The following is a 72,089-nucleotide window of genomic DNA, read 5'->3' as shown; positions in this document are numbered from 1 at the left end:
CATGATGGGATTATGGTTAGCGGAATCCTGCAGGTTAGCACGAGACATCGGATACCAGACAAGCGGGGAGCAAGATTTACCCAGGTTCGGGGCCCTCGATGAGGTAATACCCTTACGTCGTGCCTGTCCGATATTGATTATAGGTGAAATCGATTACAATTGGGCATCCAAAGGACTGCGTGGTGGTGATCTCGCCGAGAGGCAAGGTTTCTAGGGTTTGGTGTGTGCGTGGTTGCATGAGATTATGAGATAGGATCCGGTAGGCCCTCTCCTGGCCTTTATATAGGAGGCTAGGTCCCGAGCGGCCTGCACAGATTCGACTACAATACAAAGAGATTCGAACTACGCTTTCTTTATTTGACGTCACCTTGCCTTGTTCTTAAAGAAAACGTCTCCTTCCATATTTCCACCGTGCAACCGACATATTGGTCCATCTTGGGCTACGGTGCTTCAGATGGGCGCCTTGTTGGGCCAAAGGAGGTAGGCCAATGTCGGGTACCCAAAGGGTATGCCCACATCAGGACCTTAAACCTATTCTTCGAAGCTGCAAAAGCCCTTTCAACGACGACTCTCAGGCTTGAGTCTCACAAATTGAACAACAAATTTGCATTATGCGGTTCGCTCCTTGCACTAAACTTATTGTACCTTGTTTTCCTGAAGGGCGGTAGAATCCCAACTCAGCATGCATATCCAACATCTCCTATGTAGAACTTACCATCAGGGATTTCCAACCCATTAGGCCTGGACAAGCTATCAGTCAGGATGGATGCATCATGAGATGAAACCTCCCAACCAGCAAACACATATGCGAACATCAGATCGAAATCCACACCAGCAAGGACATTCTGGCTAATGTAGTGCTTCCTTCTCCGAAATGTTGAAACCTGTGCTTTAGGCACCCTAGATGTCATATGAGTACTATCGATAGCCCCAGTACAATCATGTGAAGCAATGAATTGATAGTCGTGTTTGTGATCATATAACTCGTATGTAGAATTGAACGAACATGAATTGTGCTCACCCTGAAATACGGGAACCACATGTAGATGTCCTTGGTCTTCGGTGGTGCGTTCTTTGATGGTGGCTTCATCATTTCACCTCTGAGCACCCCAACTGCAAACAACATCTGCTGGAATTAGCGAGAAATAGTCTCCATAGATCACGTGAATGTGCCATGGATCATTCTGAACCTCTGGTTATGACCCACAACATGACGAAACATGGTGACTTGCTCTTCGACAGAGGTGTGGATGCTATCTTGTAGCAGTCCTCTCTCCCTAAATGTTTTTACAAGTGCATAGAAAGAGGCTCTTCTCATATGAAGCATTTGTATGGACTCTACATCGTTGAAATTGTAGATTTAGTTCAGGTTGTCAATCCACTCCTGATCGCGTGGTAACATTTGACTGTATGTGATAGGAGGAAAGGAAGCACGCCTAACTGCTCTCTTGTGCATCATCAGGATCTAGGCCTGAATGACAATGATAAGTGTTGCGGCGTGATGGAGAAGCTCGGTGTGGTCGTCCTACTCAAATCGATCTACAATTAGGACATGCCAAATCGTTGCTACAGAGTTCTAGGTAAGTGGATCTACCACTAGGACAAATAGTAGAGAATAAGATTATCGCTTACCCCCGCCATGCCAGACGATAGAGAGGAGCCGGTGTCGGAGAACAAGGAGATCAACTTCTGTCTTAGCTGCCCACGGTGACGCGGATCTGCTATCAGAGACCAAGAAGATGAGCTCCTCCTGAGGATGGTGAGGGTACAGTGTGGCAATGTAGATCTAGGTCGCCTCCACCGCAACCGGTGTTGGAAGTGAGAAAAGAGGATTTTTAGTGGGGGCTAATGGAGGTGGTAACCGAAACAGGGAGGTAATCCCCAGCTTTACCGCGCAATGCCGTCCAGATTTCGCCTTCTCCCGCCATCTAGTGTCAGAACTTCCGTGCGCACAACCTTATCGATTTTCGTCGTGCCCTGCCCCCTGAAAAAATGGTCGATTCGGGCGTTCCTCCCCGGTGTGCCCACTAGTAGGAAAAGCCTCATCAGTGGCGCACCAAAAATGGATTCTATGGCGCATGGGAGGTGCGCCACAGAAACTTCGCCACAAAAATAAGCTTTCTGTGGCGCACCGGCCCATGCGCCACAGAATTAACGTATCTGTGGCGCACGTGCTCATAGGTGCGCCACAGAAAAGAGTGCGCCATAGAATTGGTTTGCAGTGCACCACAGAATTTGCTTGTATTATACACGATTTTGTGCTGCATGCTGTACACATGCAGTTTATAGACAGCAATATACAGATATACAGTTTATATACAGCAACATTCAGATATAATATAAATATCATGTACATTGCACAAATATAACATAGACATTATCATCACATTACTTAGATCCCGATCGAGATACATATATAGTGGCAAGTGTCAAATGTTTTGCATACAACTCTTAATTCATACAAAATTCACAATTTCGAGATACAAAGTAGTCTTCATCCTACAAAGTAATCTTCATCCGGTTCCTCCTTTGCTCCCTCATCTCTACCCACCAGGCTCGCTTTCATCGGGGTCCTTCATCCAGTTCCTACTATGATGAAAATGGAAGAAAGTGAGACCAACAAGTCCGATGCACAAGAGAAATAGAATAAATGCCTCATACATTGTTGGTCAACACAAATATTAACATTCAGGGACGGTGTAAGTGAGACCAAGTCCGATGCACAAGAGATTGATATTTGTGCTATCTTACCAGGCTCACTTACGCCGCACCCGAGTGTACGGTGACCAAACATTTTAATCATCGGCATTTTGAAAATCTCAAAGCAAATGGAATGACAAAATGGAATAAGTGCCTCATACATTGTTGGTCAACACAAATATTAACATTCAGGGATGGCGTAAGTGAGACCAAGTCCGATGCAAAAGAGATTGATATTTGTGCTATCTTACCGGGCTCACTTACGCCACCCCCAAGTGTACGGTGACCAAACATTTTAATCATTGGCATTTTGAAAATCTCAAAGCAAATGGAATGACAAAATGGAATAAGTGCCTCATACATTGTTGGTCAACACAAATATTAACATTCAGGGATGGTGTAAGTGAGGCCAGGTAGGATGCACAAGAGATTGATATTTGTGCTATCTTACCAGGCTCACTTACGCCACCCCCGAGTGTACGGTGACCAAACATTTTAATCATCGGCATTTTGAAAATCTCAAAGCAAATGGAATGACAAAATGGAATAAGTGCCTTATACATTGTTGGTCAACACAAATACTATGGTCAGAAACCATAGTTGCAGTATACACCGCCGTATACTTTGCAGAAGGGCCCCCTTTCCCCGGTCGACGTTCCGTCAACGGGTGCTTGACGACACAACAACGCCGATCTGCATCTCCGGCGCAGAACCACGGCAGTCCCTCGCTGTCCAGTGAACGAGTCCTTGATGCAAAGACCGTGCCGGCCTGCCCAGCATTATGCCGGGCCGTGTTGCCGCTCTTCAAGCCGTGTGTCCCGCGCCCTGCACTGTTCGCCTTCTTGCCCGGTGAACCAATAGGCTGATCGTTGGAATAAGGAAACCGATGACGGCCGGTCGCAAGATTAAATTGCGATCGGCCATCATCGGCTTCCTTATTCCAACGATTAGTCTATTCGTTCACCGGGCAAAAAGGCGAAGAGTGCAGGGCGCGTGAGACACGGCCTGAAGCGCGGCAACAGGGGTCGGCATGATGCTAGGGAGGCTGGCACCGTCTTGGCATTAAGGACTCGTTCACTTACTGGACGGCGAGAGAAGAAAAGTGGTGCTGCGCCGGAGAGGCAGGTCGGCGTTGTTGTCTCGTCAAGGACTCGTTCACGGAACGGCGGCCAGGGAAAGGGGGGCTCGTCTACAAAGTATATTGCGGCGTATAGGTGACCAAACATTCTAATCATCGGCACTAAAATGGAAGAAAGAGCCAAGTGGTATCTCAACTAGATATCATATGCCTCATACTTTGTTGGTCGAAACAAATATTGAAGGAGATATGCCCTAGAGGCAATAATAAAGTGGTTATTATTTATATCTTTATGTTTATGATAAATGTTTATATATCATGCTAGAATTGTATTAACCGAAACATTAGTACATGTGTGATATGTAGACAAACAAGAAGTCCCTAGTATGCCTCTTAAACTAGCTTGTTGATTAATAGATGATTAGTTTCATAATCATGAACATTGGATGTTATTAATAACAAGGTTATGTCATTGTGTGAATGATATAATGGACACACCCAATTAAGCGTAGCATAAGATCTCGTCATTAAGTTATTTGCTATAAGCTTTCGATACATAGTTACCTAGTCCTTATGACCATGAGATCATGTAAATCACTTATACCAGAAAGGTACTTTGATTACATCAAACACCACTGCGTAAATGGGTGGCTATAAAGGTGGGATTAAGTATCCGGAAAGTATGAGTTGAGGCATATGGATCAACAGTGGGATTTGTCCATCCCGATGACGGATAGATATACTCTGGGCCCTCTCGGTGGAATGTCGTCTAATGTCTTGCAAGCATATGAATGAGTTCATAAGAGACCACATACCACGGTACGAGTAAAGAGTACTTGTCAGGAGACGAGGTTGAACAAGGTATAGAGTGATACCGAAGATCAAACCTCGGACAAGTAAAATATCGCGAGACAAAGGGAATTGGTAATATATGTGTATGGTTCATTCGATCACTAAAGTCATCGTTGAATATGTGGGAGCCATTATGGATCTCCAGATCCCGCTATTGGTTATTGGTCGGAGTGAGTACTCAACCATGTCCGCATAGTTCTCGAACCGTAGGGTGACACACTTAAAGTTGGATGTTGAAATGGTAGCACTTGAATTATGGAATGGAGTTCGAATATTTGTTCGGAGTCCCGGATGAGATCCCGGACATCACGAGGAGTTCCGGAATGGTCCGGAGAATAAGATTCATATATAGGATGTCATTTTATGTGAAATAAAATGTCGCGGAAGGTTCTATGGAAGGTTCTAGAAGGTTCTAGAAAAGTCCGGAAGAAACCACCAAGGAAGGTGGAGTCCACAAGGGACTCCACCTCCATGGCCGGCCAGCCCTAGTGGGGGTGGAGTCCCAAGTGGACTCCACCATAGGGGGCCGGCCACCCCCACATGGGAGGTGGGAATCCCACCTTTGGGTGGGAGTCCTAGTTGGGCTAGGTTTGCCCCCTCCTATGGAAGGTTTTGGTTTCGGGTCTTATTCGAAGACTTGGACACCAACACTTGGGATCCACCTATATAATGAGGGGCCAAGGGAGGGGGCCGGCCACCCCCAAGACCATAGCTTGGCCGCCCCCCTTGAGTGGCCGGCCACCCCCTCCCAAACCCTAGCTTTGCTCCTCCACTTCATATTTCCCGCGTAGCTTAGCGAAGCTCCGCCGGACTTCTACACCGCCACCGACACCACGCCGTCGTGCTGTCGGATTCAAGAGGAGCTACTACTTCCGCTGCCCGCTGGAACGGGGAGGTGGACGTCGTCTTCATCAACAACCGAACGTGTGACCGAGTACGGAGGTGCTGCCCGTTCGTGGCGCCGGAACCGATCGTGATCAAGATCTTCTACGCGCTTTTGCAAGCGGCAAGTGATCGTCTACCGCAGCAACAAGAGCCTCATCTTGTAGGCTTTGGAATCTCTTCAAGGGTGAGACTCGATACCCCCTCGTTGCTACCGTCTTCTAGATTGCATCTTGGCTTGGATTGCGTGTTCGCGGTAGGAAATTTTTTGTTTTCTATGCAACGTTATCCTACAGTGGTATCAGAGCCGTGTCTATGCATAGATGGTTGCACGAGTAGAACACAATGGTTTGTGGGCGTTGATGCTCTTGTTATCTTTAGTTTGAGTACTTTGCATCTTTATGGCATAGTGGGATGAAGCGGCTCGGACTAACTTTACATGACCGCGTTCATGAGACTTGTTCCTCGTTCGACATGCAACTTGTATTGCATAAGAGGCTTTGCGGGTGTCTGTCTCTCCTACTATAGTAAAGATTCAATTTACTCTTCTATTGAAAACATTAGTATCAACGTTGTGGTTCATGTTCGTAGGTAGATTAGATCTCTCTCGAAAACCCTAAACCACGTAAAATATGCAAACCAAATTAGAGACGTCTAACTTGTTTTTGCAGGGTTTGGTGATGTGATATGGCCATAATGTGATGATGAATATGTATGAGATGATCATTATTGTATTGTGGCAACCGGCAGGAGCCTTATGGTTGTCTTTAAATTTCATGTTGAGTAGTATTTCAAAGTAGTTGTAATAGTTGCTACATGGAGGACAATCATGAAGACGGCACCATTGACCTTGACGCTACGCCGACGATGATGGAGATCATGCCCGAAGATGATGGAGATCATATCCGTGCTTTGGAGATGAAGATCAAAGGCGCAAGAACAAAAGGGCCATATCATATCACATATGAACTGCATGTGATGTTAATCCTTTTTATGCATCTTTTTTTGCTTAGATCATGACGGTAGCATTATAAGATGATCCCTCACTAAAATCTCAAGATAATAAAGTGTTCATCCTTAGTAGCACCGTTGCCAAGTCTTGTCGTTTGAAGCACCTCGTGATGATCGGGTGTGATAGATTCAATAAGTACATATAACGGGTGCAAGACAGTTTTGCACATGCGGATACTAAGGTGGCCTTGACGAGCCTAGCATGTACAGACATGGTCTCGGAACACGTGATACCGAAAGGTAGAGCATGAATCATATGGTTGATATGATGAACACTTTGAGTGTTCGCCATTGAAATCACACCTTTTCTCGTGATGATCGGGTTTAGGTGCGGTGGATTTGGTTCGTGTGATCACTAAGACAATGCGAGGGATATTGTTTTGAGTGGGAGTTCACTTAGGTTTTTAATTATGTTGAATTAAAATTTGAACTCAATTTGTCATAAACTTAGTCTAAACTATTGCAAATATATGTTGTAGAGATGGCGTCCCCAATCAATTTTAATCAGTTCCTAGAGAAAGAGAAACTTAAGAGCAACGGTAGCAACTTCACCGACTGGTTCCGTCATGTGAGGATCTTCCTCTCTGGCGGAAATCTGCAATTTATGCTTGATGCACCGCTAGGTGACCCTCCTATGAAGATGAATCCGATGAAGTAAAAGCTGTTTACGCGACTCGGAAAACTCGGTACTCTCAAGTTCGGTGTGCCATCCTGTGCGATGCGGAATCCGATCTTCAAAAACGTTTTGAGCACCATGATCCTCATGAGTTGATGAATGAGCTGAAAGCTATATTCGAGACTCATGCGGCAGTGGAATGCTATGAAGCATCGAAACATTTCTTCAGCTGTATGATGGAAGAAGGCAGCTCCGTTAGTGAGCACATGCTCGCCATGACCGGGCATGCGAAGAAACTCGATGACTTGGGAATAGTGATTCCTAACGGTGGGGATTCATCGTGTCCTTCAATCACTGCCACCACGTTACAAGAACGTTGTGATGAACTACAATATGCAGACCATGAACCAGGAGTTACCTGAACTTTTTGGCATGCTAAAAGCTGCTTGAGATTGAGATCAAGAAAGAGCACCAAGTGTTGATGGTCAACAAGACCACCAGTTTCAAGAAACAGGGCAAGTCTAAGGGAAAATTCAAGAAGGGTGGCAAGAAAGCTGCCACGCCTCCTATGAAACCTAAGAACGGCCCTAAGCACGATGCTGAGTGCTATTATCGCAAGGAGAAGGGACAACTGGAAGCGTAATTGCTCCAAGTATCGGCTGATCTGAAGAGCGGCCTTGTCAAGAAGAAGAAAGAAGGTATATTTGATATACATGTTATAGATGTTCATTTCACTGGTTCTCGTTCTAGTACACTGGGTATTTGATCTTGGTTCGGTTGCTCATATTTGTAACTCGAAACAGGAACTAAAGAATAAACGACAAGCTGCTGAAAGATGAAGTGACGATGCGCGTTGGAAACGGATCCAAGGTCAATGTGATCGCAGTCGGCACACTTCCTCTACATCTACCTTCGGGATTAGTTTTAAGCCTAAATAATTGCTATTATGTACTGCGTTGAGCATGAACATTATATCCTGGATCTTGTTTAATGCAAGACGGTTATTCATTCAAGTCTGAGAATAATGGTTGTTCTATTTTTATGAATAATATCTTTTATGGTCGAGCACCACAAAAGAATGGCTTATTTCTATTAGATCTCGATAGTAGTGATACGCATATACATAACATTGATGCTAAGCGAATTAAACTTAATGATAATTCTACTTATATGTGGCACCTGTCGTCTTGGTCATATTGGAGTGAAACGCATGAAGAAACTCCATACCGATGGATTACTTGAATCACTTGACTTTGAGTCACTTGATAGATGCGAAGCATGTCTAATGGGTAAAATGACAAAGACTCCATTTTCTGGTATGATGGAGCGAGCTACTGACTTATTGGAAATCATACATACAGATGTATGTGGACCAATGAGCATAGCATCGCGCGGTGGTTATCGTTATGTTCTAACCTTCACAGATGATCTGAGTAGATATGGGTATATCTATTTCATGAAACATAAATCCGAAACTTTCGAGAAGTTTAAGGAATTTCAAAGTGAAGTAGAAAATCAACGTAACAAGAAGATCAAATTTCTACGATCTGATCGTGGAGGTGAATATCTGAGTTATGAGTTTGGCATGCATTTAAAGAAATGCGGAATACTTTCACAATTGACACCGCCGGGAACACCTCAACGAAACGGTGTGTCCGAACGTCGTAATCGAACTCTCTTAGATATGGTTCGTAGTATGATGTCTCTTACTGATTTGCCGTTATCATTTTGGAGTTATGCATTAGAGACAGCCGCATTCACTTTAAATAGAGCACCATCAAAATCCGTAGAAACGACACCGTATGAATTATGGTTTAATAAGAAACCTAAGCTGTCGTTCCTGAAAATTTGGGATTGCGAAGCCTATGTAAAGAAGTTACAACCGGACAAGCTAGAACCCAAAGCGGAGAAATGCGTCTTCATAGGATACCCTAAGGAAACTATAGGGTACACTTTCTATCACAAATCCGAAGGCAAAATCTTTGTTGCTAAGAACGGAACCTTTCTTGAGAAAGAATTTCTCACTAAAGAAGTGACTGGAAGAAAAGTAGAACTCGATGAGATTGATGAATCTATACTCGTTGATCGAGTAGCGCGATGCGGAAGTTGTACCTGTACCGCCTACACCGGCAACGAGAGGAAGCTAATGATAATGATCATGAAACTTCGAACGAGGAAACTATCGAACATCGCAGATCGACAAGGGAACGTGCCACTCTGATTGGTATGATCCTTGTCTAAATGTCATGATTGTAGATAACAATGATGAGGACCCTGCGACGTATGAAGAAGCGATGATGAGCCCAGATTCCAACAAATGGCAAGAAGCCATGAAATCCGAAATGGGATCCATGTATGATAACAAAGTATGGACTTTGGTAGACTTACCTGATAGCCGAAAGGCTGTCGAGAATAAATGGATCTTCAAGAGAAAAACAGATGCTGATGGTAATATTACTGTCTATAAAGCTCGACTTGTCGCAAAGGGTTTCCGACAAATTCAAGGAGTTGACTACGATGAGACTTTCTCACCTGTAGCGAAGCTAAAATCTGTGAGGATTTTGTTAGCAATAGCTGCATTTTTCGATTATGAGATTTGTGATATGGATGTCAAAACGGCGTTCCTTAATGGAGACATTGAGGTAGAGTTGTATATGGTACAACCCAAAGGTTTTGTCGATCCTAAAAATGCTGACAAAGTATGCAAACTTCAGCGTTCAATCTATGGACCGAAGCAAGCATCAAGAAGTTGGAACCGACGCTTTGATAAGGTGATCAAAGACTTCGGGTTTATACGGTGTCATGGAGAGGCCTGTATTTACAAGAAAGTGAGTGGGAGCTCTGTAGCATTCCTGATATTATATGTAGATGACATATTATTGATCGGGAATGATATAGAACTATTAAGCGATGTTAAGGGTTATTTGAATAATAGTTTTTCAATGAAAGACCTTGGTGAAGCATCGTATATATTAGGCATCAAGATTTATAGAGATAGATCAAGACGCCTAATAGGGCTATCAGAGTACATATCTGGACAAGATTCTAAAGAAGTTTAGAATGGACGAAAGTAAGAAAGGGTTCTTACCTATGTTACCAGGCAAGGTATTGAGTAAAACTCAAGGACCGGCTACGGCAGAAGAAAGAGAAAGGATGTGTAACATCCCCTATGCCTCGGCGATAGGATCTATCATGTATGCCATGCTATGTACTAGACCGGATATAGCACATGCTTTGTTAGTTTGACTAGCGAGATATCAAAGTGATCCGGGAATGGAACAACTGGACAGCGGTCAAGAATATCCTGAAGTACTTGAAAAGAACTAAGGATATGTTTCTTTGTTATGGAGGTGACCAAGAGCTCGTTGTAAACGGTTACACCGATGCAAGTTGGAACACTGATCCTGATGACTCTAAGTCACAATCTGGGTACGTGTTTATATTGAATGGTGCTGCGATGGCTGGGCAAGCTCGAAGCGGTGCACGGTGGCGAAGTCTTCAACGGAATCAGAGTACATAGCGGCTTCGGAGGCTTCATCGAAGCGGTATGGATGAAGAGGTTCATTGTAGAGCTCGGTGTGGTTCCTAGTGCATTGGACCCATTAATCATTTCTTGTGATAACATGGGTGCCATCGCCAATGCACAAGAGCCAAGGTCACACAAGAGGCTGAAGCATATCAAGCTGCGTTACCACTCGATTCGCGAGTACATCGAAGATGGAGAAGTAAAGATTTGCAAAGTACACACTGATCTGAATGTAGCAGATCCGTTGACTAAAGCTCTCCCTAGGGCAAAGCATGACCAACACCAGAATGCCATGGGTGTTAGGTATTTTACAATGTAATCTAGATTATTGACTCTAGTGCAAGTGGGAGACTGAAGGAGATATGCCCTAGAGGCAATAATAAAGTGGTTATTATTTATATCTTTATGTTTATGATAAATGTTTATATATCATGCTAGAATTGTATTAACCGAAACATTAGTACATGTGTGATATGTAGACAAACAAGAAGTCCCTAGTATGCCTCTTAAACTAGCTTGTTGATTAATAGATGATTAGTTTCATAATCATGAACATTGGATGTTATTAATAACAAGGTTATGTCATTGTGTGAATGATATAATGGACACACCCAATTAAGCGTAGCATAAGATCTCGTCATTAAGTTATTTGCTATAAGCTTTCGATACATAGTTACCTAGTCCTTATGACCATGAGATCATGTAAATCACTTATACCAGAAAGGTACTTTGATTACATCAAACACCACTGCGTAAATGGGTGGCTATAAAGGTGGGATTAAGTATCCGGAAAGTATGAGTTGAGGCATATGGATCAACAGTGGGATTTGTCCATCCCGATGACGGATAGATATACTGGGCCCTCTCGGTGGAATGTCGTCTAATGTCTTGCAAGCATATGAATGAGTTCATAAGAGACCACATACCACGGTGCGAGTAAGAGTACTTGTCAGGAGACGAGGTTGAACAAGGTATAGAGTGATACCGAAGATCAAACCTCGGACAAGTAAAATATCGCGAGACAAAGGGAATTGGTAATATATGTGTATGGTTCATTCGATCACTAAAGTCATCGTTGAATATGTGGGAGCCATTATGGATCTCCAGATCCCGCTATTGGTTATTGGTCGGAGTGAGTACTCAACCATGTCCGCATAGTTCTCGAACCGTAGGGTGACACACTTAAAGTTGGATGTTGAAATGGTAGCACTTGAATTATGGAATGGAGTTCGAATATTTGTTCGGAGTCCCGGATGAGATCCCGGACATCACGAGGAGTTCCGGAATGGTCCGGAGAATAAGATTCATATATAGGATGTCATTTTATGTGAAATAAAATGTCGCGGAAGGTTCTATGGAAGGTTCTAGAAGGTTCTAGAAAAGTCCGGAAGAAACCACCAAGGAAGGTGGAGTCCCTGGACTCCACCTCCATGGCCGGCCAGCCCTAGTGGGGGTGGAGTCCCAAGTGGACTCCACCATAGGGGGCCGGCCACCCCCCACATGGGAGGTGGGAATCCCACCTTTGGGTGGGAGTCCTAGTTGGGCTAGGTTTGCCCCCTCCTATGGAAGGTTTTGGTTTCGGGTCTTATTCGAAGACTTGGACACCAACACTTGGGATCCACCTATATAATGAGGGGCCAAGGGAGGGGGCCGGCCACCCCCAAGACCATAGCTTGGCCGCCCCCCTTGAGTGGCCGGCCACCCCCTCCCAAACCCTAGCTTTGCTCCTCCACTTCATATTTCCCGCGTAGCTTAGCGAAGCTCCGCCGGACTTCTACACCGCCACCGACACCACGCCGTCGTGCTGTCGGATTCAAGAGGAGCTACTACTTCCGCTGCCCGCTGGAACGGGGAGGTGGACGTCGTCTTCATCAACAACCGAACGTGTGACCGAGTACGGAGGTGCTGCCCGTTCGTGGCGCCGGAACCGATCGTGATCAAGATCTTCTACGCGCTTTTGCAAGCGGCAAGTGATCGTCTACCGCAGCAACAAGAGCCTCATCTTGTAGGCTTTGGAATCTCTTCAAGGGTGAGACTCGATACCCCCTCGTTGCTACCGTCTTCTAGATTGCATCTTGGCTTGGATTGCGTGTTCGCGGTAGGAAATTTTTTGTTTTCTATGCAACGTTATCCTACAAATATTAACATCCAGGGATGGAGCAAGTGAGGCCAGGTAGGATGCACAAGTTGATATTTGTGCCATCACACCAAGCCTCACTTGCTCCACCCCCGAGTGTACGAGTGATCGACCAACCATCTAATCATCGGCAAGTACAAAAACACCAACAAACCAGCAACCATGGTGACATAAGTCAAGATGCTCAAACACACATAGTATGCATGGAGCAGATGCTCCAAAGGGATTATTCATCACTTGGTATATAGACCAAGTGATGCTGGCAAAAGAGAGGCCAATCAAGAACCAGTAAATCCAGTAAGTGATAGATATGCCTAAACAAGCAACAACACATAGCATATCCCAGCTAACCAGATGAGACAAGTCTTGGTAGCCAACTGAATCACCTAGCACCACCTAGCCTTTTAAAACCATCAGAAACAGTCCTTTTTCTTCAAAGGATACCACAGTGGCATTCATTTACATGATCCCCTACTGTGGATATCTCTATTTTCATCAAAGCCAACAAGAAATAGAAATTTATCATTACTCACTTGAGTTCAAAACAAAGCTGGGGTACCATAAGGGATTATTCATCACTTGGTAGTAACCAAGTGATGCTGGCAAGAGAGAGGCCAAGCCTGAGCTAGTCAATCCAGTAGAGATGGATATGCATAAGTAAGCAAGAACACATAGCCTATCCAAGTTAACCAGATAAAACCAACCTTGACAGCCAACTTAATAACCTAGCATCACCTAGTCTTTTAAACCATCAGAAACTTCCCATTTTCTTCAAAGGATACCACAGTGGCATTCATTTACATGATCCCCTACTGTGGATATCTCTATTTTAGTATACCATCATAAGCATTCCATTTAAATCACACATTTTAGTATCTGTTCTTATCCAAGTTTTTGCCTCAGCCTTTGCATCATTGGCTGAGCCAAGACATCAAGCATCTGGCCAGGGAGCATTCTTTCTTTTTAGGGAACTATATGAACTATATGCACATGATCCAGTAAGCATCCCCACTAATCAGAGCATTATAAGCATAGTAGCATACCATAAGCTCACAAGAATCCATCAAGTAAATCTTCACAAGGATACCACAGTAGCATAGTAGCATACCAAGTGAGCAAGTCTTCATTACCTTGTACAGGTTCAGACATGGATTTATTTCCAACAAAGGATGGAAATCAAATTAACATAATTGAATTAAATTGAATCATTACCATCACATGGTTCATCAATAACAAGTGGCAATAAACCTCCACAAACAACAGGTACATATGATCCAGTAAGCCACACAGGCATAGCAAGTAATATAAGTTGACAATAACCAACACCAATATGTAGTAGCAGCATAGAAGTGTCACTGATATAGAACACTCCAATAAGCATCACTAGCTCACCAGTTAATGGTAAGCAAGTACAGAGAGGCATAGACAATTTCTATTGCTTAAGAAAAGCAACAACAAGGATTAGGGGCAATGCATGGTTCACCAGTAGCATGGTTCACCAGTTAATGGTAAGCAAGTACATAGAGGCATAGTCACTGCTAGTAGCTGGTGTACAGAGAGGCATAGTCAATGCAAGGATTAGGGGCAATGCATGGTTCACCAGTAGCATGGTTCACCAGTTAATGGTAAACAAGCAACAACAACGATTAGGGGCAATGCATCTAGAGCAACAGCAGCAATGCATCCAGAGCAACAACAGGAATAAACCTAGCAGCAATGCATCCAGAGCCAACCGAGCGAGCATTTCGTCGAGCACGATGTGCTCGCGCGGGGGAGGAAGAGGGAGAGGAGGGGAGGGAGCTCACCGACGATTTGGAGAGTTGTGGAGGAGCTCACCGACGACGACGGCAGGGGTGGAGGTCGCGGTGGCTCCTCCACCTTGACGCGGCGGCGGCTCCTCCACCTTGACGCCGCGCCGGCCCCTCCTCCTCCACGCCGCAGCGGCTTGTGCTGCTGGTGGCGGGGATGGGTGGAGCGTGGCGGCATGCGGCCCTCGCGGAGGAAGGCGGCGGCGGCGGCGACGGCGACGGCAGCGCTCACCATGGAAGGCGGCGGCGCGGGGAGAGGGGAGAGGGGAGAGAGGAACTTCTGTGGCGAGGGAGGGGTACGGCCATGATATAGGACACGTTATTTCTGTGGCGCACCGAGGCCAGTGCGCCACAGAAAACATTATTTCTGTGGCGCACCGAGGCCAGTGCGCCTTTCTGTGGCGCACCGAGGCCAGTGCGCCACAGAATACGTTATTTCTGTGGCGCACCAAGTGCAGTGCGCCATAGAAAAAGTAAAACCAATGGTTGGGCGTGACAGGGTGTGGGCCCCACCAAGTTTTTGTGGCGCAATGTTTCATAGTGCGCCACAAAATTAAGCCATTTCTGTGGCGCACCCAGAATGGTGCGCCACAAAATAATATTATGTGGCGCATTTTTAGTGGTGCGCCACAGAACTAAGCTCCGCTTATAAGGGTTTTCTACTAGTGGCCCCGGGATTGCTTTGAGAGCCGGGCCGGCTACAAGGCAGACTCCCTCCAGCCATCGAAACATCCATTTTTGTTCCCAACGGGTCTGGCTGAAGAGCATGCGACCTACCAAACGTGCCCTACAAGCAGATTTGTACGAGCGTCCGTTGTACAGCCTCTGGCAAAACCTTTTTGTTTGCCGTATTTGGGGTGCTTGCGAGTATATTTGTATGGAGGGGCTATGTTTTCCAGCCGTCCCCCTAAACTAAATATAAATTTGAAAAAGTAGACTAATATAAGCAAATTCGAAAGAATTTAGACAAAAGTTGTTCATTCTTAGGCGAACTTATCGCAGATACAATAAAAATCATAAAATAAAACTTAAGTGAATGGCGGCTATAGCTGCGGAGGCGGTAGAACAGTGTAGTCTTCGTTGCCGCTGATGTCGTCGTCGTCCTTGGGCAGGGGAGGGTGGCTCCCACGGTAGCTTCCTTGGTCGGGGTCGTCGCCAGGGCTGCTGCCTTGGTCGGGGTAGCCCTGGCGGTGGTGCGAGGCAGGTAGCTACACGTCGTCATCGTGGAGGTCGACCACAAGGCCAAAGAGGCGCGCACGCTCGCATTGCCGCCAGTGCCGGTGCTCCTCCTTCCCCGCCTCGGCCTTGGACCAGGCCAGGGCGAACTCCACGGACCGACGGAGGACTCTGCGTGAGAAGTAGCTGACGCGGAGGGACGCCCTCATCGAGGATCCCGACACCATCCGTTGTGGCACCAACAGTGGTCGGGACATGGCGGGTAACACAGCGGTGGCGGGCGGTGTTCCATGACGACGTTGGTGCAGTTTTCCCGCTAATAAATCGTCCGCCTTCTTTTTTATCAATGAAAATGACAAGTCTTGTCTTGTTTCAAAAAATGGTGTATATATGGCGTGGTCAGTTGCCGACCACACACAAAAGACAGAACCAAACACAGAGAAATTTATACGGATTGAAGCTTACGGACTCACGTGGAGGCATGCCACAGGGTTAGATCCCTAGAATCACGGAAGGGTGGAGAAAACAAACCAACTATTTGTTTACACGTTTGTCCGTAACATCTTTCCGTAAGCCTCCGTCCGTAAGTATAGCATTTCCGGTTGCCCTATACCAGCCTGCAGAAATGACCAAATGGTGTCATCTGGGAGACTCAGACTCTGCTGACACGGCAAGGCTACAACATCTACAAGCTATGTCAAGCTTGGAATTTCTTCTCTTCTGTTCTACCGGCTTTTTGCACCCCACCTGGTCAGCACATGATCGGTCATCCATGCAGGCCAGTCGTGCGACCGTGAGAGTGATTCATCCCACACTCCGCAAAGCAGTCTTTATCCATTGTGATGTGTGTAAACTCGAATAATTGTCCTACAAGGGTGTCTTTGTTATGATCACACATGATTTGGGGTAAGCATCAAGGCCTTTGGTACGTCTCTTTTCTCCGAGAATTACTTGGATATGGAGTTAAGTGAGTGTTTGTGCGGTGATATCAGCTTCTCGATAATAAAAAAAGAGCATCGACGAAGTGATCAGATGTGCACTGACCGCTAGCTAAGCAAAAAGAAAAAGATTTCGCGAAGTTTTTCCTACACTCTGAAAGTGGAAAGAAAAGGATGCCCAAAAAAAGGTGCTCATGTGTATGTCTCCTACAGAGCTTCCATTGTGATAAAGGATCAAATTGCGTTGTCAGTTTGTCACAGCAAAAGAGGGACATCGACGCTGTTTGTGTGGCACTATGTTGCCCAAGGTTATCATGAAGGGTTTCAACGGAAAATACAGTGTGACGCCCTGCTAGGATCTACGGAGTACCTCGAAAGAAAGAGCACCAGCAAGCAAAAGAAAACTAGGCAGACTTCATGAAAGTGCACTCTGGAGCGACAAAAGTTTTACTATAAGAGAACAATCAGGGTGAGTTGACTAGTGTATTTATACCATATTCGACCTAAAATCTCCACGCCAGAAACCTACCTGCATTATAGGAGGGCCCGTACTTGGTCGGCTCAAAGTTGACCCGAATCATCATGTCCAACTAGTATATGATGATGGAGCAATCGAACTAAAACAGCTCTCATGAAACACTCAAACAGGGCGTGACTTCACCAGCCTTTTCTAGAAAGAGTCCTGTTCAATTCATCGTAACTGAAAACTAAGCTGCCACTGGCTGCTCCGCTCATTTTTCTTTCAGATGACCCCGTTTTGGTTTTTCCGTTATGAGGTGCGTGCGTTTGAGAGCGTGAGCAACCGATTCGCAGACCTTTCCCGCTTTTTCGTCTTAAGAATTCAGCTCGTCAACTTGGAATGTCGAAAGCGTTGCACCTTGGAGCATATCAGCAGATAAAATTAGATGTGGAAATTCTAGAGCCCTAACTACAGAATGATTGAACTGGCGCGTACACCGCAAAGCCGATTCGACGTCTACATCAGCACTAATTAATAGGATATGTGTCTAGTACATACAAGACTAAGTAATATCGCTCTACTCGTCAACATAACAACTGTATCCTTCTCTACACACATCCAGTGTGGCCGCGACAGCGACGATCGGAAAGGCGCCGACCTCCTGCTTTGATTTCTTTACGTAAATCCTTCGTTCAGGCCATCGCGGTTGCGAAAAAACAAGTAGCGCTTCCAGGGGGATGCCCACACTGCCAGTGAACTGAAACCTAACTGCTGTGCAACAAGTCTGCGTGATTTATTAGACTACCCAGACGTCGCTGCCAAGTAGTTAAAAAATGGTGGTGGGATGATGCGGGACGACGTGTGAGGGCAGCCGGCGGCGGCGTCTTTGCGGCTGGCCGGTGCCGTGCTCCTCACCAAGTCACCATGCACTCACTCGCGAAACAGCTTCGGTTTTGCCTAGCTAGTTGCATCGCAGACTTTCTGTTGGCTCGTCCCCAGAAATATCCGCCGTCTCGCGGGTCACGGGGCCGTTCTTGCCCTAGGACGGCAACTGGCGCCGCGGATGGATGGATGGATGCGGCAACTCGCACGCGCTGCCTCTGATCTGGTAGTGGCGGTTGTTGCCGGTGCACGCATACGCGAGCTGGCCGGTGCTGCCTGCTCCCTGCTGGCCTAGAATTATGAGGGCCAATTATCATGTTTACTCTTGAGCCTTGTAGCTCCGAAGCACGTCTGTTCAGCGAAACCTTGCCATGCTTGGACAAGTATCAGACAAGCCTGGCTGTCAGACGTGTTCCCAAGTCAAGAAACCAAGGCTGCATCCAAGTGGTAGTGCCACAATCAGAGATGGAAACAATCCCGCACGATCTGAAATCGTTGTCTGCTCTTATATAGTTCTTGCATTCTTGGGTCCTTGGGTTAAATACGGCAGTCGCGCGTGGACTTACTACCTTACCGGCGAGCAAAAACAATCAGCGAGGCGCGAGCGACTAGCCGCGCCAACGAAGAGCCGGCGGTAAAGCAATCCAGAAGCAATTGCGTATCACCGACTGACAGAGACAGTTATACGCATCGTTATCAGAACATGTCCAGAAACAGCAGGGGATCCGTCCGAGGCCAGGCACGAGCACGAGAGATGTGGCTTTCACCATGTTGCCCTGCACGTGACTGCAACATGCCCATTTTCCCGCTTGAATTTCGGCTTGAGCCTGCGTGACGCGCGGTTCGCCGCGGTCCACAAACGCAGCGCCGCGCCGGGCGTTCCGGAAGCACACGCATGCCGGCTCACTGGCTCAGCATCGGCACCAAAACTTGCACCAAAACGACCGGACGCCCAGGCTGTGATTCAGGAAGCAAGACGGCGGCGCGGTCGCGGTGCGGCACCGCGAGCTCCGGTGATTCCGCCCGGTCTCACCCGCGCGGCCGGCAGCCTGGCCCCGTGCCTGTCGGCTCCGGCCGCTTCCCTCCCACCCCACGTTTCCCTGCTCCCAGCTGCTGTCAGCCATCCAAGACATCCCGTCGTCGCGACTGATCGACCTCACGCCGATGCCGTGGCCGGCCGCAGAGCACCGCACGTAAACGTTGTCTGACGGATCCCGATCGGTCCGGTGCATCTCCTCGTCGTGCCGACCAGCGACCATGCCAAGAAAAATCTTAGAATCGACCGTTTCTCTCCGGCCACCGTCGTCGTGGGAAGGAAGGACTGGTCGTGCATGCCGTCCGATGTACCGTAATCCGTTCCGTATCTCTGGCATGCCCTGGTGCCGAGAACCCACCGGCGCTTAAAAGTAAGCCACAAGAGCGTGCGGGATTGTTTAACGACAAACAGCTCTTCCAGCTCTGGATTAGCCAGTTGATTATACGCCTGTTACCAGCTCTCCTTCTCGCTTGTCCTGGGACGGACGGAGGCAGCTCCTCCCGAAAGCGATGCCCGAAAGTATCTTGACCAGTGAAGTTGTGTACTCCACTCTACTCTAATGTATGACTTTCTGACGAGAGCCTCTCCCAGTTTCAAAGTTCAGCTAGTCGACGATTAAGTAACCGGGAAGCCACGTAAAGCTTGATGGTATCTACTATTGTCTTGTTCAAAAAAATCTACTATTGTCAGAGTGGGTGTAGCTTACGAGTACACCAAAAGAGATCAAGCCAAGTGAAAACATGAGCAGCCATATCTTCCTACGTTACTTGTGCGGTAGTTGATTGAACTAGATTTAAAAAGTGCGCCTTGGCGCATGATCCAGTAAAGTTTGTGCCAATATTTATTTTATATAATGGCGATAAAAACACCCAATATGATAATATATTTCTTACTTTTGCGGAAACAATTAAGGTAAAATATCTCCATAAGAGAGATGAAGGTAAAATATCAAAACTTTACCAATTAATTCAATTTTCTTACATGTCCGTCCGTCTAGACCACATCGATAGTTCGATATCAAACGACGGAGCTGCATACATGAAAATACTAAACAACATAGGGCAATGAGTAACTGACCTGAAGCTTGTACAACAGCACGAAGCTAATTCTGAGGGAGCAATCAACATGTGCCAAAGTCCTAGGAGATCTATAACAATAATTGATTCTTACTTTTATTGTTTGCCCTAAATTTTTATCCATTATGTCACTATAAGAAAATTTTAGTTTCTTCTTTCAAATGATAACTTGAGATAAGGAAAGGAGCTCACAAATATCATACGCACAATTTTATCAAAGATATATACATTCTTCAACTCTCTGGTCATACACCACACCATAGCAATTATCAGCAATATAACCCAAGGTGCTTTTAATTTTTTCTTTCGCTTATTCAACCAGTTAGACATGCTGCGACAATTCATGTGTTTTACAATTCCTACATCCTATCAAGCACCCAAGACAAGGTCGTGCCCTTGGTATGGAGTCATCAGTCAGCGAAGGAGAAGGTAGCCTGTATCCCCAATAATGTACTCTGACCACTGACCCTGCTCCCTCCCCATCTCCAGGGAGCTCCATTTGCCCCTCCAGCCTAGCAACTTTCTTGCCTTGTAAAAGCGCGAGGTATGGAGGATGCATAACTGCATGAGTCATCCAAGCTGCTATGCCAGCCACAAACAATGTCTCTGAGCCGCATGTCAGGGTCAATTGTGTCCTGCGAAACCATGTTGTTTCTCTTCTTTCCATCAAGCCAAAGGCTGAGCCAACGAACACATTAGGAAGTGTTTTCCGTCGATGGCGCCACAAAAGTTGAGGAAGCCCTGGATCTTGTCAAACTTTGCTTTGATGGTCACCATTTCCTCAGGGTCAGGCCACTTCAGATGACTGATTGCTTGATCCTCCAAGGACTCGATAAACTTCCTAGTGATGTTTGAGATGGCTGAGTGGTTCATCCCGAAGCGATTCCCTATGCTCAGAAGTGACTGGCCAGTCACCAGTCTCAACAAAGCAATAACAACTTGATCCTCCAAACCAAGCACTATCTTGTCTCCAAACCTGAAATTTCTGAAACTTTGTGTCTTTCTTGAAAAGTCACCGCTAATAAGAGCGCAAATGTATTCAAATGTATTCCTCGACATCCTGAAGACTAACTCGAAGTTTTGGGACTCTTTGGAGTAGTGTCCTGTGCAAACAACAGACTGCAGTGTCATAATCTGAATGTATCAACACAGAACATGAGGGAAACATGGATGGAAATTGGAGACATATTTAAATCCAAGAGATTCGGTTAATTCCTCCCACGCTTTCGAGTAGGAAATCTTATCCCTATCATTTTTACATACTCTTGGGCAACAAAAAATATACCTTAGGCTTACAGTGAGTTAAAACTTAGATGGGACATGTAATAAAAATCTTAAGAGTATGGCCCGAAAGTGTCTAGAGCAAAGCAACAAATCAGCAATACTGGACACTGAAAAATTCCACCAAATAATAGGCAAATCTAGTGTATTAGCATACCTGGTGCAAACAAAAAATATATGAATGTGCCAGGGAACTGGTATAAGAAAAGTTCTAAGCTAAGAAAATAAACTGTATGGATAACTGAAAAAGACAGTTCAAAGTTTATGAGAAAATCATTAATAGAAGGCACACCATCCAAGCTAAACATATAAAGTAAATTAGCCCTTGCATTCATAATTCATGTATCTGACTAAATCACACCTGATGCTCCAATTTGAATATGTAACTGAAGAAGTATATTATTTTAGAGAAGTTTTTTAGAAAATAAGATCCCTACTGTTCATAAAGGGACTTCATAGAGGCGTATCTTTCAGTACCAATGCTTCCCGTGATTAAGCTCATTTTCAACGGTCACTGAAAATTTTAGACAAAACATTGCCTAGAACTCTAGGGTTCTAAAATCCACTGCCTAACGGACATGCGAAAACATGTCTTGATCATAAGAAAGTATGATCAATTGTTTCCAAGAGAGAGAAAGAACTGAAGAGGAAAAGAAAAGAAACATAAAGAAGCTCACATGTAACAAATGCTCCACGCTGCTGCGAGCCATCCACCAGCAACCATGGGAGAAGTAGAGGATGCCATGGGGCTTTCTTGTGGTCAGTGTTGGGACCTAGCCATCAATATTGGACTCACATGTCACTTCTGAGCTGTTTGTCCATCTGTGAATTAATATACAGATGCTCTGCTCTAGAACACGACCAAGTATTACAGCAGGGACTTGAATTTGAAGAAACAGCTATCATTATAACATGAACAAAGTAATTTGGAAAAAATATTTACACGCCAACTGCAAGTATGGATAGAAACCAAAACACCACTGTAATACTTTACCCAAACTAAACTAACAAAAATCCTACATCAGAGGGTACTTCAAATCCCACGCGACAGAATTCCATAGCTGCCAGTGCCCTCCAGAATTTATAGTGGCAACTATCTCCATTAAAGATGAACAAATAAACTTGACAATCAACTTTATATGTTCCTGGTAACAGCAAGCAATGCAACACATTGTGCTTGTCAATCTTTGACTGTCTCATTAGATGTCAATTTCAACCCGATGTGAAAAATACCATAAAAATACACGAAGTAAAAAAATACCATGAATACCATAAGAATAATACAATATGCGGTATCAAGAAAACAAATACATAAATTTTCGGAGAGGTAGAAGATAAAACTGAAACTACGCTTCTCTTTCAGCTACTCTATATTTGACATATATACGATCTAAATTTTACGATCTAAATTTTAATTTTTAGATACTAACACATGAACATCAGCAGGTTTGAAGTGTTGTCTACATGCTAGACCACTCAAGAGAAAAAATACATAACCTTGATAACGATGACTGGCCTAACCTCAGCAAGTGAGTTTTCAAGTTCAGAGTTTGTTATAAAATATACTGAAATTATGCCTCCTTGGCTTTCGACAGAAATAAGTGGAATGTGAATCATCAAAAGATGTGTTCTCTGTATAGTTGTACTTCAGTAATGCAAAATCACAGTGAAACAACTATGGATCTGAAGTTCTCAACTACCTAGAGATTTTCAAGTATTTTAAACATCGATACAAAAACAAGCTTTTCTCAAGCCATAAAAAAAATCACGCTAGATACAACCATTCCGCTAACTATTGTACAAACGTCATGTTTTGTTTCTCTGCTTGTTTACCCATAAAAACGACCAGTATGTACATCTAAATTAAGCATCTTATTAGGTTGAGGAATAACATATTAAGAAGTGAAATGTAATTATTAATTTGATGTCACTACCGTGTAGTAAAAAAACAACCAAATCAGAGAGAAAACTGTGCATGGAAGATGGTATTGTACCAGACGGTTTCTTTGGAATGGCGCAACACTGATACCTGCCCAGGGATTTGCAGAAGACAATCATCTTAGATTCCGCTTACTTTCTACAATTTTCTTATGATCTATCATGTTTGCGATAAAAACATCTAAGAGAGTGTAGGTTCTGACCCAAGAGCTTACACAGGGAGTCTTGGTGAAGATTTACAGGTTTAGGTTAGTACGATTCACCAAAATGCTAATCCAAACAAATATGTTGGGGGGATGACCCCCGGTATGCCAAAGGCATGCCAAACCGGATGGTTTGAGCCATCAAGATACCGGTTTAATATTCTTACCGGAGCACAAAGATAAGAGCTTGGCTAAGTAAGGACAGGCCGGTATCCCCAGAGGGGTATACCGGAAACCGGATGAAGAAGATACCGGAAGGAGGGCAGGTCGGCAAGACCAGTCAAAGATTCCCTTCAGAGCTAGAAGACAAGGATGAGCTAAGCAAAGTGACTTTAATCGGAGCCCTGGCGCCAAAGAGATGAGTGACGCTGAAAGAGGCCGGAGGACGTCAGCGTCCCTGATTAAAAAAGACCCCGGCGTCATCCCTGATTAAAGTAGCTTTGTAAAGTAGTTTGTCCAGTCAAAGATGCCATTAGGGTTTCTTGCTCTGTAAGCCACCCTCTCCCCTATATAAGGAGAGGGGGCACAGCCTCTTACGGGCGCGTTACGATAGAGGAGATTAGACGATAAACCTTTTATCCAAGAACCTGTAACCGTGTTAAGATCAATGAAGCTAGCGATCTAGAGCAGAGTTCTTCCTCTTGTCTCTCTTCTTGCATACCGGCCTTTGGTTGTGTTCTTGAGGAAAGCATCCGGAAGTTCATCCCATCTAGTCGCAAACCCTCCCCCGAATCCTCTAGCGCCCATTCGGCCCCAACTTAAGCCATCCCATGGCATCTGCTCGTTCGCCACGACGACAGTTGGCGCCCACCGTGGGACATGAAGTGGCGCTTGCTGGAGTTCACATTCGGGCGGGCATCCTCGACGTCGCCGGCCAGCGTACGGTCTCCGCGTTGGTGCAGCGCATCTACGCCATGGACTTCATCAACGACAACGCGGGCTGCTTCGCCAACGGCGGCATCTTCCCCAAGAACGACCGCATCATCGAGTTCGGCAGCCACCGCATCTACTTCGGCACCGTCCCTGTACGCTAGTGCCTCTCGCCGGTACTGGTGGCGCCGGATCCGCCAAGATGGCTGCATGCTGGCCGCGCTCCAGGCAGCGTGGAGGTGATGATGGCAGGCGCAGTCGACGCCGGCAAAGAAGCTGCGGAAGAAGGCGCTGGGCGTGCGGTTTCGACCCGTGCGGCCAAGCCACCGCTGGAACGAGGCACAAGCGCTGCGGGAGCATCGTCCGCGCCACCGGAAACACCACTCCAAGCGGCGTTGAACGTCCTCGCCACCCCCATCGCGTAGAACATCGACCCGGCAGCGGCTCAGGCGGAGCTGGAGGCGCAGCGCCAGAAGATGCTCGAGAGCGGCAAAGACATCGTCAGGGCGCAGCGCGAGCTGAACCTAACCGTACGTGAGTATAACGCTGCCCATGGCTTTGCTTCTGTTAGCGCTCATGCTGCTAGGATACCGGAAAACCGGCTTAAGGCTCGCAATCTAGACCAGGATCTGCGCAAAGAAATTGCTGCCGGCAAAAGCACATCTGCATCTGTGAGCATAGTAGAAAAACCTAAGTACAGTAGCCCGGATAAAACAATAAAAGCTGCTAAAGCTGCTGTAGCGCTATGTGACTCGCTTTCCGGGGACGCTCTGGCAAAACAACAAGAGCGTGTCCGGGAACTTCTTGAAACTATCGAGCAGCAAAATGCTGAACAGCTTGATAAGCTGAACAAGGCTGTGGCTTCAAAATCCGCGCGTTCGACAAGGAATGCCGGTAGCAAGTCCCATGGGCAGGCTTCGTCCCCCCATCCGGACAGAAGAAGAGAAAAAGAGGTGAATGCGCAGCAGATGACTGTGTATGATCCGGTTCTTGCCGGAAAACAACAAGCCGGGCAATATGATGCCGGCAGAAAGGGCCAAGGGGCAAACAGAGGCTATGCCAGAGAAGGCTATGCCGGAAACAATCATACCGGTAGACCAGAAATCGGGCAAAATTATCGAGCTGCAAGGGCAGCGTACGATGAGGAGGAAATAGATCCCCCAAGGTACCGGCAGGCAAGGGCCGCGGTACCAAAAGATTGCCGGCTTCTTTGAGGGCTGTGAGTTTCACCATGTGCCACGGGCAGAAAATGAAGCCGCGGATGCTTTGTCCAAACTGGGCTCATCTAGGCAGGAAATTCCTCCCGGAATAGCCTTGGAACATTTAAGAGTACCATCAATCAAACCAAGCCCGGAATCGGAATCAATTTTTGTACCAGAGTCACACATAGTACCCATGGACATCGATGAAGGGAACCCGGGGACTGCACCGGTAAACTCGGGGACTGCACCGGTAAACTCGGGGACTGCACCGGTAAACTCGGGGACTGCTGCAGTTGTACCGGAAGAAACAATGCTGGTGGATAACATGGAGATAGATGCACCGGTGTTTCTAGTTCGGGAGACACCGTCGTGGGTTAAACCTATTAAGGAATTCCTGATCAACGGCACCTTGCCGGATGACGAAAATGAATCAAGAAGAATCCAAAGAAGGTCCAAGGCATACACATTCATCAATGGCGAGGTGTACAAGAGAAGCGTTACCGCTGTCCTTCAAAGATGTGTGGAGCCGGAAGAGGGAAAGGAAATGCTTGAGGAGATTCACCAAGGAGAATGTGGGCACCACGCTTCGTCAAGGGCGCTGGTAGCAAAAGTATTCCGGCATGGGTTCTACTGGCCTACTGCTTTGGAAAACGCTGAGGATTTGGTAAGAAAATGCAATGGGTGCCAGAGGTACGCCAAGCAAAATCATACCCCAGCGTCCGGTTTAAAAACAATACCGCTAACATGGCCATTTGCTGTTTGGTGCCTTGATATGGTTGGCCCATTCAAAACTGCAAGGAGCAGCATGACTCACATCTTGGTTATGGTGGATAAATTCACCAAGTGGCTAGAAGTGAAACCTATCGCAAAGTGTGATGGGCACACAGCGGTAAAGTTCTTAAAGGATGTCATCTTGCGGTATGGATACCCGCACAGTATCATCACTGACAATGGAACCAACTTTGCTCAAGGTGAGTTCAAAAGGTTTTGTGAGGACAACAACATCCGGTTGGATTTGTGCTCGGTGGCACACCCACAAGGCAATGGCCAAGTGGAGAGAATGAATGCTTTGGTACTTTCCGGTATCAAACCAAGGCTCATCGAAGCAGTAGAAAAGTCACCAGGGTGTTGGCTTGATGAGCTACCATCAGTGTTGTGGAGCATAAGAACAACTCCAAACCAGTCCACCGGATACACTCCATTCTTCATGGTATACGGAGCAGAAGCGGTCATACCAACCGACATCATCCATGACTCACCAAGAGTACAGCTCTATACTGAGCAAGAGGTCAAAGAGGCCAGAGAAAATGATGTGGACTTGCTAGAAGAAGCAAGAGAGTTGGCATTGGCAAGAACAGCTATTTACCAGCAAAACCTCAGACGCTATCATAGCCGGAAGGTTAACCCGAGAGTATTCCGGGAAGGAGATCTGGTGCTACGCCTAGTGCAGCGCACTGAAGGCCGGCATAAGCTTTCACCACCATGGGAAGGTCCCTTCATTGTGAGCAAAGCTCTTCACAATGACTCCTATTACTTGATCGATGCACAGGAGTGGAAAAAAGGAAAGGCGGACAAATCCGGAGAGGAGAGCAAGCGTCCATGGAACGTAGCTCTGTTGCGTCCTTTCTACTCTTGAAGTTGTGGAGTAAGAAGTTCCTTTTTGTACCTTATATGCTATGAATAAAAAGATGTCGGAACCTCGAATGAATCTCGGGGACTACCCCTAAAGTTGCATGCAATATGTTTATTTTTTCAGTTCACCGGTTGCTTAGTGAACATTTTTTCTTTCCGGTTTAGTAGCGTGCTAAACCTACCGGAGTCTTCGACTCTGCTGCTGTCCGCAAACCGGCTTCATGGCAAGCAAGATAAACCGGTAGCAACTAAGCACGCGAACTGCGAAAAGAGAGAGTGGGAACAAGCAATCAGGAAAAATTTAACTAACCCCGGTTAAACTGGTTTTTCGCAAAATTTCGAAGTTATTTCTAAGTTCAAGAAAATGCTTGTTTGGTGAAAGAACCTTGTGCTCATACGCCAAAGAACGCCCAGAGAAGGCAGGCAGAGCCAAGGCAACAGAACCAAGTGTGCATCGAATTGGATGCGGAAACAATTTGGAAATCTTTGCAGTGCAGGATAAAAGCAAAACCATGAGCAAATATGCGAAGGCAAACATAAGATAATTAACACCGGTATAACATACCGGCATAAACTATTGTGCCACAACCAAAAGCAAACTTAAAGTTTTACATCATAAACCCCGGCATACCGGGGTAGAATTTAACGGGCATTGTTTTGAGACAAGCAGGACAAACGAACATATCACAGGCAAACACTTAATAGAAGATCATCAGGCAGCAGGGGCTTCCGGAGGAGCATCGCCAAAGACCTGGCATCGTCCAGAGGCTCCTCATCGGCTTCATCCTCCTCCTCGTCGAGATAGTCCTTGACGTCAGGAGGGGGAGGGATGAAGGTGCGCATATCGGCGTACTCCGCGATGTGGTACGCGCGATCTTGCCGCTTAGCGGTGAGGATCGGGTCCAGATCGGTTTCCGCGCCTTCGCGCACTCCGGTGAGGGCGTCCAGGTTCAGCTCCGGATACCAAGAGCAGGCGACGCGGAGTGCAGAGTCTGCCCCAGCGCGGGCAGCGGAGCACTGCCATTCGCGGATCCTCCTGCCGGCACCCTTGAGGCGGTCGCTGATCAAGGAGAAGGTATCTGGCACCACTTCGCCAGGCCACAGAGTCCTGAAGAGCTGGGTAGCTACATCAGGAATATCAGAGAGATTCCGATCAATGGCGCGCATATGAGACACCCGCGCGTTCAGCGCAACCAGATGGTCATAGGGGGTCCATGGCACGCCAAGATTCTCCTGGGCCTGGCCAACGCGATGCTCCTCAACCCTCTTTATGGCAAATGCCTGGGAGTCCGGGAAGAGGCCTGCGCAAAGAAAGAAAGAGGCTAAGAAAAGGCAGCCGGAAGAAAATGCAGCCGGAAGAAAATGCAACCGGAAGAAAAAAAGCTTATAAGCAGAAATCGGAAACAGAAAAAAGAAGGAACTTACGGAAGGCATGCGCATCAGTTTGCGTGATTAGCCGGTCATATTCCTTCCGCTCCGCCTCCAGCCGCGCGGCCTTATCCTCGACAGCTTTCAGCGCCTTGGCGGCCTCCTCCAGCTCGGCCTGCAACACCATATTGGAGTTGCCGGCATCCTCAAGAGCTTCATGCATCTTGGCCGCTGCGTCGGCTTCAGCAGCCTTTAGCGCCTTGGCATGGTCAAGGCCCAGCTGGATGAGCTGACCCTTGAGCTCCTGGTAGCTGGTCTTCTGGGCGCTCAGCTCCTCCTGGTGCTGCCGGATAAGCTGCTCCTTCTCCCCTGAAACCCGGAAAAGAAGATGTTAACAAAGTTGTATTATTAAGATGAAAAGAAAAGCAAGCCAACCGGAAAACAGGAAAGTCGTACGTTGGGCGGCGGCGAGCTGCTCCTTGAGGGCCTCAATGGAAGCTTCCGGGATGACTGTTAAACAAAAATCATAAGTGTTAAGAAAAAGAAAGTTTACCGGTAAAAAGATGCCGGAAGTGCAAAAAACTTACCTTGGCACTTGTCATGTGCCTCAGCAAGATCCCGGTGCTCCCATAGAAGCTCCTCAAAGAGGACCTTCCGAGCGTCAGCCGTGAGATGTTCAAGAAAAAGAGATTAGTTAAAGTTTTGCGCTAAGAACAGAGTTCTTAACCCGAAACTCGGGGACTGGCAGTGCTAGTTTCGCGCGTTTTTAGTTAAAGTTTTGCGCTAAGAACAGAGTTCTTAACCCGAAACTCGGGGACTGGCAGTGCTAGTTTCGCGCATTTTTAGTTTTGCGCTAAGAACAGAGTTCTTAACCCGAAACTCGGGGACTGGCAATGCCGGTTTTGCGCGTTTTTAAGTTAAGTTTCGTGCTAAGAGCCGCCCTCACCACAAAACTCGGGGACTGGGAAGATAGACAAGATTCAACAAGAAAGAGAGAAACCGGCATGAAATTAAGGGAAAGATAGAAAAATTTCCGGAAGTAGGAAAACCGGTAAAAGTTGAAAAGAGTTGCTGGAAACTTACCATCAGATTGTTCGTGGAATCATACCACGCGCTGTTGAGCTCCTTCACGGCGCGGCAAAGCCGCATGAAGTGCTCCTCAGAAGACCGGTCCCCAATAGGGTCAGGTGCCGGCAGCCTGTCCTTGCCCATACCGTGGGTCGCCGGAGTCATATCCGCGGCGTTCCACTTCTGGGCGTAGGGTGATACGTCCAATTTGCATCACTATTTTATATCATAATTTGCTGTTATTCATTGATATATTTCATATTGGGACACATTACTTATGTTATTTCATCTATTTTGCATGTTTCATCGTTATTGGAGGATCGAACACCGGAGCCAGGATTCTGCTGGAAAAAGCACCGTCAGAACGCAATATTTCGGAAGATCAACTCTGGAAGGAAATTATACCAAAAATCCTATTTTTCAAGATGACGAAGGAAGCCAGAAGGAGGAGCCAGGAGCAGCCAGGGTGGGCCCACACCCTAGGGCGGCGCGGCCCAGGCCCTGGCCGCACCGGCCTGTGGTGTGGAGGGCCCACGACCCCTTTCGCCTCCTTTTCTTCGCCAAACCCTTCGTCCCGAAGACCTAAGCCACAGAGGGTACCTCGCGAAGAGTTACAGCCGCCTCTGCGGGGCGGAGAACACCAGAGAGAAAAGAGCTCTCCGGCGGGCAGGAATCCGCCGGGGAAATTCCCTCCGGGAGGGGGAAATCGACGCCATCGTCACCGTCATCGAGCTGGACATCATCGCCATCACCATCATCATCATCTCCACCATCAACATCGCCGTCATCACCGCTGGACACCGTCACCGCCGTAGCAATTTGGGTTTGATCTTGATTGTTTGATAGGGGAAACTCTTCCGGTATCGATTTCTACTTGTTGTTGATGCTATTGAGTGAAACCATTGAACCAAGTTTATGTTCAGATTGTTATTCATCATCATATCACCTCTGATCATGTTCCATATGATGTCTCGTGAGTAGTTCGTTTAGTTCTTGAGGACATGGGTGAAGTCTAAATGTTAGTAGTGAATTATGGTTGAGTAATATTCAATGGTGTGATATTTAAGTTGTGGTGTTATTCTTCTAGTGGTGTCATGTGAACGTCGACTACATGACACTTCACCATTTATGGGCCTAGGGGAATGCATCTTGTACTCGTTTGCTAATTGCGGGGTTGCCGGAGTGACAGAAACCTAAACCCCCGTTGGTATATCGATGCAGGAGGGATCGCAGGATCTCAGAGTTTAAGGCTGTGGTTAGATTTATTCTTAATTACTTTCTTGTAGTTGCGGATGCTTGCAAGGGGTATAATCACAAGTATGTATTAGTCCTAGGAAGGGCGGTACATTAGCATAGGTTCACCCACACAACACTTATCATAACAATGAAGATTATTTAGCCGTATGTAGCGAAAGCACTAGACTAAAATCCCGTGTGTCCTCGAGAACGTTTGGTCATTATAAGTAAACAAACCGGCTTGTCCTTTGTGCTAAAAAGGATTGGGCCACTCGCTGCAATTATTACTCTCGCACTTTACATACTCGTACATTATTCAACCGTTACATCAAACCCCCGATTACACTCGTCTGTGAGCATATACAGTGAATCCTTCAACTAAACTGCTTGTCAACACCTTCTCGCTCCTCGTTGGGATCGACATTCTTACTTATCGAAGATACTACGATACACCCCCTATACTTGTGGGTCATCAAGACTATTTTCTGGCGCCGTTGCCGGGGAGTGAAGCGCTATTGGTAAGTGGAATTGGTAAGGAAAACCTTTACTGTTGTGCTGATTTTATTTCTGCCTGCTGCTATAAGTCATTATGGAGAGATCTTCTCTTCAATTTCTATTTGGGAAATCTACTACTACTGCAACGGTAGTGGATGAAGCGCCAGTGAGGAAGTAATACCATATAAAATACCTATGAAAATTATTGAACGTGTTATGGATAACCGCTATGAAGGGGATGGAACTGTCCACCCCGGTGATCATTTACTGTTTTTGCATGAATTATGCGGGTTATTCAAATGTGCAGGTATTGCTATGGATGAAGTGAGGAAGAAACTATTCTCTTTGTCGCTGTCCGGTAAAGCGGCGCATTGGTATAAATTATTGGATAATGGGGATTCTCTTGAATGGAATGATATTGTGCCCCGGTTTTATTCTAAGTTCTATCCTCCAAGTGAAATTCATAAGGATCGGAATCGCATATATAATTTTTGGCCTCATGATGGAGAGAGCATCGCCCAAGCTTGGGGGAGATTGAAGTCTTTAATGCTCAAATGCCCCATTCATGAGCTTCCTGGTAATGTTATTATTGATAATTTCTATGCAAGACTTTCTTTTCAAGACAAGACCTTGCTGGATACTTCTTGTTCTGGATCATTTACACGCAACAAAGAAGAGTTTAAAAGGGACCTTCTTGATCGAATCCAAGAAAATACTTGAAGGATGGGAGAACGACAAAGATCGAGAATCAGGTATAATTTATGATTATAAATGCATTGAAGCTTTTATGGATACTGATAAATTTCGTAATATGAGTGCTACATATGGTCTTGATTCTCAAGTTGCTGTAAATCTTTTTAAAGCTTTTGCCTCTCATTATGAATTGCCAAAGAAGAACTTTGATAAGTATCATGAACCATATAAAGATAAAATTGATTCATCTATTAATAAATGTGTTGTAGTTGAAACTGCTGATCATGTTATTCCCGAGGTTTATATTGAAAAAACTCCTTTCCCTGCTAAAATGAAGGAGTACTCTGTTATAAATAGTGCGGTTCATAAAAGTGAAAAGAAACCTGTAGAACCTGAAGAACAAATAAAAGTTGAACCTCTTTGTTGCAATAGTTAAAGATCTTGTGACTGAAAATGTGGAGGATGGTCATATTATTTTCTGTGAAGATGCTTCTAATATTGTTTCACATCCTAATAAACCCAAACAAGCTAGTGTTCCTATGCTATCTGTTAGAATTGGTGATCATTGTTATTATGGATTATGTGATATTGGTGCAAGTGTTAGTGCTATTCCGTATGAGCTTTACACGGAGATTATGCACGAAATTGATTCTTGTGAACTTGAAGATATTGATGTGGTTATTCAGCTGGCTAATAGAGAAACTATTTCTCCAATTGGTATTGTTCGAGATGTGGAAGTTTTATGCGGTAAGATTAAATATCCTGCTGACTTTTTGGTACTTGGTTCTGCTGCTAGTGATTATTGTCCTATTATTTTTGGTAGACCTTTTCTAAATACTTGTGGAGCTATTATAGATTGCAAGAAAGAGAAAATTTTGACTAAATTCGCTGGTGAATCTTATGAGTTTAACTTCTCTAAATTTACTAAAACTCCTTATAAAGCTGATTTGCCTAGTAATGATTTTAAAATGGAGCAATGTGCATCTATTGTTCTTGTTCCTAATAATCCTTTGCAGCAACATTTGGAGGATAGCGAGAGCGAAATTTTTATGAAAGAAAGAGATGAGCTTGAGGAAATTTTTCTTCGCCAACCTATTCTCAAGCATGATTTACCGGTGGAAGATTTGGGTACAACACCGCCACCAAAGGAAGATCCTGTTTTTGATTTAAAGCCTTTACCTGATAATCTTAAATATGCTCATATTGATGATAAGAAAATATATCCTGTTATTATTAGTTCTAAGCTTTCAGAGATTGAGGAAGAAAGGTTATTGGAAATATTGAAGAAGCATCGAGGCGCTATTGGCTACACTCTTGATGATTTGAAGGGGATTTCTCCGTCTATATGCCAACATGCTATTAATATGGAAGATGATGCAAAGCCTGTTGTTGAACCTCAGCGTCGTCTAATTCCGAAGATGAAGGAAGTGGTAAGGAATGAGGTATTACGACTTCTTGAAGCTGGTATTATATATCCTATTGCTGATAGTAGATGGGTTAGTCCTGTGCATTGCGTTCCCAAGAAAGGAGGTATGACTGTTGTGCCTAATGATAATGATGAGCTCATTCCTCAAAGAGTAGTTGTAGGGTATAGAATGTGCATTGATTTTCGAAAAAGTTAATAAAGTTACTAAAAAAGATCATTACCCTTTACCCTTTATTGATCAAATGCTAGAAAGATTATCTAAAAATACTCATTTTTGCTTTCTTGATGGTTATTCGGGTTTTCACAAATTCTTGTTAAAGCTAAAGATCAAGAGAAAACCACTTTTACTTGTCCCTATGGAACTTATGCTTATAGACGTATGCCTTTTGGTTTATGTAATGCTCCTGCTACTTTTCAAAGATGCATGTCTGCTATTTTTCATGGTTTTTGTGAAAGTATTGTAGAGGTATTCATGGATGATTTTTCCGTCTATGAGAATTCTTTTGATAGCTGCTTGCGAAACCTTGATAAAGTTTTGCAGAGATGTGAAGAAACTAACCTTGTTCTTAATTGGGAGAAATGCCACTTTATGGTTAATGAAGGAATTGTATTGGGACATAAAATTTCTGAGAGAGGTATTGAAGTTGATAGAGCTAAAGTTGAAGCAATCGAGAAGATGCCTTATCCGAGGGATGTTAAAGGTATTCGTAGTGTTCTTGGTCATGCTGGGTTTTATAGGAGATTTATTAAAGATTTCTCTAAGATTTCAAAGCCTCTTACTAATCTTCTTCAAAAAGATGTACCATTTGTTTTTGATGATGATTGTAAGGAAGCGTTTGAAACTCTTAAGAAAGCCTTAACAACCGCTCCTATAGTTGAACCCCCTGATTGGAATTTACCCTTTGAAATTATGTGTGATGCTAGTGATTTTGCTGTAGGCGCTGTCCTTGGACAGCGAGTAGATAAAAAACTGAATGTTATTCATTATGCTAGTAAAACTCTTGATGCTGCTCAAAGAAATTATGCTACAACTGAAAAGGAATTATTAGCTGTAGTCTTTGCTTGCGATAAATTTAGATCTTATATTGTTGATTCAAAAGTTACTATTCATACTGATCATGCTGCAATTAGATACCTTATGACAAAGAAAGATGCTAAGCCGAGGCTTATTAGATGGGTACTTCTGTTGCAAGAATTTGACTTACATATTGTAGATAGGAAAGGTGCTGATAATCCTGTTCTTGATAATTTGTCTAGATTGGAAAATATTGCTTATGATCCTGTTCCTGTTAATGATAGTTTTCCAAATGAACAATTGGCTGTAATAAAGGTGAGCTCGCGAGACAGTCCTTGGTATGTTGATTATGCTAACTTTATTGTTTCCAAGTACTTGCCTCCAACCTTTTCAGCTCAGCAAAGGAGGAAATTCTTTTATGACTTGAGGTATTATTTCTGGGATGACCCACACTTATATAAAGAAGGAGTGGATGGTATTATGCGAAGATGTGTCCCTGAATATGAACAACAGGAGATATTGAGTAAATGTCATGGTAGTGCTTATGGAGGACATCACGCCGGAGAAAGAACCGCGCAAAGGTCCTACAATCAGGCTTTTATTGGCCAACTCTCTTCAAGGATGCGAGAAAGTTTATTTTATCTTGTGATGAATGCCAAAGGGTTGGTAATATCTCCAGACGCAATGAAATGCCTATGAATTATACTCTTGTTATTGAACCGTTTGATTGTTGGGGATTTGACTTCATGGGACCTTTTCCGTCTTCAGAAGGTAACACTCATATACTTGTTGCTGTTGATTATGTTACTAAATGGGTGGAAGCTATACCTACAAAAAGTGCTGATGGTGAGACCTCTTTAAGAATGCTTTTAGATATTATTTTTCCTAGATTCGGAGTACCTAGATATATTATGACTGATGGAGGTTCTCATTTTATTCATGGAGGTTTTAGAAAAACTCTTGCTAGGTATGGTATTAATCATAGAATTGCTTCTGCTTATCATCCTCAAACTAGTGGTCAAGTAGAGTTATCAAATAGAGAGATTAAATCTATTTTGGGAAAGACCGTTAATAAAACTGGAAAGAATTGGGCTAGTAAATTGAAGGATGCACTTTGGGCTTATAGAACTGCTTATAAAAATCCCATGGGAATGTCACCTTATAAAATGGTTTATGGGAAAGCTTGTCATTTACCTCTAGAACTAGAGCACAAAGCTTATTGGGCTGTTAGAGAATTAAATAAAGATCCTAAACTTGCCGGTGATAAGAGGTTGTTGCAATTGAGTTCTCTAGATGAATGGAGGAATGAAGCTTATGAAAATGCTAAGCTCTTTAAAGAGAAAGTTAAAAAATGGCATGATAGGAGGATTATCAAAAGAGAATTTAATATTGGGGATAAAGTCCTATTGTATCGGTCTCGTCTCAGATTCTTTGCAGGGAAATTACTCTCGAAATGGGAAGGACCATAGGGTGTCGAGGAGGTGTATCGTTCAGAGCAATCAAAATTAGCTCTCTCCAAGGCAATGCTACGCAAGTGGTGAATGGACAAAGACTCAAGCATTATATCTCGGGTGATTCTTATAATGTTGATGTTGATATTATTCAAGTGGAAACACCGGAGGCCTACATCAAAGGGAAAATTGACAGTCCGCCAGAACTCGATTTTGAATAGGTAACAGTACTGGTAATGAAAAGTACACAATTTACTTTCCGAACAATATTTTTGCTGTTTTTGGAAAATAAGAGAAATTACGAGTTCGAAACGGAGTGGAAAGGACGCACGAGGGGGTGCCACCATAGGGCGGCGCGGCCTGACCTGGGCCCGCGCCGGCCTATGGTTTGGCCGCCTCGTCGCCCCTTTCCGACTCTGGTTCGATCTGGTGCTTTCCTTTTGTCGAGAAAATTTTTGCTATATAATCCCCCGGACCCCTGGAGGTCCGTATATCGTTTTCTCGACGTGTTTTGTTTCGAGCTGTTTCTGCCAGGATCTGTTTTCGGTTTAGAAGCACCATGGTCTCCAAGAACAAGGACGTCAAGGAAGAAGATGAAGAAGAGGTGGAGGAAGACTCGCGCGCACGCCCGCGTGCTACCATCGCAAGCATCAAGGTGGTGGACAACCCTTTTAGTGCAAACAAGAGCGCAAGAATTCGCACTGGAGGAGCGGTCCCACGTCATTACCTAGCTCCGAAAACATCTCCATCAGGCACTCATCACCCCTTCCACAATCTAATTTTCAATAATCAAATTGAAGGGACTCCCAAGGCAGCATTGCCTAGCCAGTGGGATATAGATCGTTCTAACACTGCAGGAGAGAAGGAGCCTGAGGCTGAAGAGTGGGGAAATAACTCCAAGAGCTGGGACTCGCCATCAGACAGACTCTTTAACCGCGTCGAGCACAACTCAGAGATGATTCGCAACCTCATATACAGGATTGACGAGCTTCAGGAGCTTATTGAGAAGCTTGTCAGGAATTCATCACCATCATCGCCGCGGGAGTAATTCATCATCGGTATTGGCATCCCCTTGGTTTGTTCCAAGCTTGGGGGAGTGCCGCGGTATCACATTATCACTACCTTTTACTTTTATTGTCAAGTAGTGTCATATCATGAGTAGGGAAGTTATCATATAAGATGGGTTGCGTTTGGAAGTATTTCTCCTTTGGTTGGTTGTCTATGTATCCCTTGGTGTGAGTTATCGTTATGGAATATTAATGGGAAGTCTTATCATTTACATATTGCACATCTTATTTTAGTTTGCAATCTCTACTATATGATTCACCTTGTTGTTAGTATTGGTATCACTTTGGGAGCATTGAATAAATCTATTTGGTTTTGGCAAACTTAGCATTGGTCAATAGCAACAACACTTTGAAGTTTAAATAGAAAAGAGAAATACATGTAGTTGTTTCATTGTCTTTCTTGTTAGCTCATAGCTTATTATTCTGAAGTTAAAATTGTTTGTGTTTGCAAGGAAGATGCATGATTGTTTCTATCATATGTATATTTGTTTGTTTCCTTCGACTCTTATGCTTGCTAATTAACCTTGCTAGCCAAAGACCTGTACTGAGAGGGAATACTTCTCGTGCATCCAAACCTTAACCCAAACCTATGTCATTTGTGTCCACCATACCTACCTACTACATGGTATTTTCTGCCATTCCAAGTAAATACTTCATGTGCTACCTTTAAACAATTCAAAACTTAGTATCTCTTATTTGTGTCAATGTTTCATAGCTCATGAGGAAGTATGTGGTGTTTTATCTTTCAATCTTGTTGGGCAACTTCCACCAATGGACTAGTGGCTTCATCCGCTTATCCAATAATTTTGCAAAAAGAGCTGGCAATGGGATTCCCAGTCCCAAATTGATTAAACTAAATAGACACTCCTCCATGGTATGTGATTGATGGACGGCACCCGAAGGATTCGGTTAGCCATGGCTTGTGTAAGCAAAGGTTGGGGGGAGTGTCATCATCATAATTAAGCTAAAATAAAAAGGCACTCCTTCATGGTATGAGATTGTTGGCAGGCACCCGAGGATTCGGTTAGCCATGGTTTGTGAAAGAAAGGTTGGAAGGAGTGCCACACAAAATGGAAATAATATGGGAGCCGCTCTTAGGAGGTTGTCTGGCAAGGGGGTTAGAGTACCCGCTACCAGTCGTTGACAACAACAAACACCTCTCAAAATGTTACTTTTATTACCTCTATATGATTGCAAAACTGAAAAAGCTCTAGCACATGATTTAATCCCTGCTTTCCTCTGCGAAGGGCTTGTCTTTTACTTTATGTTGAGTCAGTAAACCTATTTCCCTCCATCTCAAGCAAGCATTTGAGTAGTTGTGATCAAACCATTATATTGTGATTTGCTACATCATGTCTTTTATTCTTCCTTGTTTAGTACAAGTTTTATCTGAATGAATATAGCTTTGCAAGTTATCAATGATTATGAGAAGACCATTACGATTGAGTATGCAAGTTGTGCCTTATAAACTTTAACATGAGAGCGCTGCTCAATGAGATAAATATAATCTGTTAATTGTTCTCTGACCAAGAACGAAGTTTGCCATCACCAATCATGATTTCTCATGCACCTTTACTTGTGATTACCTTATACTTGTTTCAATATGAGTTATAAGAGGTTGTTTACTATAATGTCCTGTGTGAATGAATATGATGCTTCTTGTCCGTATTTTATTTATCGACTCTTCACTCCATAAACATGTGGTCATGTCTATCGAGTTCAGTTTCGCTTGGGGACAAGCGAAGTCTAAGCTTGGGGGGAGTTGATACGTCCAATTTGCATCACTATTTTATATCATAATTTGCTGTTATTCATTGATATATTTCATATTGGGACACATTACTTATGTTATTTCATCTATTTTGCATGTTTCATCGTTATTGGAGGATCGAACACCGGAGCCAGGATTCTGCTGGAAAAAGCACCGTCAGAACGCAATATTTCGGAAGATCAACTCTGGAAGGAAATTATACCAAAAATCCTATTTTTCAAGATGACGAAGGAAGCCAGAAGGAGGAGCCAGGAGCAGCCAGGGTGGGCCCACACCCTAGGGCGGCGCGGCCCAGGCCCTGGCCGCGCCGGCCTGTGGTGTGGAGGGCCCACGACCCCTTTCGCCTCCTTTTCTTCGCCAAACCCTTCGTCCCGAAGACCTAAGCCACAGAGGGTACCTCGCGAAGAGTTACAGCCGCCTCTGCGGGGCGGAGAACACCAGAGAGAAAGAGCTCTCCGGCGGGCAGTGAACTGGGGGAAATTCCCTCCGGGAGGGGGAAATCGACGCCATCGTCACCGTCATCGAGCTGGACATCATCGCCATCACCATCATCATCATCTCCACCATCAACATCGCCGTCATCACCGCTGGACACCGTCACCGCCGTAGCAATTTGGGTTTGATCTTGATTGTTTGATAGGGGAAACTCTTCCGGTATCGATTTCTACTTGTTGTTGATGCTATTGAGTGAAACCATTGAACCAAGTTTATGTTCAGATTGTTATTCATCATCATATCACCTCTGATCATGTTCCATATGATGTCTCGTGAGTAGTTCGTTTAGTTCTTGAGGACATGGGTGAAGTCTAAATGTTAGTAGTGAATTATGGTTGAGTAATATTCAATGGTGTGATATTTAAGTTGTGGTGTTATTCTTCTAGTGGTGTCATGTGAACGTCGACTACATGACACTTCACCATTTATGGGCCTAGGGGAATGCATCTTGTACTCGTTTGCTAATTGCGGGGTTGCCGGAGTGACAGAAACCTAAACCCCCGTTGGTATATCGATGCAGGAGGGATCGCAGGATCTCAGAGTTTAAGGCTGTGGTTAGATTTATTCTTAATTACTTTCTTGTAGTTGCGGATGCTTGCAAGGGGTATAATCACAAGTATGTATTAGTCCTAGGAAGGGCGGTACATTAGCATAGGTTCACCCACACAACACTTATCATAACAATGAAGATTATTTAGCCGTATGTAGCGAAAGCACTAGACTAAAATCCCGTGTGTCCTCGAGAACGTTTGGTCATTATAAGTAAACAAACCGGCTTGTCCTTTGTGCTAAAAAGGATTGGGCCACTCGCTGCAATTATTACTCTCGCACTTTACATACTCGTACATTATTCAACTGTTACATCAAACCCCCCTGATTACCTGTCTGTGAGCATTTACAGTGAATCCTTCATCGAAACTGCTTGTCAACACCTTCTGCTCCTCGTTGGGATCGACATTCTTACTTATCGAAGATACTACGATACACCCCCTATACTTGTGGGTCATCATAGGGCAGCAGATGCCCCAGCTCCCGGCCCCCGCGCTGGAACTCAGTGATACGGCCGAGCAGGCCGGTGGTCTTCTCGCTGGCAGCGCTGGCGGCCTTCGAGACGTGCAGCACCAGAGGCTGCTGACCGCCAGAGGGGGCGTTGGAGGCCGTCGCCTTCCCCTTGATGAGCTTGGAGATCTTGGGCGGCGGCGCAGTTGGAGCAGCCCCAGATGGCTTGGTGCGAGGAGCATCCGGCGGTGGAGTTTGAGCAGTTCTTGGAGAGGGGGGAGCGCTAGGCGCGTCACCCAGGTTGGAACTTTCCGGCGCGGAAGTTTCCGGCGCGGAAGTCTTCTTCTTTTCAAGGACGGGAGGAACCAAAGGTTCCGCCCGCCTGGCAGCTTCTTCCTCGGCGCCGATGTTGCTGGAGCCGGTATCTTGGTTTTCTGGAGGGAAGAAAAAATCCTCCTCCGTGCGGTGTTCTGGCGGTGTAGGGGCCGCACGCCCCGAACTTGTAGTGCCCCCCAGAGGGGAGGCAGAGATGTTGCCGGCACCAGAAGGTGCCGGGCTTGAGTGAGGAGGAGGGGTTGAGGTCCTCGCGGAACCCTCAAAGCCCGCTGGCCTTGAGCCAAGTTTGAGTGCAGGGCTGAGAAAAAGAAAAAGGAAAAAAAAACACTGTCGACCCAAGATCTGAAAATCAAGCAAAGGGGGAGCAAACTCGAATTGGACCTAACCTGAGGCGGCGCAGTCGTTGAAGAAGAGGTTCGCCGGTGGAGAAGTGGGCCTGCGGTCGCCGGGGAACTTCGCCGACGGCGGAGCGGAGAAGGGCGTGAGGAAGCTTGAATGCAGCGCTCGCAGCGAGAGCACTGCGACGAATCTCCGCACGGTGAGGTCCGACGGAGAAGCGGTGTGAGTTCGTCGGGCGGCAGGGCTCGAGCGAACGGCGGCGGACGGAGAACGGCGGAGGCGCAGAGAGCGAGGAACACTGTGCGCGAAGAGTGGGGAATGCCAGAAGAGGAAGAAGAGGCGACGGTTCTGCCTTATAAAGAAGGGAGAAGGTGGGCCGAAAACCGCTGGGCCGCGGCGGTTCGCACCGCGGGCCGCGACGGTTCGCACCACGGGCCGCCACGTGGCACGATGGTACACGCAAGGAAATAAAAAGACACACGGAGGGGCACACAGATCCGAAGTGGCGACGAGGATCCGCAGTGGAGCATTTAATGTGCGCGCGGGAGTCGAAGCGAAGTGACCTCTGACACTGGCGCGCCAGTTAACAGTGCGCATGTCACTGACAGGTGCATGGCCCGAGATATTCTCGACTTCGCCGAGGAGAGAGTAAATGCGAAAGATACCGGAGAAAAAAGATGTCGGGGGATACCTTGCAAAGAGAGAAAAGAAAAGTCTGGGCAAAGATGCCGGATCCAAGCTAAGCGCCGGAATGATTAAACCGGTATCCTATGGAATAAGAACCTGGCATGGTCTGTAGGATAGGATCCGTCAGACTATACCAGCTTCGGGGACTAATGTTGGGGGGATGACCCCCGGTATGCCAAAGGCATGCCAAACCGGATGGTTTGAGCCATCAAGATACCGGTTTAATATTCTTACCGGAGCACAAAGATAAGAGCTTGGCTAAGTAAGGACAGGCCGGCATCCCCAGAGGGGTATACCGGAAACCGGATGAAGAAGATACCGGAAGGAGGGCAGGTCGGCAAGACCAGTCAAAGATTCCCTTCAGAGCTAGAAGACAAGGATGAGCTAAGCAAAGTGACTTTAATCGGAGCCCTGGCGCCAAAGAGAGGAGTGACGCTGAAAGAGGCCGGAGGACGTCAGCGTCCCTGATTAAAGAAGACCCCGGCGTCATCCCTGATTAAAGTAGCTTTGTAAAGTAGTTTGTCCAGTCAAAGATGCCATTAGGGTTTCTTGCTCTGTAAGCCACCCTCTCCCCTATATAAGGAGAGGGGGCACAACCTCTTACGGGCACGTTACGATAGAGGAGATTAGACGATAAACCTTGTATCCAAGAACCTGTAACCGTGTTAAGATCAATGAAGCTAGCAATCTAGAGCAGAGTTCTTCCTCTTGTCTCTCTTCTTGCATACCGGCCTTTGGTTCTGTTCTTGAGGAAAGCATCCGGAAGTTCATCCCATCTAGTCGCAAACCCTCCCCCGAATCCTCTAGCGTCCATTCGGCCCCAACTTAAGCCATCCCATGGCATCTGCTCGTTCGCCACGACGACAAAATACATTAAATAATTTGACATAGAAAAGATTAGTAGATCTAAAAATGCTTTGGGAAACAGAGATAACTGATCAGAAGATGCTACTGCACGAATGGAACTATCCTTTAGTTTCTTTCTAAAATAATGGAATCTTTCAACAATCAATAATTTGCATTCTTAGATGATGATATCATTGAAGAAGCAAAATATGAGAAGAGAGAAGAGTTAAGCAATTCCCCAAACTTAAACGACTTATCCTTCAAGAAATTCATAGCATACATGTCGAAAAAGACAGTAACAAATAAAAATTGAAGTCCGGGTAACTGTAAATGGGGTAACATAATTTGGCCCGTTTTCTGTATAGATGACGAACACCTAACACTACAAGGCCAAAAACAGAAAGCAAAAATTCTCAAATAAAATTCTACAATTTAGTAGCATGGGCATGGCTACATTTCATTTGAGTTCACAGACCTACTTTCCGTCCCCAATAAGAAGATGAAATTTGTAGACTATAATAAACAAAGAATCAAGTTTGCCAAATAAAAGATCTATATTTCCATCCCCAGCTACCTTCATTTGCAGTGCATTTAAATTATGCATCCATATTTTTTACATCCATATGCAATTGGGAGGCTATGCATATTCTCAATGTGCTTATTCTACAACTCGAAATCACCAACCGCAATAAGCTTACCCCCCAGGCTCCATGTTTTGACCATATAATCTGAAAAGATGCTCCAAAGTATAGCAACCGGCACCACACAGCATATCAAACATAAGAATAATTTAGCCAACAAAGTCTTGAAGATGAGATATCTGCATGGTTTTAAAGGCGCCAAGGCGTCCTAAGGCCAAGGGGGGGGCGCTCTGACGCTTAGGCGACGCCTAGGCGGACGCTTTGGATGCCTAGGCGCTTAAGGCGGGTGTTTTTGTAAGGCGGAGGGGGAGCGCTTGGACGCTTAGGCGTCCCTAAAGCGACGCTTAGGCGACGCCTTTAAAACCATGGATATATGACAATCTAAGTTTATTAAAAATGTCCAACCATTGCAGTCCAATATCTTGGATGATAAAATATTCCACTTCATCATCATGATAAGAAGTATTAGAAAAACAATTAGAATATACATCATGCTAAATAAATATAAAGAAATTCAAGATTAGTTGATTACCCCATGTGTTTTTCCAGTTGCAGTGTAAGGGATATCTCTAGAGCACTGGTTGCTCACATATCTCAAGGCACTGTCAACCTTCAATAACTAAACCTCTTAAGGGTACTTCCACAATAACCAGACCTTGGTTCGAGTCCTAATTCAAGTCCACACTTAGAATCGATCGGCTGAATAATTTACCTTCCAACTCATTATCAAGCATAGTAGTGCACATATTCCTCTGTACAAAATCACCCCTGAAACTACAAAGAAACAAAAACCAAATCGTTATCTCTATAAAAAATGAAGTACAGCTGTGAGAATAAGGAGTGCCTTACCATACAGCAAGGGGCCAATTAGGCACTTCCTTGCCTTGTGCGTAGCAGAATTATGATACCTGGGATCCTGGGTATGCCTACAGCAACCGGAGAGGCAAAATTGACGTCAACACAAGACATTCTTTTTGCTAAACCAAATGGTCAAGGGAAGGAAAAAAGCACAAACTTTTATAGTTTTGAGTCAAATAATAAGCAATAAGATCTCAGGCATTTCTTTTGTCAAATGAGTAAGATCCTAATCAAATTATGCAGTCTCAAGCACATAACATGGAGATGCTAATGCTACAAATAATCCTACAATAGCTTCTTGCACACCAACTGAAGCTCATCAAATGAAGCTACAAATCAAACAGTAGATCAATGTGTCACCCATACCAAATTTTCTAGTCATGGTACAGCTACACGATGTCAAGCCATAAAAGAAAACAACACAAATCTAAATATGAATTTGTGGTCTGTAAATAACACAAGTGCTTGGAATTTGTGGTCTGTAAATAACATAAGTCATGGATATGGATCCAAGCACTTTTTGTTTTCACCCGATTTGTGGTTTATAATTTCTATGAATCATTCAAGCAATCTTCTAATGATAAAGATTCGTTCAAAGATTTTATTAGACAAACTGACTCTGGAAACCTTAAAATCATCACAACGTGAGGCCAAACAGGCTATCTCTGAAGCAAGCAGGTCAGAGAAACATGTGCTGACTTTTACAGAACTGGCTGTATGAGAAATGTTAAATAGTTTTTCTTCACTAAAATAGGAATGGCAGCCGTTACACAGGTAAAAGGTATCAGCTCCAACCAGAGTAGAAAAATGTGTCTAAACACGTACATATCAACTGAAAGAGTTCATGGAATATATTATTTCGAAAACGAGTGTTCAGACAATGGACTTTCTGCCTTTCCTCCAAAAAAGCATAGAAATTGGTAATTACCTTTAATGTTAGTTCTTCCATAAGGTTTAAGACACTCACGATTGTTTCGGCTGCAACACCAATTATAGGTGGAGTTTTATTTTCATTTTGTGCAGTCTCGGTCGATCACTGATGCTATAAATAACAAGTGGAAAGCCAAAGGAAAGGATCACGATGTCGTCGAGGTCAACTCTTGGTGGTGTCGAGGGGTTCCTGCTATGGATATTGAGGGGCAAGGATGTCGGCGATGACCCCTGATCGTCCGTATGTCTCTGCAGCCGTGCACGACGCAGGAGATGATGGCGTAGGTGGCTTGGCCTCTTTGTCCATCTTGGTTCTAGCAAAGATGGCCTTCTAGACACCACACACGGCGAAGAGAGACACGGTGGAGGCAGAGGAGCTTGGCGACAATAGGAGGCACAGGATCCCTGAAGCAAAACAAAGACATGTTAAGCATTTGGAGATTCAAGGCGGGGTCACAATATTTCACAACCTAATTGCGCATTAACGATTTAATTAATGAGGTAAATAGGAACCAACTAAGGTTCTGTGCAGCATTCTTTTCCCACATAAGTCTGACAGCCGTAAACAATCACCTGACAAGGAAAAGCAATATAACCCATAGACATATTTCCAAATAAATATTCCAAGAGCCAAATTTTCCTACATATTAACCAACGCAACAATTTGGTCTTGCCTTTATCTTTTCTGTGAAGCAAGAGGAGCACAGGTATATAAAGGAAGTAATCAACGCAGGTTCTTAACAAAGGGATATACAATATATACATATGGTACGAGAGTCAAGGTCGGACAAACCCATACTTCTTCCACCCAAAATTCCGCACGCACAAAAACGCAAAGGTCTTGATATTAAATTTGCTAGAATCCTAAACGACCTGCTGGCCCTGCTCTTGATCAGCACAACTACCCTGCCCTTGATCAGCATGACACTGAAATATTAAATTCCTAGAAATTTACTCATACATCTCATTACTGATAGCTTGCAAATAAAAGTATAACACGTAGCATACAAAATGCGTCTTGGCGCGCAGCCCCATCTTTTGCAATGATAACCATTTTGTAAAACATTTTGTGGTAACCTGAGAGAACAACAAAGAAAACCTTTTGCAGTGATGATCCGTTGATAAAGCGCTATGGTACACATCGTTAATATGACACGATACTCAACAAATAAGTAGACGACATAGTGAATGCAAGAAGGCCAACCCACATTACAAAACCGATGTGGGACGACACGCTACAGAACAAGTGTTCATCACTAAATTTTCAAACTAAGAAACATATATAAACCTGTAGGGTGTTGTGACTCGTTGAGCAGCCTATTTGGATTTTCCTCAAACACCTTTCATGGATAGATACAAAAACATCTACACAAATAAAGATGAGAAATTATGGAAAGTGGAAGAGAAAGGAGAATAAGCAAATCAAGACCAGAGAAATTATGGAGGAGACAGCGGGTACCAATGCCAGACTCGTGCTGGTCGAGGATACCTTGGCGGAGAGAGGCTTCTAGGAGGCGATCTTCCAGTCCACCTCTTCCTACTGCTGCCACTCCACCTCCCCCGCCAGCTCTCCTTCGTACGCTGCCTCCTCTCTCTCCCGCGCCAGCCGTCGGAAGACCATGGCGCGCTGCTGCTTCTGCTTGCGCGGTGAGGCTGGTGGTGGTTGTGACGGCAGCAGGGACCGAGCCGTGGGCGAGGGAGGCCGGCGATTGGGGGAGGAGAATCAAGCTCGGATTGGAGAGGATGGGGATGGGCAGAGGAGTGAGGGGATTGGGGAGAAAGGAGGCGCGTGGGGATTGGGTGGGCAGCGGCTAGGTTTTCCACCACGGGCTGCTTTTTATACCACGCAGTGCAAAATAAGTGAACGATCAAGATTCACTGGAGGAAAGATTAACGGCGGGTAAAATCTGATTTACCTGGTAGCTTGGTAGGGGTGCACCAATTATACCTTTAGATTATGACGATTCTTTTGCCGGCCGGGCATGGATCTTTGATCCTAGCAAATCTTATCCTACGCCTGCCTACAGCGAGCGTGGGGAAGTTGATCGCAATAACAACTAAGCATGCAACACAAATAAAAGATAAAGGTCAAGATCAGGAGCGAATGAATGACTAGCATCTCTTAGGTGGTCTACCAATTTTGAATATGCAAATGTGTCTATTTGGGTTAACCCGCATCGTGCCAATGTGGTCTGCCTGTCCCCGACGTTAAGCTTGAAAACAGGTAAACATTGAGTACCGCAAGTTTGATACCCATATAGGGCGCATGAGTTGTGCTGCTCAGCTGGGCATGTACTATGTTCCATGGGATCATTGCTAATCACTCCGCATGCATCATTGGTCTGGAATCTCTGGATTATGAGATATACATACCGGCTCCAAATGATTGCCGACTTTTTTATTTAGATAATGGGCGCTTTATAACTCAAGAGAAGCAATTACACCCGACCTTTGCATAACTAAGATGCACACAGCCGTTTAAACGAGTCTTAACAATTTTTTGAACTAAAAGCAGGCGAAATACAAAACAAATGTGAATGTAAAAACGCCTAGGAAGAAGTAGGAGGGCCAATCCTTAGATTATGCTGCCACCCATTGTAATGTCCCAGGTTTGGAGACGATCGAGGGGTAGATTTTAGAAAGGGATGTGCACTGCATCGTAAATTCTGGGGAAATTTCGCGCTTTTAAAAGAAAATTGCATCGAAGGGGGACAGGTTTCTCTCTCGACACCTTACAGGGTTAGGGTTTCGAGAGTGCGATAAACTTGCATCTCACCTAACTAATTAGGGTTTGAGAAGAGAGGAGAGTTTGTGCATTACAAGTTAAGTTGCATGATTGAATTCAAACAAACTTGTGTTTGAATTTCAAATTCAAACACCATATGCATATCTCATAATTCAAAATTGAGGTAATTCTTTAAACAAATTATAAATAATAAAGAATGTAAATAATGCAACTATTAAGTAAAGCTCATTAGTGAAAATTGGAGCTTTATTGATAATCACACATGATACATTGTCATTACAATATTCAGAATTGAAATATGAAATGTTACAACACATTACATGAATTGAATAAAATATGAAAAAGAAAAAGGAAAATTACAAGTTAAATAAAATGTCCTAAACTACATGTTGATCTTCATGAAATCCTTGATCAAGATGATCTTGCACTTCATCTTGATCATTCCAAAGTTTCCTGCACACACACAAACAAGAAACACAAGTTATGCCAAGTGGCAAAGCCACTTGGCAGGTTAGCAAAAGAAAGTGTCAATTGAGAGGATATGACCATAGGCAGCCGAGCTGATCCACTCACAAGCACCAGGTACACACACACAAGCTGCTCACACAGCTTGTGTGCATGCCCAACAGCAAGCCATGGTGTGTGCATGCATCACAGCACACACACCCGGCCAAAGAGTCACCAACAGGTTGCCAGGCACTGCTGTCGACCAGAGAAGCAAGGGGCAAGGCAGATAAAAGCTTTTCACAGCAAACCCTAGTCATTTGCATCGACAAGGAGCTTCTGGGTAAGAACATAAGAACACAAGAACAGGAAGAACAACCACTGTTGTTCAACCTATCCCAACAGCCAGAGATTAACCAAGTAGCACCAGCTTGCAAGGAGGAGCAGGGCAAGCACAAGCACCTCACAGAAGCAATCCTCTACACCAACAACTTAATCTAGGAGCTGGAGTGAGGTATAAACAAGAAATCATGGGCAAACATCTGTTTTTGCTCATAAATAAGCATGTGCATTACACATACACAAGCCAGAGGGTAAGATTACCCTGTGTGCATCATCATTTGGTGTTAAACCATTTGATGCTGGCAAAAAGGGGATTAAGCCAGAAGAAAATCATCCTAGGGAAGACATGGTCAAGCCTAGTGCATTATCACTGAGGCAAACCAAAGAACCCAGCAAGGATTGATCCACAGCTAGCCTAGCCCAACTCACCTATCACTACATGGTTCACTAACCATCAGACATATAGACAGATTGAGTCTATTCTTTTTTGTCAACAGCAAAGATCACTGGAAATCCAACAAGGAATTGTCCAGTGATGCATTCACAAAGCCACAGCAAGCCAACAAGGGTGGGAGCTACCTAACAGCAATGAATTGCTGTCAAGGTCACCTCTACCACTGAAACAGCCCAAATCACAAGCCTTGCACAGTTATCATCACCCAGATGGGTTCAAATGGAGGGCTAGGGTACACAACCAAGTGTTGGTATCCATCTAGCCCTACCACAATTAATAGGATGATCATAACTGCAAGCAGTTCACATCATTTATCCATTCAACAAAGCAAGATAACACAGATAAATGAATTACACAAGTAATTGATGCAACATAACCTTGCTGATGATCCAATGGATCACTGCAAGCATCAACAGATGCTTGAGCAAGCACCATCACACACCAGGCCAAGCCTGTGTGATACACACGCAGCACAGAGTGAGCAACAGTGAGGCACAGACACCAAAGAGCAGCTTTTACAAGCAACTGGTGATCATATGAACACCAGAAGCTTGCTAGAGCATGCTACAGCATGCTAGAATCAATTCAAGTATCAATACATGTACCAGATAATTAAATCAAATATATAACTGAACAATTGCATCACAGATAAGTGAATTAGGCAGCACAATTGTATCCAGAAGCACTCCATCAAGGGATGGAGCTGTTAATTCAACAGCTAGGCTCAATTGAGCATGTTCATGAATTAGAGCACAAATAATAGCACATCAGAAGCACTGGCACTTGCCAAAGGCAAGGATCATGCAGCATGATCAAGCCAAGGGCAAGCAATTGCATACACAGGAGAGGCATGGTATACAGGGCAACAGCAGGAGCCAATAAATTAAGCAAAGCATCACAATATGCTCATGAGCAAGAGCTCATGAGTTACAACAGCAGGTGAGAAAGAAGAACAACACAGCACAGTAACTAGGAACCATGGCAGCAGCCTAGCAGCACAGCAACAGCATACGCATGGCAGCACAAGCACAACAGCAGTAGCGCAGCAGCATGCCTAGCCTAGCACGGCGCAGCAGCTAGCACAACACCAGGGCTGGCATGGCGCAAGGCCACAGAGGCGTAGCAGCAGCAGCACATCGGCACGTCCAGCATCTCCACATGGAGAAGTAGGCCAGTGGCCGAGCTAGACGAAGAGGAGGAGGAGAGAAGAGAGTAGAACAGGTAGCAGAGGAGGAAGGAGGAGAAGTTAACTTACAGGTGAAGCGGGAGGAGCTCGGTCATGGTGGCACGGCGGCACACGCCGGGCGAACGGCGGCGCCAGGCCAAGCCAAGCTAGGCACCACCTCGCCGCAACGCCAGCGCAACCACGGCGAGGCACACGGCCGCGCCACGGCGCCAGGAGCGTCGGCGGCGACGAAATCGCCGCGGAATACCACGGCAGGCGAGCAAAGGCGATGGGGCGAGACGAGGAGGCGGCGAAACACAGATCGACGCTGTGGATCTGAAGCACCGTCGAACGGCGGTTCAGATGCGCCACATCTCACCGCCGGTGATGGCCGGAGTTGGCCGGAGTAATTCGGCGAAGGCGCAGGCGACCACGGCGCCGCGAGAGCGAGGAGGCTAGGGTTCGCGAGAGAGAAGGGGAAGGGGACGGGCGCGTCCGACCGAGCCCGACGTGCGGCTCGGGTTAGGGTTAACCCACTGGACCACCCTGACAAGTGGGCCCAGGGGCATATTAGACATTTCACAATTCCATTTAATCCCGAAACTTTGAAATACATAGAAAATGATAAATAGCTCTAAAAAATAACTAAAAATATGAAAACTACTCAGGATAACATTCTCTATCATAATAAAATATGAAATGGAATTTTTGAAGACAAACAAGATTAAGTCCAAATTTGATGATTAAAATAACCATTTAAATCACACCTTATATTTTCAATAATGAAAATAAGTCCATAAATGCTTTTGGACTTTAAAAACACCTTGACAACATTTCAAGGTAGTATTTTACCCTAAACAAAGTATCCCTAAATCATTCTTAGTATTAACCTCTCACATGAAATGATAAAAACACCGGAAGGGGGGAAACAACCCTAAAAGCTGAATCATGCATAATTGCTTCTTTAACCATTTCCCTTATCAGACAATGATGCTATTTTTCAGCAATAGAGGACAAGGGTCAGTCCACACCATCCAACTGCAACACTTTGCAGTGTTTAGGCAAGTTCATCACTTGCTCATGTCATTCGAGTATTTTTTACCAAATTACTTGCAAAGTACTATGTTTATCACTATTGCATAAAAAGCAAAACCACTATTTTCATAACTATGAATATGACTAAGTGGTGGGCAATGGAACCATGGAATGTGTTGATATGGTGGAGGTTCCATTGCAAGGGCTTATATCCATCTAGGATTAAACAGCAAATGTCGTCCAGTGATTCTTGTGCCGTAACAACCGTGTTAACCATAAGATCCGGAGTGGGACAGAGTAGTCAAAAGTGTTTCCACCTCTCGTTCATCAACGGATGCGCTTTACCGTAGTACACTTGTAATCCAAGGGGGCAAGCGGTGAGGCTGGGGAGTCCTAAGTCCCCACGACATTGTCCGTAGTACACTTGTCGCCCGAAGGAGCAAGCGGTGAGGCTGGGGAGTCCTAAGTCCCCATGGTATTGCGGTCTATGATGGGTTGCAGCTACCGGCGAAGGAGTTTGGTTCGATCCCAGACTGTCGTCGTGGTCGGGGTCCATCCTTAATTGGTATAAGAGGACCGGCGAGGACCCAGGGTCGGGGCATGTGATACGTCTCCGACGTATCGATAATTTCTTATGTTCCATGCCACATTATTGATGATATCTACATGTTTTATGCATACTTTATGTCATATTTATGCATTTTCTGGAACTAACCTATTAATGAGATGCCGAAGAGCCAGTTGCTGTTTTCTGCTGTTTTTGGTTTCAGAAATCCTAGTAAGGAAATATTCTCGGAATTGGACGAAATCAACGCCCAGGCGCCTATTTTCACACGAAGCTTCCAGAAGACCAAAGAGTCGACGAAGTGGGGCCACGAGGTGGCCAGGAGGTAGGGCAGCGTGGCCCAGGTCTTGGCCGCGCCGACCTGTCTCCTGGGCCCCTCGTGACGCCCCTTGACCTGCCCTTCCGCCTACAAATAGCCTTCGTCGCGAAACCCCCCGTACCGAGAGCCACGATACGGAAAACCTTCCAGAGACACCGCCGCCGCCAATCCCATCTCGGGGGATTCAGGAGATCGCCTCTGGCACCCTGCCGGAGAGGGGATTCATCTCCCGGAGGACTCTACGCCGCCATGGTCGCCTCCGGAGTGATGAGTGAGTAGTCTACCCCTGGACTATGGGTCCATAGCAGTAGCTAGATGGTTGTCTTCTCCTCATTATGCTTCATTGTCGGATCTTGTGAGCTGCCGAACATGATCAAGATCATCTATCTGTAATGCTATATGTTGTGTTTGTTGGGATCCGATGAATAGAGAATACCATGTTATGTTGATTATCAATTTATATCTATGTGTTGTTTATGATCTTGCATGCTCTCCGTTACTAGTAGATGCTCTGGCCAAGTTGATGCTTGTAACTCCAAGAGGGGGTATTTATGCTCGATAGTGGGTTCATGTCTCCGTGAATCTGGGGGAGTGACAGAAACCCCTAAGGTTATGGATGTGCTGTTGCCACTAGGGATAAAACATTGATGTTATGTCCGAGGATGTAGTTATTGATTACATTACACGCAATACTTAATGCAATTGTCTGTTGTTAGCAACTTAATACTGGAAGGGGTTCGGATGATAACCTGAAGGTGGACTTTTTAGGCATAGATGCATGCTGGATAGCGGTCTATGTACTTTGTCGTAATGCCCAATTAAATCTCACTATACTCATCATATCATGTATGTGCATGGTCATGCCCTCTCTATTTGTCAATTGCCCAACTGTAATTTGTTCACCCAACATGCTATTTATCTTATGTGAGAGACACCACTAGTGAACTGTGGACCCCGGTCCATTCTCTACAACTGAAATACAATCTACTGCAACACTTGTTCTACTGTTCTCTGCAAACAATCATCATCCACACTATACATCTAATCCTTTGTTACAGCAAGCCGGTGAGATTGACAACCTCACTATTTCGTTGGGGCAAAGTACTTGGTTTGTGTTGTGCAGGTTCCACGTTGGCGCCGGAATCCCTGGTGTTGCGCCGCACTACATCTCGCCGCCATCAACCTTCAACGTGCTTCTTGACTCCTACTGGTTCGATTAAACCTTGGTTTCATACTGAGGGAAAACTTGCCGCTGTACGCATCACACCTTCCTCTTAGGGTTCCCAACGGTCGCGTGCTGTACGCGTATCAAGACTGTTTTCTGGCGCCGTTGCCGGGGAGATCAAGACACGCTGCAAGGGGAGTCTCCACATCGCAATCTCTTTACTTTGTTTTTGTCTTGCTTTATTTTATTTACTACTTTGTTTGCTGCACTAAATCAAAATACAAAAAAATTAGTTGCTTGTTTTACTTTATTTGCTGTCTTGTTTGCTATATCAAAAACACAAAAAAAATAGTTACTTGCATTTACTTTATCTAGTTTGCTTTATTTATTATTGCTAAAATGAGTAATCCTGAAATTGAAGTTCGTTCGTTTAAGCAACAAGGGGGAGAATGTTTAAGAGATGCTTGGTATAGAATTAGTAATGCCCATAATAGGTGCACTAAGAAACACTCCACCACTATTTTACTCAGGAATTTTTATGTTGGTATCTCTAGCTTGAATAGGTATGTTCTTGATTGTCTCGCGGGAGGTAACTTCCTAAGTACTCCTGCCTTAGAAGCTAGTTGCATTATTGAGAGTTTATTTGGAATACCACCTGTTAATGAAGTTAAAATTGAAACCTCTCTTGAAGATGTCATGAAAAAGTTGGAAACCATAGAACAAAACCTTCCAAGTATTGATACTACTTTGGGAGCATTACTTGATAGCACTGATAAACTTTATAAATCTCTAGGTGGAATTAATGAGAAAATTGCCATTTTGGAATCTTGTGCTATTCATGATAATCAAACCCAAAGGATTAGTGAACTTGAAGAGGCTATGGGAACATTGGGTTCAACATTTTCATCTATAAAATTTAGAGAAAAAGCTTATGTGGGTAAGGAGCAAAAGTTCATGTATGTCTCTAAGGGGCCTAAACCAAAAAGCTATTATAGGCATAAAATTAATAAAGCTCTTAAAACCACTATAGATAAGGGAGCATCTAAGACACCTAATGGGATAAATTTTGAAAATGATGTTGACACTTCGTCTCTTGATAATACTTGATGCATACTTTCTGCGCCTTGTTGAAAGGCGTTAAAGAAAAGCGCTTATGGGAGACAACCCATGTTTTTACTACAGTAATTTTATTTTATATTTGAGTCTTGGAAGTTGTTTACTACTGTAGAAACCTCTCCTTATCTTAGTTTTGTGTTTTGTTGTGCCAAGTAAAGTCGTTGATAGTAAGGTTCATACTAGATTTGGATTACTGCGCAGAAACAGATTTCTTTGCTGTCACGAATCTGGGCAAAATTCTCTGTAGGTAACTCAGAAAATTATACCAATTTACGTGAGTGATCCTCAGATATGTACGCAACTTTCATTCAATTTGAGCATTTTCATTTGAGCAAGTCTGGTGCCTCAATAAAATTCGTCTTTACGAACTATTCTGTTTTGACAGATTCTGCCTTTTATTTTGCATTGCCTGTTTTGATATGCTTGATGGATATTTCGATTCCATTAACTTTCAGTAGCTTTGTGCAATGTCCAGAAGTGTTAAGAATGATTATGTCACCTCTGAACATGTATATTTTGATTGTGCACTAACTCTCTAATGAGTTATTTTGAGTTTGGTGTGGAGGAAGTTTTCAAGGATCAAGAGAGGAAGATGATACAACATGATCAAGGAGAGTGAAAGCTCTAAGCTTGGGGATGCCCCGGTGGTTCACCCCTGCATATATCAAGAAGACTCAAGCGTCTAAGCTTAGGGATGCCCAAGGCATCCCCTTCTTCATCGACAACATTATCAGGTTCCTCCCCTGAAACTATATTTTTATTCCGTCACATCTTATGTGCTTTGCTTGGAGCGTCGGTTTGTTTTTGTTTTTGTTTTGTTTGAATAAAATGGATCCTAGCATTCTTTGTGTGGGAGAGAGACACGCTCCGCTGTTGCATATGGACAAATATGTCCTTAGGCTTTACTCATAGTATTCATGGCGAAGTTTCTTCTTCGTTAAATTGTTATACGGTTGGTATTGGAAAATGCTACATGTAGTAATTGCTATAATGTCTTGGATAATGTGATACTTGGCAATTGTTGCGCTCATGTTTAAGCTCTTGCATCATATACTTTGCACTTATTAATGAAGAAATACATAGAGCATGCTAAAATTTGGTTTGCATATTTGGTCTCTCTAAGGTCTAGATAATTTCTAGTATTGAGTTTGAACAACAAGGAAGACGGTGTAGTCTTATAATGTTTACAATATGTCTTTTATGTGAGTTTTGCTGCACTGGTTCATCCTTGTGTTTGTTTCAAATAAACCTTGCTAGCCTAAACCTTGTATCGAGAGGGAATACTTCTCATGCATCCAAAATACTTGAGCCAACCACTATGCTATTTGTGTCCACCATACCTACCTACTACATGGTATTTCCCCGCCATTCCAAAGTAAATTGCTTGAGTGCTACCTTTAAATTTCTAATCCTCTACCTTTACAATATATAGCTCATGGGACAAATAGCCTAAAAACTATTGTGGTATTGAATATGTACTTATGCAATTTATCTGTTATTAAGTTGCTTGTTGTGCGATAACCATGTTCCTGGGGACGCCATCAACTACTCTTTGTTGAATATCATGTGAGTTGCTATGCATGTCCGTCTTGTCTGAAGTAAGGGCGATTTACCACCTTTAATGGTTAGAGCATGCATATTGTTAGAGAAGAACATTGGGCCGCTAACTAAAGCCATGAATCATGGTGGAAGTTTCAGTTTTGGACATATATCCTCAATCTCATATGAGAAAATTAATTGTTGCTACATGCTTATGCATTAAAGGGGAGTCCATTATCTGTTGTCTATGTTGTCCCGGTATGGATGTCTAAGTTGAGAATAATCAATAGCGAGAAATCCAATGCGAGCTTTCTCCTTAGACCTTTGTACAGGCGGCATAGAGGTACCCCTTTGTGACACTTGGTTAAAACATGTGCATTGCGATAATCCCGGTAATCCAAGCTAATTAGGTCAAGGTGCGGGCACTATTAGTATACTATGCATGAGGCTTGCAACTTGTAAGATATAATTTACATGACACATATGCTTTATTACTACCGTTGACAAAATTGTTTCTTGTTTTCAAAACCAAAGCTCTAGTACAAATATAGCAACCGATGCTTTCCTCTTTGAAGGACCTTTCTTTTACTTTTATGTTGAGTCAGTTCACCTATCTCTCTCCACCTCAAGAAGCAAACACTTGTGTGAACTGTGCATTGATTCCTACATACTTGCATATTGCACTTGTTATATTACTTTACATTGACAATATCCATGAGATATACATGTTATAAGTTGAAAGCAACCGCTGAAACTTCATCTTCCTTTGTGTTGCTTCAATACCTCTACTATGGATTTATTGCTTTATGAGTTAACTCTTATGCAATACGTATTTATGCTTGTCTTGAAGTACTATTCATGAAAAGTCTTTGCCATATGATTCAGTTGTTTACTCATGTCATTTACATTGTTTTGATCGCTGCATTCATTACATATGCTTACAATAGTATGATCAAGGTTATGATGGCATGTCACTCCAGAAATTATCTTTGTTATCGTTTACCTGCTCGGGACGAGTAGAAACTAAGCTTGAGGATGCTGATACGTCTCCGACGTATCGATAATTTCTTATGTTCCATGCCACATTATTGATGATATCTACATGTTTTATGCATACTTTATGTCATATTTATGCATTTTCTGGAACTAAACTATTAACGAGATACCGAAGAGCCAGTTGCTGTTTTCTGCTGTTTTTGGTTTCAGAAATCCTAGTAAGGAAATATTCTCGGAATTGGACGAAATCAACGCCCAGGGGCCTATTTTCACACGAAGCTTCCAGAAGACCGAAGAGTCAACGAAGTGGGGCCACGAGGTGGCCAGGAGGTAGGGCGGCGCGGCCCAGGTCTTGGCCGCGCCGACCTGTCTCCTGGGCCCCTCGTGACGCCCCTTGACCTGCCCTTCCGCCTACAAATAGCCTTCGTCGCGAAACCCCCAGTACCGAGAGCCACGATACGGAAAACCTTCCAGAGACGCCGCCGCCGCCAATCCCATCTCGGGGGATTCAGGAGATCGCCTCCGGCACCCTGCCGGAGAGGGGATTCATCTCCCGGAGGACTCTACGCCGCCATGGTCGCCTCCGGAGTGATGAGTGAGTAGTCTACCCCTGGACTATGGGTCCATAGCAGTAGCTAGATGGTTGTCTTCTCCTCATTATGCTTCATTGTCGGATCTTGTGAGCTGCCGAACATGATCAAGATCATCTATCTGTAATGCTATATGTTGTGTTTGTTGGGATTCGATGAATAGAGAATACCATGTTATGTTGATTATCAATTTATATCTATGTGTTGTTTATGATCTTGCATGCTCTCCGTTACTAGTAGATGCTCTGGCCAAGTTGATGCTTGTAACTCCAAGAGGGGGTATTTATGCTCGATAGTGGGTTCATGTCTCCGTGAATCTGGGGGAGTGACAGAAACCCCTAAGGTTATGGATGTGCTGTTGCCACTAGGGATAAAACATTGATGCTATGTCCGAGGATGTAGTTATTGATTACATTACGCGCAATACTTAATGCAATTGTCTGTTGTTAGCAACTTAATACTGGAAGGGGTTCGGATGATAACCTGAAGGTGGACTTTTTAGGCATAGATGCATGCTAGATAGCGGTCTATGTACTTTGTCGTAATGCCCAATTAAATCTCACTATACTCATCATATCATGTATGTGCATGGTCATGCCCTCTCTATTTGTCAATTGCCCAACTGTAATTTGTTCACCCAACATGCTATTTATCTTATGGGAGAGACACCACTAGTGAACTGTGGACCCCGGTCCATTCTCTACAACTGAAATACAATCTACTGCAATACTTGTTCTACTGTTCTCTGCAAACAATCATCATCCACACTATACATCTAATCCTTTGTTACAGCAAGCCGGTGAGATTGACAACCTCACCGTTTCGTTGGGGCAAAGTACTTGGTTTGTGTTGTGCAGGTTCCACGTTGGCGCCGGAATCCCTGGTGTTGCGCCGCACTACATCTCGCCGCCATCAACCTTCAACGTGCTTCTTGACTCCTACTGGTTCGATTAAACCTTGGTTTCATACTGAGGGAAAACTTGCCGCTGTACGCATCACACCTTCCTCTTGGGGTTACCAACGGTCGCGTGCTGTACGCGTATCAGCATGCAACAAAGGGTGGGTGTTCGAGGTAGCGGAGGAACATGATTGGCTAGACCTTATACCGGGCCTCACACCGAAGGAAGTGTGGACGGGAAAGCTGCCCGGTTGGCACCAAGGTTAAGATCTCTTATGGGTAAAGAAACACACCTCTGCAGAGTGTAATGAATCGTGACCTCACTACAAGAAAAGTTCTGATAGGCAACGTCCCAAAATCGTCCGCTAAGGGGTGTTTTTCGTCGCCTATGGGCCTAACCCGACGATATGGGTTCTGTTGTCGAAACTGCGTCAGGCAAAGTCCTACCACGTTTTTTCCGGTCCGTCGCGCTTGGGTGCCCTTCCGCCACGGAAAATCGGACCGTTGCAGAAGTGTTTCCGGGAGCCCGTTGACTGCTGACGTCATGCAAACTGACACGTGGCAGACGCCGTTAACTGGCAGTTAACGGCGTTAACCGCTGAAACCCCGTGGTAGATGGTAGGCCCACACGAGGCCTGCCACGTCTTAAGCGGGCCGGTCCATTAAGTTTGCGGGCCGGGCCAGCTGACTTAGTTTGACCGGTCAACTATATAGCTGGGCTGGTCCATTAGTTACGTGGGCCGGGCCTAACCTCTAAGGTTGACTGGTCAAAAGATTAATGGGCCGGCCCACTAAGCATGTGGGTCGGGCCGAATGCACTCGTTTGACCGGTCAACAGGCAAAAGGGCCTGCCCACAAAACATGTGGGACCCACTTTCATGTTATCGGGCCGGCCCATTGACCAAGTGGGGTCCACCTTAAAGCAAGTGGGCCGGCCCAAGAAGTTATTGGGCCGGCCCAATTAGCATGTGGGTCCCACTTTCCTGCTATCGGGCCGGCCCATTTAGTACGTGGGGTCCACATTAGATCAGATGGGCCGGCCCACCAAGCCAGCGGGCCGGGCCAAAAGCACAGGTGGGTCCCACTTTCCTGTTAATGGGCCAGCCCATTTTGTATGTGGGGTCCACCATATAGCAAGTGGGCCGGGCCAAAAACATAGGTGGGTCCCACTTTCCAGTTAAAGGGCCGACCCATTTAGTATGTGGGGTCCACCATATAGCAAGTGGGCCGGCCCAACACGCTAGTGGGCCAGGCCAAAAACACAGGTGAGTCCCTCTTTCCTCTTAAAGGGCCGGCCCATTTAGTATGTGGGGTCCACCATGCAGCAAGTGGGCCGGCCCAACAAGATAGTGGGCCGGGCCAAAAACGCAGGTGGGTCCCACTTTCCTCTTAAAGGGCCGGCCCATTTAGTATGTGGGGTCCACCATGCAGCAAGTGGGCCGGCCCAACAAGATAGTGGGCCGGGCCAAAAGCACAGGTGGGTCCCACTTTCCTGTTAAAGGGCCGGCCCATTTAGTACGTAGGGTCCACCACAAAAGCAATTGGCTGGCCCAACTAGTTAGTGGGCCGGCCCAGTAGTGGGTGGGGTCCACCTTAAAGCAAGTGGGCCGGCCCAATTAGAGTGTGGGGTCCACCATAAATCAAGTGGGCTGGCCCAACAAGTAAGTGGGCCAGCCCGTTTAGTTGCTGTTTATATGCCGGCATAATAGGCGCTTTAGGATTTTGCGGGCCGGCACACATGTGATTTCAGTTAATTGGGCCGTTTAAGGGATGGGAATTCGTGTTTTAGATACTGAGAATATTTACGCAGCAATGATTTCTGTCGGATAGCCTCACTTACCACAAGCAACAAAGAAAAAATGCGCGAAAGAACTATAAAAACTAACTAAATATTACATCAGCTGCACGGCTTTGAAAAAATATTACAGAACCCAGAGAAATTGAATGGTAATTAAACCTAGCAATACAATGAAGCGATCCGGCAATCTTTTAAGTTGTCCATGCAGCACCTATATCTGAAACAAAGACATTACAAGTTAAGACAGCAACAATGGAAAGGCAAAGACACTACAATATTGTTTGCCAAAGAATTTGGAACTCATCATTTCATCGTTATAACAAGATTATTGTAATGCGCACAATAAGCAAACAAAGAGTGCATGCCGGATACCAACAGCCAATATAACAGAGCATGTTAGAATGAAACAGCAGACTTACTACTGTCGAGTCCCATGCAAACCAACATGTTCAGGGAGTACAAAATTGGCATGAACAACATAGTAGCAGGCTATAAATTTTGTAACAACGACTGAGCAAGATGAAGTTATGATGGCTACATCTACAGAGCAGGGAATGTAAACCAAAAATAGAAGTTACGATGGCAAAAGCTAAAGAGGAGGGAATGTGAACCAACATGTGCCAAGTGTAATTACTTCATTTTGGCCGTGAACTAAATAATACTCCTGAACTTCTAGTGAAGGGGATGCAAATCAAGATGTTTCGGGATATAAACTTGTAATGAGCAACACATAGAGGATAGTTAATGCTGGAGCTTAGGATGGACCAGATACAGAATAAAGTGGGATCACCTGTGAACTTGTATAAGAGGGAATGCAAACCAATATGTTCAGCATTCCATATGTGAGCGTCATGCCAAGTCAGAGAAACAAGTCAATAATGCAGCTTTTGAAGAACAAGATGGCACGCAAAATTATTATCTAGTAATATGACAAGTTTATTTGTACTACAGGCTAGATAGCAGAGTGATAGCATGCCAAACTAAGTCCTTACTTTGTTAGCTTACAATGAAGTAGATACAAAACAATGGCATCACCTGTAGTACAGGGAATGCAAGCCAACATGTTCATGGAGTAAAAAATTGGCACAAACAACATAGTAGCAGGCCATAATTTTTGTAACAACGACTGAGCAAGATAAAGTTATGATGGCTAGATCTACAGAGCAGGCAATGTAAACCAAATATAGAAGTTACGATGCCAAAAGCTATAGAGCAGGGAATGCGAACCAACATGTGCAATTACTTAAAATTGGCCATGAACTAAATAATAGCAGGATGTTACTATAATATACCTATAATTTTTGTAACAACGACTGAGCAAGATAGAAGTTATGATGGCTACATCTACAGAGCAGGGAATGCAAACCAAAATGTTCAATCGCTTAAAGTTAGCAATGAACTAGAAAACAGCAAGGTGTTACGGTCATAGCTAGGAATGAACTAAAAGAGCTTCAGACAAACAAGCATCTGAACCCAGAACATGGCGCTAAAACAAGGGACTTACATTAGGAGAAGCACTCTGTGGGAGTCACAACAGATCTTCCTGGGGTTGATAGATCCGGTGATGAAGTACGCTACATGTGCTACTTGGGGTTGGAGAGACGGCCATTACACTTCATGGTTACTCATCTCATCTGCAAAAACGTAATGGCGCGTCGTTAGCACAAACAGGTTCCCCCAAGATTAAACAAGAACTTGTAGGCAAGCAATACAAAAGCGACAGTAGAAGAGTTTAGATCATGCAAGGCGCCGGTGAAGCAGATCCGGTTCATGCACAGCGGTGTCGGTGAGCAAGATCCGATGTGGTGGAAGACGGATCCGGCGAAGCGGCTCAGCTGAAGCGATCATGTAGACTGCTGGATGAGCATATGGTTTCGAGGTACGGCGGGGATGATCCGGTCCGGTTGATGACGGCGTCGATGAAGCGGCTCCGGAAGGCAGCCGGATGACGAGGATCGCGAGGGCTCGGGTAGGCCAGGGAAGTCCGGCGGGGATGTTCCGGTGCGGTGGTCGTGGACGTGGGAGAGAGGGACTTGGGAAGTTCCGGTGGATGGTCTGAGGGAAATGAATTTTTTCTGGGAGGGTTTCCGGGCTAGGGAGGTGGTGATCCAAAAAATGACGGGCATACCCCCCCACCAACCGACCTTGCTGTCATCTCCACAGGGGTAGAATGGGAATTTGGAAGCGTGTGAAATTTTTGTATTTTGTGGGCGGGAAGTTTTGCCGCTATGAGATTTTGAATTTGGCTAAGGTCCAAGTATAATGATAAAAAATTGTGAGACCTGATACGCGTACAGCACGCGACCGTTGGGAACCCCAAGAGGAAGGTGTGATGCGTACAGCGGCAAGTTTTCCCTCAGTATGAAACCAAGGTTTAATCAAACCAGTAGGAGCCAAGAAGCACGTTGAAGGTTGATGGCGGCGAGATGTAGTGCGGCGCAACACCAGGGATTATGGCGCCAACGTGGAACCTGCACAACACAACCAAAGTATTTTGCCCCAACGAAACAGTGAGGTTGTCAATCTCACCGGCTTGCTGTAACAAAGGATTAGATGTATAGTGTGGATGATGATTGTTTGCAGAGAGCAGTAGAACAAGTATTCACTACAAGAAAAGTTGCCATGGCCAACGAAGTTGAAGTCGCGCCGTGGTTGCTGGTGTACCATGGCCGACGATTTTGGGTCTGTCCGTTGTGCATGTCAAAATGTTTTTTTTCTCGTTTTTGAGGCCACCTAGCCCGACGAAACCGACCAAAACGTTGCGTATGGTGTCCCGGGACGTGGTGCATCTCGAATTCTCGGGTTCGCCGGCCGAGTCAACGCAAATCCGCACCGCCGAGGGATGTAGGGCCCAGATGGCAGCCTCTCTGGCATTGTTTTTTTTCTCGATCGCGCCATCTCGTTCAACGCTCTCCGATCGAGCCATTTACGATGCAGGATCATGGGTCCCGCATGTCATCCTCTATGAACCAAAATTCTTTCTATTCTTGGATTTTTTTGACACCCTGATTTCTGGCTACTTCCTTTTTCTTTTGATCCCTTGCCGCCTTGGAAACGTTGACACCACTGCTGCTAATTGGGACCCGCATGTCATCCTCTATGAGCAATCAACTTTCTTTTCTTGGATTTTTTTGGCACCTCAAATTTGGTCACTTGCTTTTTTCTTTCGATCCCCTGCCGCCTCTCAAACGGTGATACCGCTGCTGCTAAATGGGACCCGCATGTCATCCTCTATGTACTATAAAACTTTATTTTCTTGGATTTTTTTTGGCACCTCATATTTGGTCACTTACCTTTTTCTTTCGATCCCCTGCCGCCTCTCAAACGGTGAGACCGCTGCTGCTAAATGGGACCCGCATGTCATCCTCTATGTACTATAAAACTTTCTTTTCTTGGATTTTTTTGGGAACCTCATATTTGGTCACTTGCCTTTTTCTTTCGATCCCGTGCAGCCTCTCAAACGGTGATACCGCTGCTGCTAAATGGGACCCGCATGTCATCCTCTATGTACTATAAAACTTTCTTTTCTAGGATTTTTTTGGAACCTCATATTAGGTCACTTGCATTTTTCTTTCGATCCCGTGCAGCCTCTCAAACGGTGATACCGCTGCTGCTAAATGGGACCCGCATGTCATCCTCTATGTACAATCAAGTTTCTTTTCTTGAATTATTTTTGGCTCCTGATATTTGGTCACTTGCATTTTTCTTTCGATCTCATGCCACGTTGAGGACCCCGCAGCTCATGGGACCCGCATGTCATCCTCTATGTACAATAAAATTTCTTTTCTTGGATTATTTTTGGCTCTGATATTTGGTCACTTGCCTTTTTCTTTCGATCCCGTGCAGCCTCTCAAACGGTGATATCTGCTTTGCTAAATGGGACCCGCATGTCATCCTCTACGTACACTCAAGTTTCTTTTCTTGAATTATTTTTGGCTCCGATATTTGGTCAGTTGCCTTTTTCTTTCGATCTCATGCCACGTTTGAAACGTTGAGGAACCTGCTGGCTCATGGGACCCGCATGTCATCCTCTATGTGCTATAAAATTTTATTTTCTTGGGGTTTTTTTCACCCTCTGATTTTTGGCTATTTCCTTTTTCTTTTGATCCCCTGCCGCCTTGGAAACGTTGAGTAAGCTGCTGACTCATGGGACCCGCATGTCATCCTCTATGTGCAATCAACTTTCTTTTTCTTTTGATCTCAAGCCGCATTTGAAACGTTGAGACCGCTGCTGCTAATTGGGACCCGCATGTCATCCTCTATGTACAATAAAGTTTTTTTCTTGGATTATCTTTGGCTCCTGATATTTTGTCACTTGCCTTTTTCTTTCGATCTCATGCCGCCTTTGAAACGTTGAGTAAGCTGCTGGCTCATGGGTCCCACATGTCATCCTCTACGAACAATAAAAGTTTCCTTTCTTGGAGTTATTTTTGACCCCTAATTTCTGGCTATTTGCCTTTTTCTTTTGATCTCCTGCCCCCTTTGAAACGATGATGACGCAAATTGGCAGTGTCGGTCCCACATGTCATCCTCTGTGAACAATAAAAGTTTCCTTTGATGGATTTATTTTGAACTCCTAATTAATTTCGGGATATTTCCTTTTTTCCTTTGATCCCCTGCCGCCTTGGAATCGTTGAGGATGCTGCTGCCTCATGGGTCCCGCATGTCATCCTCTCAGAACGGTAAATGTTTCTTTTCTTGGATTTTGTTGACCAAACGATTTTTGGCTTATTTTTTCTTTCGATCTCCTGCATCCTTTAAAACGTTCAGGGCGCTGCTAGCTCACGGGTCCCACATGTCAACCTCTATGAACAATAAACGCTGAGGATGCTGCTGCCTCATGGGTCCCGCATGTCATCCTCTCAGAACGAAAATGTTTCTTTTCTTGTATTTTTTACCAACAGATTTTTGTTTTATTTTTTCTTTCCATCCCCTGCCGCCTTTAAAACATTGACGACGCTCTTTGGCTCATGGGTCCCCGATGTCAGCCTCCCCGTACAAGAAACATGTGATATCTTGATTATTTTGCAGACAATAAACATTGTATTTCGCTCTGAGCTATTGCAAACGGATAAATTAAATCTTTATTTTTACATAAACAAACTTATATGTTGAATCTCCTTGTTTTGTGTTTTTGCGAAGCATAGGACTTTCCTGTTTTTTTAGAAAAACCCGAACTTTCCTGTTTTGGAGTGGGCTGAAATTGTACGAGTCAAAAGGCCCAGCAGGATAGTTCGAAGGCCCATATGTCCAGATGCAGCCCAATTGAAATCTTTCTTTTCTTGGATTTTTTTCACCCCCTGATTTCTGGCTACTTCATTTTTCTTTTGGTCCTGTGCCGCCTTGGAAATGTTGAGACCGCTGCTGCAAAATGGGACCCGCATGTCATCCTCTATGTACAATAAAATTTCTTTTCTTGGATTATTTTTGGCTCCTGATATTTGGTCACTTGCCTTTTTCTTTCAATCTCATGCCGACTTTGAAACATTGAGGAAGCTGCTAGCTCATGGATCCCGCATGTCATCCTCTATGAACAATAAAAGTTTCCTTTGTTGGATTTATTTTTTACCCCTAATTTCTGGTTATTTGCCTTTTTCTTTTGATCGCCTGCCCCCTTTGAAACCATGACGACGCAGCTGGCAGGTCGGTCCCACATGTCATCCTCTATGAACAATAAAGTTTTCCTTTGATAGATTTATTTTTTACCCTAATTAATTTCTGGCTATTTCCTATTTTTATTTTGATCCCCTGCCGCCTTGGAATAGTTGAGGATGCTGCTGCCTCATGGGTCCCGCATGTCATCCTCTCAGAAAGGTAAAAGTTTAATTTCTTGGATTTTGTTTACCAACTGATTTTTGGCTTTTTTTTTTTGTTTCGATCTCCTGCCGCCTTTAAAACGTTGACGACGCTGCTGGCTCATGGGTCCCCAATGTTAGCCTCCCCGTACTGCAAATCCTCTATCTGCAAAGGTTGTATTTCTAGCTAGATAGCTAAGGTGGATTCGAATCTGCCGTGGTTCAGGCAGCTCAGGTAAGCCTTCTTGCACTGATTAATGGAACTAGTGTATAGCAAGGTCAAGACATGTGGCTTGGTGTAATGAATCTATTTGAATCATGTTGTGGATTCAATCTGATAGTTCTCTAACAGGTCAGCCAAAATAGAAATTAAGTTTTTTTCTAAAACGGAAATGCAAATTAAGATGAACACAAACATTAGTTATCATAATAGCTGATCATACATACATACTTGCTAAGAGAAAAAGCTTGCCAGAGTTTTACCACCCATACAATTAATTAGCAGTTCAGATAAGATAACCTTATATAAGTATAACTACAAATGCATTTGCTAAGGGCTCATGGGACAATAGAACTAGACAACCGCAAACTTGATGACCAGCATGTCACAGTGGCATCGAAAGATCTTGACCTTCAACTTTGATCCAATGCGAAGTTTGGCACCGTCAATGAACTTTTTCCACAGAAGTAACAGCCAGCGGCCATCTCTGTGGGATCGACGGAGTACCGTCCCTCCACGGTGAGACCTTCACTCTCCATGACGAGGGAAATCTTGCCCCTTCGGCCAGCATTGAGATCCTTGGCGATACTTTTAGGCAATTTCTGATTCAAAGCAAGAGATACCAACAAAAATTAGTCAATGGCACCAATGCACTGAAGACTGAACCATGTGAGACTTTGAGCAGAGAAGACATCAAGATAAGAGCAGTTATGCTGTCATATACTCACGAACATAGCCTTCAGATGCGTCCTGGTCACCACACGGGTGGCCACAGCAATGAGCTGAGACCTCGGTGATCTGGCTGGGGCAGGTGCAGGAGCCTGGGCTGGTACACGAGCTGGTGCTGATGCAGGAGACTGCTGGGCAGGTGCAATAAACGGTGCCTCTAGAGGAACCGGTGCGATGCAGAGAGGCTCATGGGCAGGTGCGATAAACGGTGCAGCTAGAGGAACCAAAGTCTTGATGCAGAGCCTCGCCGGGCAGGTGTAGTATATGGGGCCTCTACATGAACCAATGCTGATGTAGGGGCCTGCTGGGTAGATGCAATAAACGGTGCTGGTACAGGAACCGGTGCTGATGCAGGAGAGTGGGAAGCCGGTGCCGGTGCTGGTGTGGGTGCCCTTTGTGACATCCGCTCCTGTTCCATCAGGGGATCTGCAGCTTTGATCATGTTAAACCCAGCAAGCTAGAACAGAGGGAATGGTTTAGAACAACTGCTCAGAATGCAGTAATCAAAGGATATGAGTACAAAAAAGTTACATATTATATATTTGGAAGTGTCTCCAACTCGTAAGCGATTACGTATATCTGCCCATTTGAGTTTCGATCCTCAGCCTGCCGCCCTTCTTCAGACCGTAGTCAAAAGCAAACTTTCTCCAATCATGTCCATACAAATATGTGATGGCCTGCGTCTTGTAGACATACACCTCATAGACCGTGTAGGTGTTCATCAATTTGCCATTGCCATGCATAGTGAAAGACCCTTCATGCGGACACATCTGGTTAATCATTGGACGAAGTTCACAAGGTACGATCTGCAGTGAAAATTGATACTAATGTAAGAAGCAGGAAGACTAAAAACAAGACTTTACTATATGCCAATTCATGCTAAACCACTGAGAATACATACCTGTAACTCTGTGAAGGAGTTATTAGAAAGGTAGATAGGGCCATAGGAGGTGTTATATGCGGGGTATGTACATGGGCCCGCCATATTCCCGCAAGCTCGGCATCGGGATGGTGAAGGAAACATGGGAGGTACTACTGGTGCGTAGCGCTGAATGTAAGTGGAAGAATTAGGTTGTGTAAAGTGCATAGTTCAGAGCAATGCAAATGTTGACAAGCGAGTGCATAACACTATGTTACAAACTGAATAAGTCAAAATTTAGTGTATGATGAATATAAGCATGCTAATTTGGCGTTTCCGAATTCCAAGAAGCGATGAGACGAGCCGGTGATAATATCATAAATAAATCATGGCATGTATATGTGGCTTAAGAAAATATACCCGAACCCTTGGATGGTTACGGCCCGGCTGGTCCTTGGACTTGAGCTTATATAAGCATCCAGAAGGTGGGGCTGGCAGTAACTTGGTGGCAGCCTCTGCAGATGCCTCATCACCAGCAGTTGCAATCCTTTTGACCAATGAAGGCTTAGCAGTTTCAGTCTGCATATGAAAATTGATGAGCAACAGACATCAGCAGTGATATATAAAATGAATCTATGAGACACTGATGCATATAGTGCTGGATGTAAGTGGAAGAATAGGGTTGTGTGTGTTTCTGAACTATTGGTAAGCATAATTAGACAAAGCCCAATAAATGCAGACAAATCAAATCGTGTATGAGGAGTAAGAAAATATACCTGCTTAAAAAGGATACCACCCAGCTGGCCCGTGGCCTTGTGCTTGAGGAGGTTTTCAGAAGATGGTGGCGGCACCATCATCTTCACAGCAGCCTCATCAGGATCATTTTTTATCCATTTGAGTAGAGGCACAGAAGCTTCATCCTGCATATGAATAGCAACAAAACTCATCATTGATATTTAATAAATCTATGAGATGGACTGATGCAAAAAGTGCGGGATGTAAGTGGAAGAATAGGGTTGTGCATAGACAACAGTTGACAACAATGCAAATGATTACAAAAGAAGCCAACAGAACTCAACGCTTTATATACTTGGATGAGACAGACTGAAAAGTGAAAAATTAGTGTATGATGATTGTAAGCAAACGCAGTGTTTCTGAACTTTTGGTAAGCATTAGGCAAAGCCAACAGTAATTAAACAGATAATAATAAAATCATGTATGTGGATTAAGAAAATATACCAGATTCATTAAAAGGTCACCACCCAGCTGGCCCATGGCCTCGTGCTTGTAGAGGTTTTCAGATGAGGGTGCCGGCACCATCGTCCTCACAGCAGCCTCATCAGCCTCATTTTGCATCCACTTGAGTAAAGACGCAGCAGTTTCAGCCTGCATAAGAATGGGAACAGATCTCAGCAGTGATATTGAATGACTCTGAGACAGACTGATGCATATAGTGTTGGATGTAAGTGGAAGGGTATGGCTGTGTATGGACAACAGTTCACAACAATGCAAGGGTGTGTTCGGTTCTGAAACAGCGTGGAATGGAATGGTTCCATTTCAGAGGAATGGAATGGTTACATTTTTTCGGTTGGGAAAAATGGAGAGCGGAACAGATCAAGGTTAAACTAATCATTTGCCTCAAAATTGTAATTAGCAATTGCAAATGACATTTAATCTCAAAATCGTAATTAACAGCGCCTAATGGTGCTCTTTTAATCTAAAAATCGTAATTAACATCATTTTTTGTTGGGTTAGGGGAACTGGAGAGTAGATGAACATTACTGTATGATGATTGTAAGCAAACGAATTTGGTGTTTCTAAACTTTTGGCTTCGAGATCTTATGGGCTTCAACTATAGCCTACCCCAACTTGTTTGGTACTGAAAGGCTTGGTTGTTGTTGTTGTTGTAAACTTTTGGCAAGCATTAGAAAAAACCGACAATAAACAGACAAATATCAAGGCATGTTTTGTGGATTAAGAAAATATACCATATTCATTAAAAGATCACCACCCAGCGGGCGCGTGGCCTTGTGCTTGTAGAGGCATTTAGAAGATGGGGGCGGCATCAACATACTGGCAGCCTGATCAGCCGCAGTTTTGATCTTCCTTTTGTGTAAAGGCCCTAAAGTTTCAGTCTGCATATGAATAGCAAAACAAAAGGCAGACCTCAGCAGTGATATTGAATTACTGTATGAGATAGACTGATGCATATAGTGGATGCTCTTAGCCTTTTGCACCATGAACACTAGCTATGGACAGACAAAAAAAACTACTCCAGTTGACTCAGCTTTGTCTAGATACCTCCATCCCAAAGCTTAAGGCTTATTTATTTTTGAGAAATCAAAACAAGTAAAGTTTGACCAAAATTTTAGAACATTCTATCAACAAATATAATATTGTGTAGATACCGTAGGAAAATATATTTCACAACCTATTTAATGATATTAATTTTGTATTTTGCATGTTAACGATTTTTGGTAAAAGCTTAGTCAAACATGATATATTTTGACTTTCTAAAAATAATATAATCCCTAAGCTTTGGGATGGAGGTAGTAGTATCTAGAGCTAAAAACACATCTAGATACATCCGTATCTACAGATAGTTGAGTCAATTAATTTGGATCTGAGGGAGTATCAGATTCAGACTACATCATGGTAAGTTGGTTAAAAAAAGTTACCCCTCGGCGGTCCCTGCCCGGCTCGGCGGTGGCATTTCGCTTCTTGTCAGCGGATCGGGCCATGCTCCTGCAGCAGGTGGGGCGCTATTCTCGTTCCCCATAGCCTCAAGACGGAACCTGGAGGTACCAACCTGATACGAGAGAATATAGAGCATGGTGTCACAGAGGATTTATGCACAAAGCAGTGAAGACATGTGCTACTTTAAGCATCTTCCGTATCAGAACAGATTGAGGATGCGAACTGCAGACAGTGGATAAGCAAACGAGTACCGCTTTCTTTGGGGGGGGACGACTCAGGCTCAGCCAACTGCCCACCTGCGTGGTGGCCTTACGCTCCATTGCCCCCCCGACCACCACCGAGGTATTTCCTTTCCTGTACAAGCTGACAAAAGATACATTGAGGATCTGCAGAAACTACAAAGGTTGCAAATGTCGACAAATAAAGGAAGAACACCCCAATCCAAGCAAAGGTAGCCCCCGCCCCCACCCCCATCAATCACTCCCAGCGCGAGGGTGACCAGAAATACACCCCTTCGCCCAGAATAGGAAATAGTAGATGCGCAAGATATCGAGGTGAGGAAAAAAGAACCGATCTCGAGAAAGGAAAGAGCATTACTAGTACTACCTAATCCGCTTGGTCTAGATGCAGCTTGCCCCTCCAAGCTGGATGCCTGGACGGTGGAGGCGAAAGGAGGGGATCGAGCTAGCGGCTTGCATCCGCGGCACTCGATCGGGAGAGACAAAGGGGGCTAGATAAAGGGGAGGGGTAACATATTTTATTACACGCACTTAGTGAACTTAGTGACTAGTCATTACATGTCCTGAAATCGGCCCATAGTGTGGCACCCCAATTCATTGAACCCGACTGGACGACATGCTCGCACGGCATTGGCGCGTCAAGAAAACCCCCGAATTGTAGCGGGGAAATGAAACATTTCACAAAAAATCGAAATTCAAGCACACTTCCATGCGCCAAGCACGCGGGTTGTTCCTTCCTCTTCCTCGGTTCCTCCTCCCCTATCCGAAAAAACCCCAAATCCCATGCTCAAACAACAACAACAAAAAAAAAACCAAATCCCCTGGCCGCCATGCATGTCCTCGTTAACCCGCTGGAGATCGTTCCCGGACGAGGCGGACCCCCCGCCCTGAGATCCCGAGTTCGTCCATTCCGTCCACCTCGAGGCACCTCGCGCTTTGCGTCTCGCGGCGGCGGCAGAGAAGTTCCGCCAGAAAGGGCTCATGGCAACCGTGCAAGCTCACCGGCGTGCTGTATCCCGAGAGGAACTGGTCAAAGCTTTGCTATTCGCCAAAAAAAAGCGGGCCAAGATCTGGTCAAAGCTTCGTCGATGGCTTGCCGCGAGAGGCTTGGAGTCCAGAGTCAATAAACTAGCTTCTTTGGAGGACTTGGGCGGTTTACACGATTCATATTAACCGACTCAAGTTTGTTAGTCTAGTTAACAAATGCATCTAGATACATCCATATCTAGACAAAATTGAGTCAATTAATATGAATCGGAGGAGTGCCTGAAAGTGTTTCATGCTACCAATTAATGCGGCGCAGACTGGCTGTAGAAGTAATTGTGCTACTACTCATACGATGAACTGATTGTG

At 44.8% G+C, this 72,089-nt stretch overlaps 1 long non-coding RNA gene and 1 pseudogene across 2 annotated transcripts; both read right to left on the bottom strand.

The window, feature by feature from the left end:
* Positions 1-20,444: 20,444 nt before the first annotated feature.
* LOC127347730 (protein ALP1-like) lies at positions 20,445-23,243 on the bottom strand (annotated as a pseudogene).
* A 19,379-nt stretch (positions 23,244-42,622) lies between these two features.
* Positions 42,623-46,823, bottom strand: LOC127295818 (uncharacterized). 2 transcript variants are annotated; one of them, XR_007848109.2, is made up of 4 exons: positions 46,515-46,823; positions 45,024-45,430; positions 44,087-44,163; positions 42,623-44,011 (listed from the first exon to the last, which is right to left on the bottom strand). It is a non-coding gene; the product is annotated as an uncharacterized lncRNA (long non-coding RNA). The 2 variants fall into 2 exon arrangements; XR_011743704.1 differs by having other exon boundaries at positions 45,063-45,430.
* Between the last annotated feature and the right edge of the window lie 25,266 nt (positions 46,824-72,089).

The sequence above is a fragment of the Lolium perenne genome, chromosome 4 (assembly GCF_019359855.2).
Source record: "Lolium perenne isolate Kyuss_39 chromosome 4, Kyuss_2.0, whole genome shotgun sequence".
NCBI classification, from domain to species: Eukaryota; Viridiplantae; Streptophyta; class Magnoliopsida; order Poales; family Poaceae; genus Lolium; species Lolium perenne.
The sequence above is the reverse complement of the archived record's forward strand: the minus strand, read 5'-3'. Positions and strand labels throughout refer to the sequence as shown.